The 72,089-nt window shown below is 37.5% G+C and overlaps 3 long non-coding RNA genes across 4 annotated transcripts in view; 2 read left to right on the top strand and 1 right to left on the bottom strand.

Moving 5' to 3' along the window:
• Nucleotides 1-4,766: 4,766 nt before the first annotated feature.
• On the top strand, nt 4,767-48,499 carry LOC135290560 (uncharacterized). The gene is made up of 6 exons (XR_010353325.1): nt 4,767-4,992; nt 12,344-12,439; nt 25,011-25,113; nt 25,565-25,648; nt 35,898-36,089; nt 48,338-48,499. It is a non-coding gene; the product is annotated as an uncharacterized LOC135290560 (long non-coding RNA).
• A 9,033-nt stretch (nt 48,500-57,532) lies between these two features.
• LOC135290906 (uncharacterized) lies at nt 57,533-61,040 on the top strand. The gene is made up of 2 exons (XR_010353737.1): nt 57,533-59,637; nt 60,554-61,040. It is a non-coding gene; the product is annotated as an uncharacterized LOC135290906 (long non-coding RNA).
• The window catches only part of LOC135290908 (uncharacterized), a 28,104-nt gene continuing 16,945 nt past the window's right edge, over nt 60,931-72,089 (bottom strand). For both annotated transcript variants that reach the window (XR_010353738.1, XR_010353739.1), the window contains one exon: nt 60,931-61,538. This is a non-coding gene — a long non-coding RNA (uncharacterized LOC135290908). The remainder of the gene's footprint in view (nt 61,539-72,089) is intronic.

A 72,089-nucleotide genomic window follows, 5' to 3' on the forward strand; every position in this document is an offset into this window, starting at 1 on the left:
CATTTATTGTCTTAGAACACTTACTTGGACAGGCTGGAAGCTATATGAAGGCAATTAACATTTATCATAAATCAAACAAGGCTTTTATGGCAACCAAAAGAGCACTGCTGGAAATGCCATTTATCAGACCACCAGAAGGAGATTAAGAAATCAAGAAGTCTTTTAATTTTCTTTTTTATTTTTCTTTTTTTTTTTTTGTTTTGTTTTTTGCTTAGTAAGTCTTTCAACCACATAACTGAAAATCAATCAATTAGTTCCAAAAACTTTGACAATTCAATGCGACATGACATCACACACATGTAGAATAATAACCACCATAAAAGTACTACCAATGTCAGAATTGTTGTGCTCCATTCAGAATACTGCAGGGAAGGTGCTGCCTATGTGCTTATTATTAACAGTCCTTTAAGGGACATGCTGCACAGAAACAGTAGCTTATACAACCTCTAGCAGACAGAGAAACCTGCTGAAATCACAGATTTGAAGTGCATGACGTGTATTTCTATTTTGGGCAGTAAACCCCTTGAGAAAATGGACGATAAATGTGTCAAACACACCAGCATACTTAGAGAACTGGAAGAAAAGTCTGGGTTCACAGGAATGTGGAAAATCCGCTGAGTGTCAAAATTTCAAAGGCGGGAACTTAAAAATTTTACTCCAGTGTTTGTCACAGCACTGACAATTCAATTTCTTCTCTATTTCTTGACCCTTTGTCATGCCAAGATCTGCTGTCTTTACTAAAATTTCAGAAGAGTGTTTTTTTTTCTCCTGTGTAAAATTTTCTCCTTAATAGTTCCCTTCTGAGATAGCATTGTCAGCCTATTGACTTACACACAGCGTATGTTATTTCCTCTCAGAATATTTCTTTCAGGTGTCTCTTGTATACCTGTCGCTGTAGTGATCAGAGCAACCTTATCTCAATCTCAGCGTACTTAGGAATGGAAAATATGCTTGCTTCAAAAGAAGCTACATGATATGTCTATATTAAAATTATGCTGACCAGAAAAAAAGTTACAAACTGTTTCAAAAAACTCATCAAAACTACTGAACAGATTTCTGTTAACCTCATCAACAGTCTGATTCTGAAATTGGAAAGAGAAAGTGAAGGAAAGTGAAGAAAAGAATGAAGACAGTTAATAAAAAGTTAATTAATATGCTATAGATACCTAAAAACACTTTAAATAAATTTAAATACAAATACTATCTACTTGTATTACAATACAGACCTGTAAAAGCCTGCTGACAAGATATAACATGAAAATGAATAGGCGGCTATTCATTTTCATGTTATATGTTATTCTCCACAGAGCCTCCTAACAGGAGGCTCTGTGGAGAATCAGTCATATCGTAACATCTACCCCAGGTTTTGTTGACTGCAGTGGGACTTTGCCATTGGGAAGGAAAGGTGATTTGGTGAAATAAAAGAAACAAGAACTCTCCAGAGGTGTTCATAGGGTATCTGGTATTTTCTTTAATACTTGAATGTTTTATTTAAACTGACATTTGAAGATGACTTTGTAGAATGTGACACTAGCTTTATTTGCACTTTTCCTACAAGACTATGCCTTTTTAGACTAAGACTTTACAGTTATTTACTCATGCAAAATTAAGCACATCCAGTGCATTCTGTGTGGATCTGCACTGATTCCAAAGCATTTACATTTCTACATTAACTCCATATAGCACCTTTCTGTATATAAATCAAATCCAGAAAGCTACCAAAGAAATGGTGAAAGCTGGGAAAGTTAAAAGTGGCTGAAATCAATTTTATTCAGAGAATTTACTTAAAATCCCATCTTAAAAATGCCATATTGAGTATTGTCTAGAAAAAGGGATTCATTCGCAAAAAAAGTAGAAAAAACCCCCCAAAACCAACCAACCAACCAAAAAATCAAAAAGAAACACCATACCAGAAAACACAAAAAACAACCAACTAAAAAACCCAACCAACAACCCAAATATTGATTATTTGTAAATAAAAAACAACACCAGAAGCTTGATGTTAATTTTCAGACAGACTTATTAGATTTGAGCCTCAGAAGTACTTTTCTACCAAGAATATGCTAGAAAATACTAAGTCCACAGTGACAGATAGGAAATATTTCCTTAATGTCATAAGAAAAACATTTCTATATCTTCCATGCTGGCAATGAAATCCTAACCTCTGACACGCTACGTATCTGCTGTATGCAGATTAATACAGTCATTGCTTTTTCTAAGATAGAATTACAACATATTACTGGCACCTACAGGATTACAATAAATAGAAGCACATTTTATTGAACAGGTAGCGGTTACTCCCTTTCCCAGAAAAAAAAAGTCCTGCTATAAAAGGTCCTGCTGGTCCATGTGGTGTTCCCAGGAAACATGTAATATGGATCCCAAACATTGACCAATTTCAGTTGCACATCATCACCTCTTTATTGTTGGCACCAGCTGCCCTCTTGCAATACTTGTATCCCACTTGCACCAAAATTACAGATCTACCTTATTATTTGTGGATTTAATAGATTTTCACTCCTTCAGCATGCAAACCATTTTTTGATCGAGAACACAGTATTTGGAAAGTATATGGAAAGTTCATAAATACTGGCATCATCAGCTGAACTGTGGGAAAGGCGTTATTGTGTGTCAGACTTTTTTTTTTCCTTAATTGTAACCAAAATATTCTGTTTATTCCATTTATACTCATCACTAGAGTGTCTGGGTATCTCACTATCCTTAACATTACTCTCAGGGTGTGTAAAGAAGCCATTTGACATATGTTTAACATATCTATTGCATGTTGCTGGCCTTATACAAGACTTTTTATTCTTATGCATATTTCCACTGTATTTCCGTTGTCTTGGGGTTTATTTCACCCCAGTGATTAGCATAAAAAATAACCATCACATCTAACCTCTCCATTACTTTAAGCAATGAGCCATTCTAAGTAATAGCACTATTTGGTTTGTACGTTTTAGACATTTAAGCAAGCAATTAGTGTGGTCCTATGTTTTACCTATCCTTGTTTTGCAAACTTTATCCAGGGCAAGTTTTGAGGATCAACAGACTATACAGGACACTTTGATCTTGACTAAAACAAAAAAGCAGGATCATTGCCTTTACACACCTTCAGGTATGGCACATATATTTAACACCAACAATTAGAGAAAACAAAGCCCTAATATATATCAACAGACTTAATCTTTTAAGAAACTGTAGCATTTCAAACTTTGAAATCATAAAACTATTACTCAGAGAAAATCTAATATGTTCTAGTATGTGGCAAGAAAAGAGCAGCACCTTGAGGAACATAAGAGGATTTGAGGTCAGTTTCCTATGGTGAAAGGTTTCATCACTCCAAACTCACAGCACTGCCACATAATAACACTAATTATTGCTCTCAGGACATTTCTGAAGTTGTCTTCTCCAGTCATGAAGAAAATGCTTCAGAAGTGATGAGTAAAGGCATAAGGGGAACTTTTACTTTGGAAGACCAGTGCAGATTTCAGGACCTAAGCACAGGTGATACGGGTTTGTGGATCCACCTGGCACACTCTTTCACTGTGCAAATGGAGACGACTTTGCAGTGTTCACTACAGAGTGGTATTGTGCAAATTGCTGCTTGCTTCCTCTCCCATGGGTGCCACCAGGAAATGTGCAATAGGGAGGCAGGGATCTGACCTGAGTCCCATTCCACTGAATGTAACAGTGGAATCTTTACATTTGAATTTTATGTGCCCACTTCATTGACCATCTTGGTTTGATTTGATGTTAATTGATGTAGGTGAGTGAATATAGCCAAAAGGCCATTAAGGGAAGTAATTACTTCACATTACTTCTTTGACATTGAATAATCTTTCATTTTCGTTTTCACAGAATCACAGAATCACTAGGTTGGAAAAGGCCTTCAAGATCATCAAGTCCAACCCATGCCCTAACACCTCAATGAAGCCATGGCACCGAGTGCCACATACAATCTTCTTTTAAACACATCCAGAGATGGTGACTCCATCTCCTCTCCAGGCACACCATTCCAGTACTTTATCACTCTTTCCTTTAAAAACATGTTGCTAATATGCAACATGTGTTTCCCTTGGTGCAGCTTAAAATGTATCCATTCTGTCAGTTGCTGCCTGGAAAAAGAGACCAACCCCCACCTGACACAAGCACCTTTCAGGAAGTTGTATAGAGTGATAAGGTCACCCCTGAGCCTCCTTTTTTCCAGGCTAAACAAGCCCAGGTCCCTCAGTCATTCCTCACAGGGCTTGTATCCCTCAGCATCTCAACGTCCTTCCCAACTGAGGGGTCCAGAACTGGACACAGCACTCTAGGTGTGGCCTCAACAGTGCCAAGGACAGGGGAAGAATGACCACCCTGCTCCTGCTGGCCACACTATTCCTGATCCAGGCCAGGAGCCATTGCCCCCTGGGCACACTGCTGGCTCATGTTCAGCCGGATGTCATCAGCACCCCCAGGACCTTTTCCACCTGGGCACTGTCCACACACACCGTCCCCAGCCTGTGGTGGTGCAGGGTGTTATTGTAGCCAAAATGCATGACTCTGCACTTGGACTTACTAAACTTCATCCCACTGGATTCTGCCCCTCCATCCAACCATTCCAGGTCCCTTTTCAGAGCCCTCCTACCTTCCAGCAGATCAACACACACTTCCAGCTTAGTGTCATCTGCAAATGTACTAATGAAAGACTCAATACCCTCATCCATGTCGCCAATAAAAGTATTGAACAGAACTGGCCCCAGCACAGACCCCTGAGGGACACCTCTGGTGCCTGGCCCCAGCTGGATGCAGCACCGTTCACCACCACTCTGGGCCTGGCCATCCAGCCAGTTCCTAACCCAGAAAAGACTGCTCCTGTCCAAGCTGAGGGCTGACAGTTTTCCAGGAGTGTGCTGTGGGAGACATGAACAGGCAAAATGAAGCCAAGATCCTTTAAAAGGCTTGGGCCTGTTTATTGAAAGTCAAGACAACCGAAGATGAGACCCCAGGGTAAGTCTGGGGCCTACTCTGAAAGTCAGAGTTACAAACTGACAACACTGTGTGCTACACAGGATATTTCTTTGGACCAGTTCTGCAGAAAGACCCAGGTGCTCAGCACCCAGGGATTTTAAAGTCTCTTAAAGCAACAGTATTGGTGCACTCCCAATCCACCTGTTGATTGCTCCTTTTCTTGGTTGTTGGTTGCTCCATAAGATGGTGCGTCTCTGGCCAACCACTCTAAAGTTCTGAGGCTTCATTAGCTGGTTAGTCTTCCAATTGCATTTCATATTAATGTCATGATCTCATGAGGTAGTTTTCTAGAAAATTCCCTCACCCAGATCTCACCACCCCCCTGCAGTGGGCACACATTCCTATTACAGCACATTTAACTTCATAGCTTATTACTCCATAACTTATTACATTAATTAAGTATAACACCTTATTACATTAATTAACAATTTATAACCCCACCTACAAAAGCTGACTTTATTTATTACAGGAGACCATGTCAAAGGCCTTGATAGTCCAGTAAAGTCCAAATAGACAACATTTACAGCCTTTCCCATATCCACTCAGCCTGTCACCTGGTTGTAAATGGAGATCAGGTTGGCCAAACATGACCTACCCCTCCTAAACCCATGCTAGCTGGGTCTGATACCCTGGCCATCCTGTAGGTGCTGTGTGATGACACTCAATATAAACTGTTCCATTACCTTACCAGGTACTGAGGTCAGTCTAACTGACCTATAATTACCAGGATCCTCCTTCCTCACCCTTTTTGTGGATGGATGTCACAATGGTTCCAGTCATCTGGAACCTCACCAGTGAGCCAGGACTACTGGTAAATGATGGGGAGTGGCTTTGCAAGTTCATCTGCCAGCTCCTTCATCACCCTGGGATGGATCCCATCTGGGCCCATGGATTTTTGAACATCCAGTGGCTCAGCAGTTCTCTGAAAGTCTCCTCCTGGATAACAGGGGGACCATTCTGCTCCCTGACACCATCTACCAGCCCAGGAGGACAGTTGTCCTGAGGACAAGCCATCTTCCCACTAAAGACTGAGGCAAAGAAGGCATTTCCACCCTCTCCTCATCTGCAGTTACTAAGTTCGCTCTTGCAACCAGTAGAGAAAAAACATTGGTCTTACCCTTCCTTTCGCCATTAAAATATATGTAAAAACATTTTTCATTATCCTTTACAAAAGTTGCCAAATTAAGTTTGAAGTAAGCTTTGGCCTCCCTAATTTTTTTCCTACATACCCCAGCAACCCCCATAAATACTTCCTGAGAGACCTAACCCTTCTTCCCAAGATGATACCTCCTCTTTTTATTCCTAAGTTCCTTCAAAACCTCCTTGCCCATCCAGGCTGGGCCTTTGCCTCACTGACTCATCTTTTGGCAGTCCATTTGGCAGACTGTCAGGGACAGTCTTTTCCTGTGCCCTCAAGATCTCTGTTTTGAAGCACACCCACCTTTCCTGGACTCCTTTGTTTTTAAGGGCTGTTTCCCAAGGAACTCTCTGAACAAGTCTTCTAAATGGGCTGAAGTCTGTCCTCCAGAAGTCCAGTATAAGAGTCTTATTGATGTTCCTCCTTATTTCATAAAATATTGTGAACGCTATAATTTCATGGTCACTGTGTCCCAAGTGCCCTCCAATCACCACATTTCCCACCAGTCCCACCAGTCCATCCATTTGCAAACAAATCTAACATAGTCCCTCCCCTGGTGGGCTCACTCACCAGCTGCAACAGAAAGATGTCCTCCATACACTCTAAGAACCTACTGAACTACCTCTTTTCTGCTGTATTAAGCTCCCAGTAGATGTCTGGGAACTTCTACAAGAGCAAGGGCTACTCATCCTGAAACATTTTTTTACGCTACCTGCCTAACAGAAATAAAGCTCCATCTTTGATATCAAAAATTCATATTTTTGGAGTTGAGCCTCTCTCGACAGCATTTCCCCTTTAGAGAATCAACAAAAGGGCTATTGATAATGAACATTTTTTTCCCAGCTTTTAGAGGTGCTGCAGGAGTAAACTTTGCTATGCTTCATCTTGCTCCTGCAAATATGACTGTTTGTGACAGCATCCTCCCTGTTTCAGGATATCGACTTATCCTAACACTGAGAGCAGCTGTTATATGATAGGATAATGAGTTGGTCAGAGATTTATGGAGTCACTGGTTACATGTCCTCTGTATAGCATGATCCCCAAAGAATAATGATACTCCCTGACACACTTAAAATAAATTTTATTTAATTTAAAATTAAACTAATGAACTCTTGAATTATAGCAAACAGAAATCTTCATACTTAGTTTTCCCCTTCACCTATGACATCCCTACTTTAAGATGTAGGTTTAGTCATGTAAGTTGTTTTCTCTGTGGAATCAAGTAGATAAAGCACATGCTTCCCTAGTCCATCTTTCTACTATCACTTTAAACACACATATTGCAATGAAATTGTATTTCAGGCTGCCAGGATTGGGAGATACATAAGAACAGTGAAAGAAGAACTGCTACAAGGATGGTACATTCTAAACTTGTAGCATACTGACACCAGAATCTTCTAGGCTTTCTTGATTTTCCACTTACTCACATTTTCCTAAGGAACATTGATGTTTCTGAGATGAATTGGCACAGTATCAGAAGGATATGGAGAAAAACATGCTTTAAAGTATGTGCCTACAGTGTGCAAAGAGTGAAAATGACAGAATAAATATGTGAAAACAAATCCTTACACCTGTATAAAATGTTCACATAGCATATGAGTTTAGAAGAAATTACAAAGGGACTTTCTGAAGAAAAATAATTCTTTTTATGATAGATGCTGTCTTCCATAGGGAACTGATTTAAGAGAGACATTTGTAGAAAGACAGCTTTCATAGCAGTCACAGTTTTAGGTTTTTACTTTTAATATGTTTAATAGCTAGATTATTCATCCTAATCACACAGACTCAGTGCAAATCTATAGTGTACTAATGAACATTTCCTTCCAAATAAGCTTTCAGGATATTTGAAGTGCTATGGCAAAACAACATAACTAGAGCCTGTGTCATCATCTTTTATGTTTCAACTGGAAAAGAGATAATTAAATTTCACAATACTGTTAATCTATCTGCACTTTTATGAAAGAGAGAATTGTGATTTTAATTTTGAAATTTAAATACACCTTTTTATTTTTGTGTGTTTGTATACATGTTTGTGTGTAGGTTCATATATTGCTCATATATTGTCTTGAGCCAGGTGGGCAGATGATAGTGAACTTCTACCTGAAACTTGAAATCTTGAAACTGCATAGTCACTACAGGCCTTAGATCTGGTTGATATATTATTGTTTAAATAGGAGCTTTTTCTTACCTCCAAGTTAGTTAGGACAGCCTATACTGATTTACAGACTTTTAAACCTTAGCAAGTGAATATTTTACAGACTAGCAAGAGGTACACATACTCACTTATTCTGATAGACATTTGCCAGGAGGCAGGACACAGGAAATAGTGTAAATCTTGTCATTTTCTGGTGTGTCATATCCTTTCTTTCATGGTCCATTACACCCCTTAGTTCCACAGAGCCAGAGGCAAAGAAAGGCTAAAACTGATCAAGTGTGGTGTTGCCTGATCTTTTTTGATGTAGGTGGAAACTACATGTATTCTTGGTGTCATTCACTAATTGCACTGAAAATGAAACTGACTCCCTGTCTACGAGATAATCACTGATCCAATAGACCTAGGTTCAGGCTCACAAAGCGATTACAAGACATCTTCTAGAAAACAAGGGTAAGAAAACCAGTAAATGGAAGAACTGCCACTTAAGAGCATTCATTTGTGGGACGAGACACTGTCTTTGGAAAGATAAAATACTCATTTTAGCAAATCGCTTCAAAAGTAAAGTCCGTAGTTACTGAGCTGCTCTTTGCATTAGCTCCTTAAAGCCTGAAATTACTACTTCATTAAAAAAAAATTGATTTTTTTAGCATCTAAAACAAGGCCCCAGTCTACAGTAGATTCACAGTCACCCTGTGTAGTTCTGTGGTCAGTTTGGTGCTCCAGGTTCCCAGTTAAAGAATACTGAAGATAATATCATTGCTGTATTAACTTTGGTAGAATTTGGAGCAAGTATTAAATGAGCATTGATTTATTTCTGCAACAAAATATGCAGCAGATATATACATTCCAGAATAGAACGACCTGTATACTTGCTGCATTTCAAACGAGTGCTCAATCCAATATCCATGGTAGTGGACACTTTTCCAGCTATTTCCTGAAGTTCTAGGCTACATCCTTAAAAATACTATGGGTCAACACTAAATATACTGTGAAGCAAAAATATATACATTTTAATATACTATAGCAAATTACTTCTCATCACTATACCATACAACTTCAAGGTTATCAATGCCAGAAAAAATTTGGCATTTCCAGTATATGCAACAAAACAAAAAAACTAAACTTTTGCCATACAATTTTGAATATGACCAAGAAAACTGACAAATCAAACTTGTAAGATAAAATCATTTAGACCTCGTTTTATGGACACAAATTTATGAAATTTGTGAAAATTGCAGGCAACACAGATGGGCAAAAGTGTGCAATAGGTCAAAAGCTATTTTTTACACTTCTTCAGCAGAGAACATTTTAAATAGATGCTAACATCTAGTTTTTACATTAAGGAAATCCAGGAAAACTGTCCCTTTCTACATACACAATGCTATTCCAAACATTTGCACCAGACCTCAGGACAGAGTTATATAAGCTGCCCATCCTCTCTTTTCTTAACCTGAGCAAACCTGCATTTTCTGCAGTGAAAGAATTGTACAACAGAAGTGGAGTGTTTAAAAGATTTTTTAAAAAAATAATCTCAATTGTCAGTTTCAAGCACATAATAATTTCAATCAAATGACCCTGTATGACATATCTGTTTTAAAATTTATCAGTATATTGAAGATCCATATTGCTTTTCTGACTTTCAAATTTACCTTCCCACTGGAACATCTCAGTTAAGCTTCCCAGTATATTCTTTCTATATTAACAACCTATAAGGGAAGATTTTTTTTGTGTGTTTTGTTGGTTTTGTTTTGTTTAATATGTAATCCTAAATTATTTCCTCCCATAACTTTAGATCTATCTTTATTAGAAAAAATGGGAAATAAGACCTGAAGTAAAGCTCCACGTGGAAGCATTACTGATCACCATAACGACAGACATATATTGGCAAATTCAGAGTTTAAATAAAAAGCATCTCTGTTGTTCTCAATTTTTCTTCTGTAATGTATGTGAGAACACTCTCATGTACAATATATAATTCAATTTCAGAGCCAATAAGCTCTAAAAGATTCTAAACTGAACACTGTTCTTCTGAACTGACAAGGTCATATTGCTCTGCTCAGAAATAAGTGTTTGAGCAGGAGAAAATTAGTATGAGCAAATCAGTCTCAATACAGTAAATACTTGAGAGAAAAATAATTGTACATCTAAATTTTAGAACACAAAAGCTTGCCTACACTTAGTACAATAGACTAAATAATACCACAGAAAAATTATCACATTATTCTTTCAAGAAAAAAATAGTAATAGTCCCATAAAATGCATGGTAATGAGGAGAATTTTCATTTCCCTCCAAATAGATTAACAATGCATTCTCCAAAATATACAAAGGACTTAAGTACATTAGACAATGTTAAATTATATACAGATCTCCCATAACATGCCTATAAATATAAGACTCATATTTCAAGCTCCATTGTAAGAACTATTAATGCTTTATCATATAAGTTATGTAATACAACTGGGTTAGGAAACGGCAGTGATTGCTGGAAAACACTTTATTCAGTGTCTGTTGGTTGCACTGGAAGTATATAATACATTCTGCCAAAGAGACAAATGTCAAGACTCAGATACAGGGCTTGAAAAATTGTTCATTACATAGAAGAGCCCTAGTAAAGAAACACAAACCCTCAGAATGCCTGGAGAAAGGGCTTCTAAAGTCTCATTTATGTATTTTTTAATATATTAATATTTTAATAGAAATTCTGGTTTCTAAACTCTTGATAAAAATAGGTTTTAGTTGGAAAGAGTCTTAAAGTTGATCCACAGTTGAAAAAAAAAATTACTCCTACAATTCCTCTTTATTTTAGCTCTCTTAAAAGTCTAGGATATATGGGATAGATTAGTGGACAGGGAGGTGCCTTCTAAACTAGATGCAGCTGTTGGGCTCCAAGGGTAATGATCAAAGCCATGAAGTCCTGCTGGTAGTTAGTCACTAGTGTATCCCAGAGGAGGATACTGAGGCCAGTACTGTCGAATCTCTGCATGCATCTTTGTGAGGTGAGTCAAAGCCCACCCTCAGCAAGTTGACTCATACAAAGTGAGAGGAGTTGCTGATAGAGTTGAGGAGAGTATTGATAGAATATTGTCATTCAAAGGGACTGCAACAGGCTGGAGAAATAGGCTGACAGTAACCTTTTGACTTTCAACAAAGGGAAATGAGAAATCCTGCCCTTGGCAAGAAACAATTCCAGGCACCAGATCAGACTGAGCCAGACCAGCTGACTGAGTCAGCTTTTAAATGACCCAGAAAACCAGGGAAAAGGTCTGGAGAAAGGAAGACTTTCCCTTGATGAGGCAGATTGAGCTAGAGACTGTTTAGTTAAACTTCATATCAACAAGACCATGGGCCCTGATGGGAGTGCTAAGTGAACTGACAAATATAGAGTCATAGAGTATCCTAACATGGAAAAGACCAAAAGGATCATAGAATTCCAGCTTGTGGCCCTGCACAGGACCACTACAAACATCACACCATATCCCTGAGAGCATTGTCTAAGTGCTTCATTAAATTTGCCATGCTTGGTACTGCAACCACTTCCCTGAGAAGACTGTTCCAGCACTATGACACCATTTCTAGGCTATTAATCATCTCTGGAAGGTCATGACCATCAGGAGAGATGCCTGAGGATTGGAAAAAAATGTAAATGTCATCCCAGTCTTTAAAAAGAGACAGAAGTATGGCACAGGGAGTTAGAGACTATCAGTTCACATTTGTTCTTGGAAAGGTGATGCAATGGCATATCCTGGAAGTCATCTCTAAGCATGTAGACAAGATTATCAGGAATATTCAGCATGGATTCACCAAAAAAATCACAGAATCACTAAGGCTGGAAAAGATCTCCAAGGTCATCAAGCCCAAACTTTGACTGATTACCACCTTATTGCATAGACCATAGCACTGAGTGCCACACCTAGTTGCTTCTTGAACACCTCCAGGGACGTTGACTCCACCATCTACCTAAGCAGCTTGTTGCAAGTGTTAACAACCTTTAAAAAAATGACGGAAATCATGTTTGAACAATCTGCTTGTGTTCTAGGAAGGGACAGCTGACTACATTTACAAGAGGAGATCAGTCGATGTTGTCTTCCTGGATTTCACCAAGGCTTTCAACCATGATATCCTTATATGCCAGGTCAGGAAATGCAGGCTGGATGAATGGAGAGTGAGGTGGATTGAGAAATTACTGAATTGTGGGTCATTAGAGGGTGGTGATCAGTGGCACAAGTCAGAAGTGGTGCAAGAATCTAGATGGAGACCTGTCACTGGTGATGCCTCCTTAGTTTAAATACTGGGCCCAGCATTGTTTAATTTATCCATCAATGACTTGGGTGGAGAGCAGATGCCTCCTTAGCAAGTTCACTTGATGACACAAAGCTGGGAGGAGTAACAAAAGGTGTCTGAGGACAATCCTGGACAGCATGATAACAGTGACCCTGCTTGGACAGTGCAATGACCAATACTGCCTACAATCTCAGCCATTCTGTGAACAGTTGTGTTCTAATTCTCTGAACATTCACAGACAGAATTTGTATTTCAGGTCCTTACAAGGTATTTGACGAAGGTCAAGCACAAAATACCATTAGCTAGATATGCTTCTATTAACCTCAATGTACAATCATGTAAAATCTATGAAGAAGTCTATGAAAAATTCTGGGGTTTAGTGTTCCTCTACTAATTCTAATTTGTAAAGATACATCTCAAATTTAGACTTTATAAAGATTTACATGTATAGGCATCCTTTTTGATAGAAACAGATTTATAGGTGGAATAAACTCATATAGGGGCTTCTGAATATGGCTCTGAGAGGCCAACCCTAACTTAGCAATCATTTTGAAACAGCAGAGCTTTTCTGAAGAAAGCATAATTCTGGGCCTCATTCCTACTTTTCCTATTTTTATGTGTGATGTCATCTGTGTGAATGGTGGCAACCCTGGATATTTTTATCCCTCTGCAAGTCAGACAGCTAAATTTAGTGGAAAGATAAGTGGGACAAATGCATACAGAAATCTTGCATGGAGACTACTGAGAATGTCCATTTAAGAAATCATTATCATCATAAATGGGAATGGCAAAGTATTTACATATCCTTATAAAAAAGTTTAGTGCCAATATTATATATTAAGCATATTAAGCACCAAGGTCCTTTGGTGTTCAGCATGTTTATGTTTAGCTAGGGCTTGACTTTGCCTGTGTTCTACATTACCTGCAGGTGTTTTAATTTCACTTCACTGTCAGCAGCAGCTCTTTTTAGAAAAATACATCCAAAAATCTTTAAAAACTCAGTAATAATTATACACGTTTTTGCTCTTGGGACTTATGAAAAGACTGCCAGCCTTCATTAGCAAAATCAGTTCTCCAAGGCAGATCTTAAAAAAAAATAAACCTGTTTCTGCAATTTCTGTCAGTAAGTTAAACACACAATATTTTATGCTGAGAGTGATTCTTACCTCAGTTCATGAATTTAGCAGTTTTGCTAATATTTCTGCTTTGACATCTGACATTTTTACACATTCTTTTGGACTCTAATTAATACTGCTTTAGTAAAAGACTTTACAAGTTTCCATTCAGTGGTGAATGGCAAAAAGAACAACCTTTGCAGAGTGAAAGTATTGTTCATATTTCAGAGATACATTTGGTTCTTGCAGTTTAAGAACATTCCTTCTGTTTTCTGAAGTACCCACAAAATTTTTCAGCAGAGTAAACAATCTCTTCTTTTTACTGAGCCAGATTGATGAGTATTTCAGTATCTCTGGGGTTTTTTTTGGTGGTTTTTTTTTTCAGTATCTCTGGGGGGAGGGTGGTTCTTATTTTTAACTGGGCTTTAGAGCCTTTCAAGATCACAGAATCACATAATCACAGAATCATACAGGTTGGAAGAGGCCTCTGAGATCATCAGGTTCAATCTCTGACCTTGTCCATTAGACCATGGCATTAAGTGCCACATCCAGTCATTTCTTGAACACCTCCAGGGATAGTTCTCCACCACCATCCTGAGCATTCAAATGTTTAACAACCCTCTCTGTAAAGAAGTTCCTTGAGATGACCAAACTGAAATTCACCCCAGCATAGCTTGAAGCTATGTCCTCTCATCCTTCCTACAACTTTCTTTCAGGTAATTGTAGAGAACAAATTTTACATGGGCCTGTAGCAAAACAGCAGTGTAAGTAAACATGCTACATACATTGTACTATACTAATTCATTTGCAGGATGTAAGTTCAGCAAGCAGGGAAAGAAAGAAAAGAAAGCAAGCAGGAGAAAAGAATTATAGAATGGAATCTATAGATCCATAGAACCGTTACAATTTAGAAGACTTCTGGGAGGAAGAAACTCCATAAATTGTTTTAAGCAACCAAACAAAAACACCAGACAAACCAAATTAAAAAAAAAAATTAAAAAAAAAGCACCCCAAGACCAAAACAAAACAACAATTCCCCCCACACCCTACTCAGCTTTTAAAATTAGGAATTTTTTACAGAAATAAATATGTATATGTGTCCAGATAGCATTCCCTGTGTGAGGGGAACTTATCTTCAACAAGTGCTATTTGTTTTATAGTTCATAACTGAACATGGCAGTTAAATATAGCAAAAGTAATGGATCTGAAAGATACAGATAGGAGCTGAAAAGTACAGAAGAAAGACAAGCAACAAGGTTTTGCATATGGGCACAATTTTCCATAATGAGAGAATTTCTCTATTAAGTAAAATGTTTTTGTCTGCTGGAAGATGTTTATAATGTACTCCCTGACATTTGAAGATTGACAACTTGGCACTGTGCTTCCAGACCAAAACCACATGTTCTCCAAAGACAGAAAATCAGGTACTATTCAGTTTGAACAAAATAAAGTCAATGTTTTCTTTTTCTCTTCATCTTTTTATGTCTGTTTGAATCCTTGCTCCTTGGGATGTTAGTGTTCAAAAAATAAGGTACTGATTCAGTGCTATAACACAGGAAGACAGAGAGGGTAATGAAGTCCAGTGCCTCCATTAGTGGAAGCAAATGGAACTGAGATGACCTGACTCTGTACAGTTACTAAAATTTTGTAGCTAAGCAATAAATATCTGGAAAGACAACAAGGGACCCCAAGATATCTTTCTGATGGTCTGCTTTACAAGTTGTCTTGTAAGCTGTAATGATTTTCTGTTAGTAAAAATGACTTTACAAACTTTAAGTCATGTTTAAGTTATAGTTCTATCTTTATGGTCATAACTTTAGGTTATGGTCCGAACTCCAGGCTAAGAGCAAAGCAAGGAATTCATTGCAACCAATATCTATAAGAATGGAATATTTAAATAGATTGAAGATCTTTTTCAGATGAAAAGCATAAGGAGATATAAAGACCTGATACAACAGGAGAGAAACAGGCACTCAAAAAAGGAAGGAACACTTAGTTTGAGCCCAGAGCTTGTTGTCCCAAATAAAGCAGTAAGTTCTTAGAAATAATCCCAGAAACACTCTCTATTACAGTCTATATACCAAGGCCTTTGGAAAGAGAAAAGCCAAGCTGTTTTGTTTGCAGGCTGCAAACAAAAATATTTAGTGACTATTGGTGTTCTTGTCAGGAATAAAGAGATGGACAGGAACAAAAACTGTTGTGGTAACATTCCAACTTCCATGAAGAAGTCATTAAAACAACAGCATAAATACATGTTTCTGAGCAGTACTAAGAGACAAAATTGGACATTAAACACAAAAGCCAAAAGTTTCCAGTGGCTTGGCATTCTCAAGCTGGGTGGCAAGTATGTATCCTAAAGGCACTCGGTGATTGCTGCATTTCCATGGTTTCTTATGCCCTGTACCAGAGAAGCCAAACATCATAATCCTGATACATACTGCAAATCAAATGCTAAAAAGGACTGAGATGTTAAATATTGGTCTACACGTGGTTATCAATTTTGTGCAAGTGGTGAAAAGTTCTATAGCCAACACCTGTGTGATCTCTGTGACCTGTGTGTCCTGTATAACTTTCTTGAGTACATTCTGATTAATAGACAAGGTGAATGATGGTTAACAATCTTCCCTCTGTTCCTCTGCATATATGGAATAGGAGGTATTAAGAATAGATACTGATAAAATATACTCAGACACTGATAAAAGGTACTCAGAGGAACACAGACTATTAGTGCCAGAACCTTATTAAAGAAAGTATATGTGAAAGAAACTGTGTAAAAGACAGTACTTCCAAGAGGTAAAATCTATAGAGACAAAGGAGTAGAGAGAAAAATAACTGTCTCTGGATGCCAAAAAAGTAATAGTAGGATAAAGAGATTATCAAAACCATGTAGGCAAAAATGAACTGGTCTATTTTTTCTTTGTTCATGAAGTTTTCAGAGTCCCATATGAATGTTCAAAACCAAACTCATGTCTAATGCCTATTATGGTGCTGTGTTTTGTATTTTTGCTGAGAACAATAATTTTTTGCACCCAGTGTGAGGCTTACAGCTTCAAGATAATGATAGGTTAGGTTGAGGTGTGCTAGGTTGACTTTGTTATTTCTGTTTAGCAGTAAATCAGAAAGCTCCTGTGCTTTCCATGGAGGTCACTTGCCTGACTGTACACGGCACTCTCGAGCTTGTTAGCAGCTGCTTTTTACCTTTTCCACTCACTGCAGTGCTGTGCTGCTGATCACCTTCCTCTCCTGTGCCTGGGAACGTTCTGAAAACAGCCACAGCAATGTGCCTGGGCTGGCAGGTGGCCAGGGCATCGCTGCTGTGCCTGAGCTGCTGTACTGAACAGGCTGCAATTCCAGTGTCAGTTTCAGCTGAAGGGACTGTGACCAGTGAGTGAGCCCACAGCAGAGCAGGATGCCCTGAAACATCTGTGGCTGTGGAAAAGTCCATACTAGAGCAGCTACACCTCAAAGTATTTGTGGCCATGATTGTGTCTGTGTGGCAGCAGATATAGCTTTGAAATGGTCTGGGTCTCTGGTAAGTCCATGCTGAAGAAGGCACACCTCAAAATATCTGTGGCTCTGGATGTGCATGCTGCATCAGATACAAGTAAGTGGTATAGAATCAGGGTGGAGAATGTATTGGTTTTGACTGAGATAAAACTAATTTTCTTCACAGTAGCTAGCATGGATCTAGGGGTTTGATTTGTGCTGGAAACACTGTTGATAACACAGGATGGTTTCATTATTGCTGAGCCAGGATTACACAGGGCCAAGGCCTTTTCTTCTCACTCACCCCACCAGTGAGGAGACTGAGGGTGCACAAGCTGTTGGGAGGGGACACACCAGGGAGGGCTGACCTCAAAGGGTTATCACAGAATCATAGAACCATTAAGTTGGAAAGCCTCTAAGATTGAATCCAAATATTAACCTAGTATGTCCATATTTACCACTGAAGCACATCGCAGATCCCACATCCGTGCATTTCTTTTTAACACTTGTAGGGATGGTGACTCCACCACTTCCTTGGGCAGTCTGTTCCAATGCCTGGTCAACATTTCAATGAAGAATAAGTACTACTAGAATAAGTAGTACTCACATTTGTAGTCATCTTTAGTATCACTCTAGAACTTAAATTTCCCAGTAATGTACTAGTATGACCATGAATACTGTGGGATTTAAAAGTGTGCAAATAATCTATGTTCTTTAATATTCTTTCATATTTCACTTCTTTGCTATATCACTTATCCACCTACTTTTTGTCACTAATATAAGACTTCTGAAGACAATTTCTTCCCTCTTACAGAATATGACTTTTTATTTTATAGAGGAGCTAAAATTTCTGATATTTGCATGTTTATCTTATTTTCTCTCAGCAACATACATTTATTTAATACCATCTTTAACCATGCATGCTCCAGTTCCTCAACTTGGTTCTCACAAATACTCAATATTAATAGCTTTGTAGTTTCAAAATAAGACATGTATGACTAAGTATGTTATAGAAAACCACTGCAATGCAATTAGAAGGACAGCAACTACAACTCTGGTTGAACACAAAGAGTAAGGAAAATTGAAAATATAAATAGATGTTCCAAAGACCAAGTAGTCATTTGTTAAAAAAAGATAATTGCATGTGCTGCCTGACTCTTGAATGCACTCAAAGATTAAGGCGAGGTAAATGTTTTAAGTACTGGTTTTTGGTGAATAATAAGGAATCACTTCTAAAGTCATTGTGACTGTGTCCTAGGGAGTAAGCAATGTTTTATCAAATCCAGTCTGATATCTTGCAGCAATTTTCAACTTTTGTGCTTTTGTTTGCTTACCTACATGAATCTTTTTTCTCACAACAATTGAAACAACCTTACTTTTGTTTTCTCCACTGGTAGCAGTTATTCATGAGTAAGATTATCTGGGACACAGTTCTGAAGATATATAACACATATCCTTATTTCAAAGCAAAATGCTCTTTGAGGTTTTAGCAGCATAAATGAATCAGGAAAAAAACTTCTGCTGTTTACTCCAAGCTTTAGTACAGCAATGCTGTGTTTCTGCATGTAAAAGGTATATATCTCTGAGTATTTTAATTGTTATCTTGTCACAAATGGAAGATCAAAAGGAAAAATCTCAGAAAAAGCTTAAGATAATCTACAAAATTTGGAGCAAAAAAATTCATTCACTTTGCCCTTTTCTTCACAAATAAGGATGGACAATACCTTTCATAATTAAACCTAAAGATAGACAAAATTCAATTTAATGCAAATTATTAATTTCACAGCAATAAAGGAAGAAGGTGAGTGCATAGGAATTGGTTTTGTTGTAGATTTTGGATAGTGTTCAAAAATGTATTTTTCTTTCATCATTCTGGTTTTGAAAGGAAATATTTCAGAATTTTGTTGAATTACGTACTTTATTTCTCTTAAATGGACTTGGGGAAAAAAAGTGCTTTGAGAGGCAAAGAGTAGAAAATATTCCTTTAAATCAGAAAATCTGAGCATATCACAGAGGGAAAAAGGGAAATAATTAGAGAAAATCTAACTCCCCCGTGCAACTAATATGCCTGAACACATAAGGAGTATTCTCTGAAATTAGAATTGCATTCCACAGAGCAAGAAGAAACAAAACTGACCAAAGAATTAGTAAGGTGTTTTTGTATCTATGGGGCCAAACAGCTGTGTATGTAAGCAAGATCTAAGCCTTGAAACCAAAGTTAGCCCACGGCATCAAGAAGAAGAAGAAAATATAACAAAACTTAATGAAAGGAAAAGGTAATCATTTTGCAGAAAAGTATTGTCAAAATCATTTGTGAAATGGGCTTTCCATAAGGGAAGAGTATTGTAAATGCAGATGACCCCTGTGGCAGGGAGGAATGATGAGGAAGACTCCATCTTATCAGAAGGCTAATTTATTACTTTATTATACTGTATTATATTAAAGAATACTATACTATACTACACTAGAGAATACAGAAAGGATACTTACTGAATGCTAAAAAATAATAATGAAAACTGGTGACCCTTTCCAGAGTCCCGACACAGTTTGACACTGATTGGCCAATGAGTCAAAACAAGTCACAGGGGAGTCCAATCAGGCAATCACCTTTGGGTAAACAATCTCCAAACACATTCTACACCAGCACAACACTGGAGAAGCAAATGAGACAAAAATAGTTTTTTTCTTTTTTCTGAGGCCTCTCACTGCCTTTCAGCTTCCCAGGGGAAAATCCTGGGCGAAGGAATCATTTTCAAAGAATGCCACAGAAGATTCTAGCTTTTCAATGGTCTCAGAACATTTCCCATCTTCAGTGAGTTTCTGAGGCTTACAATTTGCTTCTTCTCCAGGAAGAAACTCCTTCTTCTAGGTGACAAAATGATAGGAAAATACTGAAGAAGCAATATGGGAGCCACTGAAAAAATATACCAATATTCCTAGTCATTTCTGTGTTTCCACAGATCCTTGAGGGAATTTGAGCCAGACCCTTCCATTCATACAGCTCAATTCACTTTTTCAGTCAACATGTTGTCTTAGATAAGAAGGATTTGAAACAGCTGTTCTTTAAAAATCTTGATTCTGTAGCCCAAGTGTTTGTCTCCCAAACTGAGAAAACTGTCTGACCTGAATAGGTCTGTATATATTGGATTATAAAATCTGTCTGGCATTTGAGAAGTCTGTCTATAAATGTTTACTCAAGTTACTTTGCCTACTGTGAGCCTGAACATCAGCTTTATCAGCCTGTGCTGGCATGCTTGTAATGTCCAACTGAACATCACACTCATAAGGTTTTTATATCATCCACATTGTCAGAAATGATAATTTAACAGTATTAAAGATCAAGACAATGAGTTTTCCTAAAAACATTAATATAAATGGCAGTTCCTAGAAAAAAATTAACCTAACCCAACAGTTTTCCTAAAAAACATTACCTATCATCCTGCCACCTAGTAGCATGCTTCCTGGTGGCAAGTAGTTATTTTAAATCTGGATGGATTTCTAATACGTACAGCAACAATGAAGATGCCAGAGAAAAAAAAATCTGGATTTCATAGATGAGTAATGCAGAACAGTATAATATCAAGCATGCAGATTTATCAACGAACAGATGCATTTCTGAAATATTTCAAGACTCTTAAGGATCTGCAATTCTCAAATTAAAAGATTAAAAAGTTATGTAAACATTGTACACCTATAGCTTAATAGCCAGTTTTCAGAAGTTGAAAAGAACACTTACTAACAACCCTTTCTACAGTGGGAAATAGACAAAGTATTTAATTTGGACAGTCTGTTTCTTTTTCTATTTTAAATTGATTTTTAACTTCTGTAAAAATATTTTTCTACAAAGCTATTAAAATGGGTCCATTACTTCTGTTAGCCTGACTCAAATAATATGTAGAATATAAGAAATTATTTACTTTTCCATACTTCTGTTTGATTGTTTTTTGTGAAAAGTTTTGTTTGAACAACCAGTCACTCATTTTCATAAATGTCAGTTTTGTGTTTAAGTTAAAGCTGTCCCATATTATTTCTCCTATATAGTATTTCAGTTATTGTGGATAAATCCCAGTGGGCATCTGAGCACCCCAAAACCACTCAGTCATGTTTCCCTCCATACTCAGTAAATTAAGGAAAAGGAAAGTTAGTCATTCAATATAAAATAAATAAAATAGCAGGTTATGAAAAAATAAATCCTATGTTATAAACAAAATTCTGTTATGAAGAAAAATAATTCTTTGCTAGTCAGGTCCAAAACAGTATTATAATCAGGTATTAAGTTATTAATCTCTCTATCTGACCTTTTATGATGGAGAAAAAAATTTTCTGGTGCAGAGCAAAAGTTAAATTTTACAGGTTTAAAGAAAATAAAACAGTCTCAATAAAAAAATGTATAAAAAAGCTATTGAAAAAAATATATACTCTCCTTCTTACTTTTAACATATATCTTATGACACCATATGACAGGGAGTATTCCTGTCATGAGCTGGGGTCAGCTGCCTCAGTTGCATTCCCCACCAACCTCCAGTATCTTTCCAGCCTATTTGTTGTGGATGGAGATTTGTTTGTGGGTGGAGAGCGTGGAAAAACAATGTCTCAAAGCTGTGCGTGCACAATTCACCAATAACAAATACATCATTTTGTTACGAACAGTGTTTCAGTCACAAACCCAAACCACAGCACCATACAGGTTGCTATGAAGAAAATTATCTCTGACTCAGCCAGATATGATAGAGATTTGAAGGAAAAATAAAGAAAGAAAAGTCCACACGATTTTATTATATTCTTATGTACTTAAGACTATACATCCATATCAAAGTGCCCTTGACATTTAAAGACATTACTCTGAAATAGGGATTAATTTTGCAAGGTCTGCTATAAACATTGCAGCAATGAGTTGCCCCTAGCAACTGTGTGTCTTCTAGGTCTTCATCTTAATACTGCAGTACAAAGAAAGAAAAAAAAATCAGTGCTAGAAAGCCACATCTTCATGAAGAGGGAAGACCGTCCCTGAACTGAAGTTTTAGGCTTGCAGCACCTTTCTTTTTACTATGCTGTTTGTGTGCTGCCATGCCTTTCAGCTTTAAGGAATACAAAAACTGGCGCCACTTTGTCCTTTTCTTCCCAAGTAAGGCTTCAATCCCAACTAATTTTATTATTAAAAATGGGGGGGGGGGGGGGGGGGGGGAACATATTAATTGAAAATTGATAATCAATTACTATAACTTAAACTCCTTCATCACCAGATACTCTACATGTCTTGTATTGTGAAGATTTTTTTGTAGTAAGAAACAACATCATTAGTACCTTCAGGAGATATTATTCAAAGTCCATTCAGAACAGGACATCTCCAAATAAAGGTCTACTTCTTACTATTCATTTTTAAGTTATTTGTATAATTGTTTTCAAAAGAGAAATTTTAGAATATTATGTAGGGTTTTTTTAATAGAAATTGGCATGAGGGGGTCACAGTCTTGATCCAAATAAATCCAACAGTGCTTTCATAGGTAAAAAGTTATAATTTCCATAATTTTTTTAACCAGCAGTAAAATCCTGAACAGAACTTTGTCAAGGAGCTGACATAAGAAAAGCTTGTTTTGAACAGTGCAATGCCTTTGCAAGCCTGCATAATATTAAAATCAAAAGTATTTTTAGTAGTTCAAATTCACAGTATGATTAAATAATATCCAGACCTGAGTATTAATAATACATGAGAAATCATAGAGCTATATGGGATTCTCTCCTTTGAAGTATATTTATATGCACTGCCTCCACAGTAGCTATGAAATTCTTTAGTTTCTCTGGGGGTAGCATATCCTTTTAACATCTGAAAAAGAGACATTTCAGGTGTTGGAATTTTGGTGTCATTTTCCCTCTTTATATTGGCGTTTGTGCTCATGAAAAGTATCTCTTTCTTTCCAAATACAGGGGAAGTCTAATGGCTATTCTCCAGAACAGCTGTTTCATGATATATTCTTGTCAGTAAAGCTCACAACATGGGGCACCCGAAAGAACTTCTCAAACACTCTGATTTGCAAACCTGACTCAACAAAGCAAAGCAAAATCAACCTGCATACAACAGGTTGCACTAATGCAACAAACCTCAGCACACATACAGATAAACTCTCAGTATGATGCCATCACACACATTGGGGCAATATATTAATCCAAATACAGAATACTGTTCGTTGTTGTATGACTGATGTGAACAAAATAGAGATACCTTGGACAACTTTAACATGATGGATTTTTTTTTCTCTTTTAATCACTGTAGAGGTGAAAAAGTTAGCTCTCTTACAACTGACAAGATCTTGGAGTGAGGCACCCATACTGAAATAACACTATTATGTCACTATTCATTATAATAGCACAGTATCTTTGATCACTTTTAACTCTGTCTTTGAGTGCATTCTCTTTTTATGAAATGTGATTTGCTCACGTAGAAAGAAAATAGTTTAAAAGTACATCCTGAATACAAAGAAAAAAACAGAAATACCATAATTTTGCAAAACTGTCATGCAGCTCCTGTGTTTATTCCCATTACAATCCCATTATTTCTGTAGACTTTTCCTAAACATTTTGAGCTGTTTCCTTCCAATGGAAGACCAATGTTTTCAAAGTATACCATGTGTGTTCAGGAAACGAATCTAAAAGAAAGGTCAATACAAATTATAAAAATAACAAAGCAACTTCTGGCTGTCAGCATAGGACAGCTTGTATCAAACATTTCTCTGCTAAGGGAGGATCTATTTATTAACTATCAATGATATTTTCACCCCTGATGAGGGGGAAAGAATGATGAGGAGGCATCCAACTCCATAAATATCAGAAGGCTAATTAATTTATTATACTATATTACCTTACATCTAAACTGAATCTTCCAAGCACTCACTCTGCTCACAACTGCACTCATCTGCACTCATCTTGTGACTGTCAGCCAAAAGTACCAACATACACACACTCTTAGCCCTGATAGGCCAAGGAAACAAAACATCACTGTGGATAAACAATCTCCACATTGCATTCTACTTTTGCACAAACACAGGGACAGCAAATGAGATAAGCATTGTTTTTGCTTTCTCTGAGGTTCAGAGAATGTGAATCTCAGAACTCCTTGGGAAGACTCGTGCCTTGTTTTTCTCTGTGAAGAGAAATGTGGCAACAATTAGCTACCTCTCAAGCAAACTGTACTTTCTCTGTGAGCATTTTATCAGCTTCTGCCTCCAAACAGAGATCAAATTAGACAAATAAATTATTCCAAACCATATTTTTAAGATACATTATGCTTTTTCACTACAGCTAAATTGTCAGCAGTATAAGATAGGCTCCCAATGTATGAGATATGTATGGGAGCTGTGGTGACCAGTTACAGAAGAAATGATCACACTGCAGGAAAATGATAAAGCAAAAAGAAGACCAAGCAAAGTAAACAAAATCCAAAAAAATCCATGTGTCCTGCTGATTCTGAACATGCATTTGACAGTGACCATATCAACAAATAGAATTCACAAGCACCTCAATAAGACCAAATACACAGTCAAACAAGTTCAATTCCAAATAATATTTTTGTCTTCCATTTAATACAGTAGCTATGATTTCAATTTTATGTTTTGGCAGTAGATTTGTACACTCATAAGCCTACATGTTTAGTATCCTTTACATATGTATACAAATATATTTATTTTATTGTCTCCAATGACATTTGTTGCAGTCACAATAAATGAATTTCTAGAAGACCTATAGCCTAAGGAGCCACCTTTTTCCAAAGGGAAAAAAAAAGTAAAATCTCAGCTGATTGCTGACAGATTTCCCATTGTTTTTCAGATATCAATTTGAGTAGTAATTTATGAAATAATATTTTCAAGAAAAAAACCTGATTCACATTACTATAGAAAGGAAATCCATTTGGAAATTTGGAGGCAAGCCAGTGAGTAATTTAAAACAAACATTGTACTTTTTTTTTTTTTTTCAGAAAAGGGGATTTTAGGACTATGAATTTATTTTCATTATCTTTCTTTACTTTCTTTCCCTTTCTTTTCTCACCTTTTGCCATTATTTGTCCTAAATCAGAGTAAATCAGACTCCAGAGCAGAATCTCATTGAGGATTTATCCTGTATTACTCATCTGCCAGAGTATCCTTTATGTTTTCTATTTGCATTTCTAATTATTCTCTGGCTGATGTCTTTTTGTATCAAAAGTGTAGGGAACTGCAGATATTGATGATAATACTTAACTTTTGTGTAATTCATGTTTTACTACTCTGTAGAGTTTAGGGAACAGATGTTGAGAGTTGTTATATTAACCTAGGTACTTTATTAATTATTGTGCTCAATAAGAAATGAACTGTACTAACTAAAATAATCTCCTGTTACTTTAGGGAGTAGACAGTGCACTGGTATATCTTCTGCTAGTGAGACATACACAGATGCTCACTGAAGTCATGCACCTCTATTTTCTTTCAGTAAGTAGCATGATGTGTTTTACAGCACAAAAATCCACCAGAAAATTGATGAATTCTAGCACTTCTGTTATTGCACAATTTATTGGGATTTGATTAATTTCCTGCTGGACAGACCTGTTAAACTACTTCTACCCCTAGTTTGCTTTTTAAACAAATAATCCTGTTGCTGTAACAATGTGGACATGCACTGAATACTCAGCAATTATAAAAGATATCTCTTCTGAAATCATAATGCTTCAGAAACTAATTCAAGAATATCAGCTAGTTTGTCTTCCCTCTGCCTGAATCCAGCAAGGGTTTTTATGCCATTGGAGAGATGGAAGTGGACACATTTTGAGAGAAATGTGCAAGAAGGCCTGGTATCTGAGTCAGGATCAAAGCTTAGGAGTATCTGAAATTTATAATTATTATGAAAGGTAACTCATATTAAGTTATTTCTCTTCTCTGGAGCAGCTTCACAAGTCACAGAGGTTTCTCCTCTCCACATGGCACTGACTGCACCGTACAGAAATCTTGCAAACTACCGCACATGATAACCTGTGTATACCCAAGCAGTTCATCTGCCTGTGGGCTTTGCATCCTGGAGTACTCCAAAAATCTCCAGTAACAGATGCTAAGGAAACCTAATAGCTCTAAAACTAGAGCTATGTACAAAAATATTGCCATGTTATTCACACAAGACAGCTAAATATTTTAGTTATTTTGTTTTGCTGCTGCTCAAAATCTCAGGATCCATCAGTTTAATTTCTGCATGTAATTTTTCCTGTCTTTCGCATCCCAGAGACTGGGAGAAGGATTATGTGGTGGACAGGAGGGTTTAAATGCAGAAGATAGTCCTGTGCTGCCAGTATCTGGTGGTTTCAACCAGCATAGTCTGATGCAGTCCCTTGGAAGTTGTGCACAGCAGTACTACATGACCATAAGTGGCCTTTCCACAAGTATAAAAAAACTTCACAAAGCATACAACAATAAAAACTTCAAACCTCATTGAACAGAAATCTCATGCTGTATAAAATACTACTCTTCAAAAGACCATGGTTCTGTCCTCAGGGCATAACACAAAAGAGAGATACACTGACATGTTTGTGGGTCTTAAACACTTCTTTTGTCTATTTATTACAGAGTTTATCAAATAGGAAACTTTGTTGTACATAAAACACTTCTTAGCTTAAAGTCTCAGACGCCCACTGAAATGCATCCTAAAAGCACTGGAAGAACTTGAATCTCTTTTTAGGACTAATTTAGAGAATAAATTTCTCTCTAGTTCCCATAACCATGAGAATTTTTTTCTTCAATCAATAAAAAACATTAATTAATATTTTATAGAGACTATATCTCTGGAAAATAAATTGTTTTTAATGGGTTTTCAGCCAAACCCCAAGCCATTTCCATTTGTGGGGACTGTTGACCTATATGTTCTTCATATCCAACTCCATCCCCTTGTCCCCACTCCCTTGTAAATACCTGTGAAAAGGAACAAATGCAAGGATTTCTTTTTCCCAGGACTGAAGTACACTATCATTCATCCCATAACTGATACACCAATTACATTGCTTTGCATTGCAAGTGCTACTTAAAAAGTAAAATCCTTCCATCTACCATGGCTAAAATATGTCTTCTCCTTTTGTATTATGTATTTTGCAAGTACCTCCTTCATGTTGTATTGCTTTTAACACTGAATTCTCTTCCTATATACACACACCCGCACACAAACACACACACCTGTGTGTACAAACACACATACACACAATATTGCGCCACACCACACGTCCCTCAACTTCTGATGTACAATCAGAATATAAATATTAGCATCATTTTTTTCCTGAATGCAACAATCAAACAAAAGATGTTTAGTCTTAGGTTTGTTTACAAACCATTATAAAATTCTGTGTCTGAGCAGATGACCTTTTTCTGTTGGTGTTGCACATAATACAAATTCCTCAATCAGGGACAGAAGAGAAATGAGGCACTTGAATATTTTAAATTGGTACCAGATGAGACACAAATAACTAGGAAACCTGACAACATGAAGAATCTTTTCATCACCACCCTCTAAAGGTCAAGATGAGTAGAAGCCATTACTGACTAGTCTTGCCTACATAGTCCTTCTGGAGGGACCAGACTGAAAACAGATGCAAATGTGACTAACAGCAGTGTTTGTGCCTCCAAAGATGAGGAGGGATGTCTGTGTGAACTACAGCCTGCCCCTCTATAAAGACAAGCAGAAAGACTGAGACGGTTGGTGGATACCGTATTAATGGCCACTCACAAACATCTTTGAAAGGTCATTTTTGACCAGGAGAGATGCCTGAGGACTGGAAGAAAACAAATGTCACCCCAACCTTCAAAAACAGGACCTAAGGCACTACTGGTCTGACATCCTCACCTCAATCCCTGTAAAGGTGATGGAGTGCCTCATTCTGGAGGCCATTTTTATCCACACAGATGGCAAGAAGGTGGTCAGTAGTCAACATGGATTCGATAAAGATAAATCATACTTAACTGACCTGATTGCCTCCTATGTTGAAAAAAACAGCCAGGATAGATGCAGGGAAAGCTGTGGATATTGTCTACCTTGACTTCAGCTGGGCTTTTGAAACTGTGTCTTCCAGCATCCTCATAGGCAAACTCAGGAGGTGGGGACTGGATGAGTAGACAATGAGAACTGGCTGAGTGAGGGTCACAAGTTGGAAGTCTGTCACTGGTATTGCTTACCAAGATTCCATACTGGGGCCAGTGTTGTTTGCCCTATCCATCAATGATTTGGGTGGAGGGCAGACTGCTCAGCAAGCTCACTGATGACCCAAAGCTGGGAGGAGTGGCTGATAACCCAAAGGGCACTGCAGCCCTTCAGAAGGACCTCAACAGGTTGCGGAGATGGGCAGAGAAAAGCTGTCTGAAATTCAACAAAGGCTCATACAAGGTCCTCTACCTGGGGAGGAACACCAGGCACAAGCACAGGCTGGGGGTGACCTGCTGGAAAGCAGCTTTTCAGAGAGGGACCTGGGGGTCCTGGTGGACTACAAGCTGAATATAAGACACCAGTGTGTCCTTGGAGCCAGGAATGCCAGTGGCATCCTGGGTACACTAGAAAAAACATTACCAGCAGGTGGAGGGAAGTGATCCTGCTGCTTTTCTCAGCCCTGGTGGGGCTGCATTTGGAGTTTTGTGTTCTGGTCTCATCAATACAAGATATGAAACTCTTGGAATGAGGCCTCTGGAGGGCCATAAAGATGCTTAGGGGACTGGTGTGTCTCTTATGAGAAGAGGCTGAGGGAGCTGGAGCTTTTCAGTCTTGAGAAAAGACGACCAAGAAGGGACCTGATCAATTATGCCTGTAAGTATTTGAAAGGAGGACATCAAGAGGATAGAGCCAAGCTCTTCTTGATGATGCCAAGCAATAGAAAAAGACTAATGGGCGGAAATAATGCACAGGAATTTCCACCTGAACACACTGGAGAGTTTGTGGACTGTCCCTCACTGGGGGTATTTAGAAACCATCTGGACACAATCCTTATGTCATGTGCTCTTGGATGACCCTGCTTGAGCAGAGCAGGAAGGCTAGACCAGATGACTCACTGTGGCCTACCTAGTTCATCACTCCCAATTGCATTCTGTGATTTTGTGAAAGGCACAATTAGCAGCTGGTGTTAGCTAAGCAAGGTTCAATTTGCCATGCATAATCCTGGGCTGATTTGTCCCTAACTAGCCATAATCTGGCGGAACATGTATCTGGAAGAACATGAGCCAGACAAACACAGATTTAGTAATAACTATTATCCTTCAAAATTAAATATTGCTTACCAGTTCTTTAGAAAAAAAATAATAAACTGGAGCATCTCTGTTGTTTTATTCATGCTTTTTTTTTTTTTAATAATCCAGTATTTCTGTGCCAACTTTTCTTCTTTTTGCCATATATTTCTGACTAAAAACAGTATTAGGAAAAATTCTAAAAGCTAAAACAAGTCCAGAATTTCAAATCAAAACCCCACAGAAACACAGTATTCTTCTCATGAGTGGAAAAAACACATTGTTTCCATATAAAAAAAAAATTGAGTTATGCTTTGTCCTCTAGCTTCACAAAGTCAGACTTACCTTTACACTTATTTGCTCAAAGCTTAGACAAAATTTCAGGTTCCCTTCTGCTCTTAAGATACCCTTGTATAGAGTAAGTTTTGGGAGCTAAACTGTTGCGTGATAGAAGATAAAATTGTTTTTGACTCAAATCTGTCAACTTACTAAGAAGCTGAAAAGAATTCATTTTTCAAGTTTTCTATTTTTATTTTTGAAATAAACTGGATGGTCCTGAGTCACTGCAGTACTGTTGCAAAACCTTGAATTTACCCTTCCCTAGAGGGGAGCCATCATCCAGCCTTTGTCCTTCTTACTTTCTATAACTAATAGAAAAGAAGATTGGTTATTGCCACATAGACAATAGATTGTTTTAAAGTGAGAAAAAGGTTGTTTAAAAGTAAATATGTCATTTTCCTGGAAGAATTATTAAACTGGTAGCCAGTAGTTGAGCAGGATGGAAGCATCCCAGTCAGAGATTTGCTAGGGAAAGGAAAAGGCATATTGCTTTTTTCTGAGATTTGTTAAATTTGTTGAGAGATTCTCTGTTTTATTGATCTTCTTTGTCCATCTTCCAGGGTCTTTGCTTTACTGGCAGATAATATACTCTCTCTTCATCCCTGAAAAGAAATTATTTACTGCACTGCTTGGTTACAAAAAAAAAAAAAAAAAAAAAACCAACAACAAAAAAAAAAAAAAAGCAAACAAACAAACAAAAATAAATCCCTCCTATTGAAGCAGTGAGTGTCACTGGCGCAGCAAAGAATATTAGTTTTAATAGAGAAAAAGACCAAAATGAGTATGACTCTGATACCTTGGGTTTTAGCTTTCTATTTTTTTCTTTTTTTGATTTTGTGCTGCTTTGGTTTGTGGGTCTGGGTTTCATATAAGGGGATAGTAAGGTGTGGTTTCCATATACGGGGATAGTAAGCGCTCATCACAGATTAGGAAGACACAACAATTCCTTCTCTAGCTGGGGATCCAAGGACAGCCAATACAGTTGTCAGGCCCAGGAGTATAAACAATGTGGACTGAACAGAGAAAAAACAAGAAGGACAGGACTTCGTGGGCGGGGGCTGTAATTGGACAATTAGCTCCAATATGCCAATGGACCAAACTTATAAAAATGTGAGATCTTGGAGCCAATCCCTCTTTTTGCTTCCATCTTGGAGCCATCCGGACAGAGCCAAAGCTGTGGCTCTGTTACTGCCAGGGTGTGGCATTTGAAGGCCCTTCAATAAATATCCTTTTATTCCCCTTAACTCTCTCCAGCCTCTGTTCCAGCTGTTTAAGGCATCAACTCAGTGATTTGGAAAGAAAGAGATCTGTGTTTTGGTCCTCACTGACCCAGTTGTTCATATTTCTTTTCTTAAACAATTATCACATGAAAGAAAATTATTGGCAAAAGAGTTTTGCTGCCTGAATCTAGCAGTTTAACTAAAGAGTATTTTTAGTACAGCCTCTAAAAATTAAATTAACAAGAAGTATTGTATTTCCTGTTATTAATGAGTCCCTAGTAATATCTAAAATATGGACCAATAATTTTTGGAAAAAGAATGCTGCAACCATCTTCTTATAACAATCATCCTAATAATTGGCATGTATCTCAAAAAAAAAGAATGCCAGATGATTCTTAAAAGATTTCTTCTGTCATCTTATGAAGTGAAAACAGTCAAACTACCAATCTGAAACTGAAGGAAGAGATAGAAAAAATGTAGGATAGGACCAACCTACTCCTTTTCCTCTTTAACCAGGTAACAGCTAACTGGTCTCAGAACGAATTACTTTTAAATAGTTTTGATAATTGGGCTAGCAATGTTCAGCTATCAACACCAACAATAGGTTGTTAGAGGCTGAAGTTAAATTTAAATTTCTTTAATACAATACTAAAACAGATCTTCAGAAAAGACTCAATAAAAGATAGTAAGTGGGTGCTTTCTACTGTAGTAAACAGTCATATATATTTCATAGTTCTCTGCCATACAAGAAATTAAATTTGATATTTAATTAACTAAGGGCATTAATGTGTCATTTATTAAAATGATATAATATGACTACAGAAAAATCTCAGTAGCTTGCTTCAACATTGTCTCTTAGTCTCAAAGTGACCCATGGTAATTTGCTATCTTCCAAAAGGCAGGATGAGGAAACAGATTTGGCAGCAAAATTGCTTACCATAATCTAATTAGTTTAGACATATTTGTACACCCTTTCTTTGGCATTTCTTATGTTTTATTGGAAATCTGGGCTGCACCAAAAAGAGTACAAATACTTAGAAAAGGCAACTTTAGAATACCAGTCTGTTGGTTACTGGGGAGCTGAAGAATGAGAACTTTATTACAAAATGAGACTCTTGTTACAAATACTGCAATTGCCTTAAGAGCTTTTGTAATGTAGTTAGCCTGGCTTTAGAAGGTGTTAGGACAACATGCAATCATAGAGGAAGTCAAATATTATTCATCCACCTTCATGAAATTGATTCAAAATTCCTCACTACAGAGGCTAAATTTAAATGCATAGCTTTTCTAAAGGGTACTGTCAAAACACAGGAAGGTAAAGGGAAGAAAAATTGTGATGCGTTTGTAAAGAATGATATGTGGGATTTCTTTTATCTTAAAATATGCTTTAAAAAAAATCATAATCTACTTTTTAAACAAGAATAATAAATATGTATGAAAAATAACTTTGACCTCCAAATAAAACTCAAGAAAAATGTGATATTTGAGATGTCATCCATAAGTTCATATTGTGTATATATATAATATGTAAACACAGACACACAAACACATGTATACACATGTATATACATGTTATATGAAATCACAGTAAAACAATTGTTTCTGGTACAGTCAGAGACTTTTTAAAAAATATTTTCCTGAATATTATTCATTCATGCAACACATTCTGGGTTCTCTGACTTAATTCTAATTGTACAGGGAGAAAAAACCTAGATCCATTAGATTCGGTGCAAATATTAAACGTGAGCAGAATGCTCTTGATTCCCTTTCCCAACTCTGATCCCTGTAGCTGAGGTCACACTGTGCGCTTTCATCTTGCAGAGCTCTGCCTGCTGGCTTCCCTGCAACAAGAAGTTCTGTTCTGCTATGTCACACCACTGCCAGGTCCTTTTGTCTACTGGGCCTCAAACCACAGACACTTCCACAGCATAGTAATATCAGCCATGACATAGTGAGGCTATCTAAGAGAATGATTTCTGATTCTTCAAAGCACTCCTTAACTCTGTGATTGCTCTGCTCAGCTTACCATGGAAACTGGAAGATTATTTTATTAAAGTACAGAAGTGAGTTTTGGTATTTTCCACTTCACTGTCAGGCATGAGATAACCAGGAGAAGTACAAGCCATATGCACCATTTTGTTCTCTCTCTCTGTGAGGATCACCTGATGAGACGCACATTCACTTTTCAGGACTGGAATATGGTCCCCAGTTTGTGACTCCCTGAAATATGCTGTGGGTTAAATAATTCAAACCATAAAAGTCAGAGATAGCATGTTAAAAATCATTAGCTTAGTGGTGAAGGCTTCCACTGGTGCAGATTTTTTGTGTCTTAGAGTCCTATTTCCAGTATAGATACCATGGCCACCCTTTGGGTGCACAGCTGGATGAGATCATTGTGTATATACCCTGCTCTCCATGCAAGGAAACATGAACACAGTCAGTCAAAATGCACACTCTTCTGGATAGTGCAAAGATCAGGATTGAAAGATGCAAAACAAAGCACACATAGATTAAGCAGATTTGCCAGATTTCTACAGATGATATTATCTGATTGACCACATCTGCTTCACAAACACCATTAAAACAATGGGATTTAGTCGCTCACTGAAGACACAAATATCTAGGCTGGTTTGAATGAAGGATTAATAAACTTTAGCACATATTCTTTCCAGTAGTCTACTGCATCAACAATCCATGCAAATTCAATATTTAAATTCATACCCAAATACTAATTTCATGACTGGAGAAGAACTCTCTAAAACAGTACTGCTCACTCTTTTGGCAGTCATAAATAGGGTCTCATGAATCAACATTTCTCCTTCCCAAAAGCTCATGTATGAACTGGAAATAAATGCAAAAAAGAAGAATAATACATGCATATGGAAAGTTGAAAACATATAACAGATTCTGAAGGTGGATATACAGTTACTTTGTTTGCTCTTTTTTTTTTAAACCATCCAGAAGTTTAACTGTGTCATTCTTAATCATAACACACTACATTTTTCTACAAACCAGACTTTTCTAATACCTAAATAATAAATAAGCATTTAATTACATTCCCTTCCAGCTGACAAAAATGTTTGGAGAGATCTATGGATTGTTTTTAAAAGTGAAGTGGTCCTTCTGGAATAGAAGGTTAAGAAAAACAACTCTACAAAAGGACTTATTAACCGTGAAAGATTCTGAGAGGACAAAAATGCTGAGTTATATTATTTCCCATTCTCCTCTATTCTGACATATCATTTGGTAAAAGACTTAACACTTTTCTTGAAACTGAACGGCATAGTGAATTATCATATTAATTTCCATTGAATCAACATAATTAATGTATTTATTAAATTAGTTTGAATTTAAATACTGTAGTGCAAAAATACATTAATTAAATTTCATTTGAATAATCTTATCTGGTACAATAGTTCTTACTCCTTTTCCCTTTATGCTTGCTTATTGAAAACCTCTATTGTAGGATAAAAAGGAGTTTATAATTGCTCGACTACATAGCCCCACCCCCATTGACACACTTTCCTGGATGCAGCCCTGTTGATTCAAATGTGAAAAAGGTGTCTGTCTGTGTCTGGGAGGAGAATGTAATCCAAGAACTGTGGGAGCTGTCAATCAAAAGTTAAAGACCACTTCAGGAATTTCCACCTGACCCTGAGCACAGAGCCTGGCTGAAGTAGGGAGCAGTGCTAGTTTGGTCACATTGCCTGCATCAGATTTCCTGGTGGCAGTACATTTATTTCTGGATGCCCACATGAGTGATCAACACCACGTCCTTAGAAAAACCATCCCGTATGATTTTTCCAAAAAAATACAGTGCAGCTCTTTCTCAAAATAAGAAAGGTAGACAAAATCAAACCCAGGGTGTGGCTAAGGTTTGGGGTTTTTTTTGTCTGATACCCATTTTATATGCTTCCTGTAACAAAGCTGTCAGTGGTACCCACAGCACACATTTTTTTTCTCTTGTATAAAATATTAATCTCTCCTCTGGATACAGTTAAGCCTTTTTTTTTGGGAAAAAAATAAAAGAAACAAAAATATTGTTAGATGAGAAAAAGTGCAATTCTCTCATCTGGAAGTCCTGAAATGGCTGTGATACCATCTTTCTTCTCTAGAAGACAAAACAGTAAAGAGTTAATGCATTGCTCTTCCTCAAACACAAATTACAAAGTCATGGAATCTTTTAGGTTAGAAGAAACCTCTGAGATCACTGAGTCCAACCTTAGACTCATCTCTGACTTTTCAACTTGACCATGGCACTAGTGCCACATCCAGTAATTTCTTAAATGGCTCCAGGGGTCGTTACTCCATCATCCCCCCAGGCAGTCAATTCCAAAGTTTAACAGATCTTTCCATGAGAAAATTTCTTCTGATGATCACTCAAGCAGGCTGATTAGAACTGATTGTGCCTGTAGAGGGGGCTGTACAAAGGTATGGCAGCACCTTTCTGGAGCCAGTTTTCCTTTTCAGGACCACAGTGACTGTGCAATGTATGGTGCAAGCACCAAAAATGTGATCAAGGAGCAGACAAGGGGGATCAAGACCACCAAAATGCCCTCAAAGCTGAAGTATTTCCAGAAGGATACAGAAGACTGGGCTGTGCCTGCTAACTCATTTATATGAAGAGCAAGAAACCAAAGCCCGGGAGGGGAAAACTGATCTATGGGAAGATACTCCACAAAACCCATGTGGCACACCTCAGGATTCTGGACACATTGTTAGCTGAATCAGTGCTAGACCCAGAACTGCTGATCCCCTTTCCTCTCCTGTCTCATTCCCCCTTTTTTTTCCCTCTTTTTTCCTTCTTTCTTCCTTTCCTGTTTCTTTTTATCCTATTGGGTTTTTTTAATTATTATTATTATGTGTAAAATACATTTCCATGTTTGCTAATGAAACTTTGCAAATGTTTTGACTCTTCTCCCATTCTTTTTCAACCACAGGCATCTATGAATCCTGAACGCTCCTTTCCACATAGGAGTGGGACGCAATAAGTTCTCTTCCAAGGGAACTGTGATTATAAATAGATATGCATCACTGAGGCAGTCAGGTTTGAAGAGGAGAGGAACAAATTTGTTGTCAGAGATTCATCTGAACAATGTGTAGAAAACAAGACTTGGACCACACACTGGCTGGTAAGGCAAAGAACAAAATGCAGCACAACAATCCAGGGCTTTTTACTATGGTTTGTTCTGAAGCAGTGAACATATGGCTGTGGACAGGACAATGCACTGGTTTGCATTGCGTGCACATGTGAAGAAAGCCACAATAAAGTTCTTCAGGCAGACTTAACTTAGAATTTCTATAGCTTTTGGAGGGTTTATTTGGTTCCAGGTTTTAATTTTAGTGCATGTGTATGCTGAGGTTATAATTTCTTTCTTAAGTGTACTGATATAAAAGGTTACTTCCTCTCAATTTTCAAATTCTGAAACACAGTTTACTTCCATAAAAGTGAAGATTGTTTCAGATTCTAAGACAATACACAATAAGCATATTCCTGTCAGGACTATGGCATCTGCACCAATCTGTATCTGTGAAGGATACCCTAAAAATTGAGATTTGATTGAACGTCAATTATAATATATCAGTTTACAGGTGGAAAAAAAAAAATCTGTCGAAAATGTTGTAGAACATTCTGACTTGAAAGCCAACTCCTGGGTCTGCAGAGGACATCCCCAAGAATCACTCTATGTGCCTGAGAGCATTGTCCTAATGATTCTTGAGCTCTGTCAGGCTTGGTTTTGTGACCACTTCCCTGGGTCAGATTCTCCTACAGACTGCAAGACACTGAAAAAATGTCAGTTTCATATCAAAGATGCATTGACAAACTGCACAAATTGAATACTGACTAAACTAAAGGACTGATTCTACTTTTGTTTTTCTTTCTTCTGAAAATTTCACCAGTTAAGGTTTCAGACAAATAACAGACCAATAATGTCATTGTGGGCATGTTCACATGGACACACACACACACACACACACACAGATATTTGAGAGAAAAAGAGCAAATAGGCACTTCAGAGAAGGCTGGCTATGAATTCAAAATTAAGCTTGCATAGCATTAACTCAGTCCCCTTTTACTTCTCATTTCATCAAGAGGTAAATTTGACCTGCCTTTGTGAATTGTTATAGGGATTTCTCTGCTTCATGGTCTGAGAAAATATGCACACCTAACTGCCAACTTCCAGCCCAGGAGACCATGTCTAACATGTCATCTTCAGAAACAGGATAGAAGCCACAGCACCCCAATGAGAAATTGTGTCTCATTCATACCACAACTGAGAGACAGAATAACAACTAGCTGGCAGCTAGGCAAGAATTTGGAGAGAACTAGAGTCCATGAAAGCCCATGTTTCACCAAATGATCTATCAAAACCCTTGAATTTGAGGGTTTCCAGAATTCTAGTTGTTATTTCACTAACACCTATGACTGCTAATTACAATGTAAACTGTCCTGTTTTCTGCACACAGGTACTAACATTGTTTTCTTCTTTGTTTCAATTGTCTTGTGTGTTAGTTCATCACTTCTTCCATGTCAAAAGAAGTACCAGTTGAAACTTGTCTAGTTGTTAAAGTTTAGAAGCAGTTAATTCTGCATAGAATTCTACTGGTAAAAACAAATTACTTTATTCATTCCACTAAAAACTTATTGGACTCAAATCTTCAACAGTGTTTGGAACTTCAGTTCCACTGCAATCTTCAAACAAATTGATCTGAGTCCTTGAAAACTCCATATAGAAGTTTAGCAAATGTAGGGAGAGTACAGCACCATGGCCCAGTTATGTGACTCAGTTACTTGATACTTTTCTGCGCAAATTGGAACCAGTTTTCTCTCTTCAGGCTGTGGTCAGGAATTTTCAAAGTCTTTTACCTGGCACAACAGATTGACGCCTAAATTGTAGGTGTTGTTATCTCACACCATATTCTGTATCTTTCTCTCACAGAAGGGCCTCTTGAGATTTCTCCTGCAGGACTGGAGAGCATATATTCAGCTTTGTACAATAATGCACAAGCTTCTGCTATGTAAGGATGCAAATGGAAATAATTTCTTTTCTGGATACGCCTTGTCTGAGAATAAGTTAAATAGACAGATCCTGCTGACTGGCAAGATTTCTTCCAAAAGGATTGCATCATTCATTGTTGAGAAACAATCCATAAGTGGAAAATCAGGCTGCAAATCTGATAATTAACAGTCATCTGCTATGAGATAGAACCCTAACAATAACTGAAAATTCTACAATTACTCTCCCTTTCTTTACCTATACTACTTATTTTAAAGAGCATCTTGTTAAGTGCTTGGTTCAATAACTCCACACCCTTGATTGCAGCTGATAACTGTGAGGCTTGTGTAATATTCAGAGCAGACTTGTGTATAATTCAGAGCAAACCAGGAAATCATAACTTCTCAGTTGCATCATTCCATGGTGGATGACAGAGGTGTAGTTTTTGGGCAGCCAGATTTTTTACTCATATCAGGGTGTATAGTCATTAAGGTCCAATGACCTTTTCTCACACAAGATGCAGTATGATCCTGTGTCATCATATTCTATGAACAAACATAACATCCAGGGAATGGGATTAATTAAATTGAAGTGATTCCAATTTCAGTAATTTTTTGTGTTATTCTGGTGTGTGTCTTTTCAAGAGTTCTGCACTGTAACTAAGTAGACATACTTTCAAATGCTCCAAACATCAGTGTGGTGGCACCACTAGTCTGTAAAACTGACTCTTTGGCAAGTCTGCTGTTTCTGTTTTGTGCCACACGGGAACTCAAGCTTTGAAAGTCTTTAGCTACTGACAGAGGACTTTATTCCCCACTCCTCCCATCTATCAGAACAGGAAAATATTGAGGTGCTGACACCCCACTATTAAAAAAGCAGAATGATGGTGTCAGAATGATTTATTTCTAATGGGTTTCTGACAGCTTTTTCTATGTTAAGGCAGCTCTCACGCAAGAGACATTATAATGTCTGTTATTAATAGACCTTCATTTTATTGATCTCTGACATAGATAATAATTTTTGAGTAGCTCTAGAATGCTGTTTGAGTTGAATGGTAGATGGCACACTGGGCAAGATATAGCAAGACAAAGGATATGGCATAAGGAGGTTCTGGCTGATGATATAAATGTATTTAAGAGACCAAAACTGTCAAAAGCAAAATATCATATGATTACATATGTATGGAGAGAGAAAATATGAAAGAAAGCTTGGGAGGTGAGAAAAAAAACAGTGTTAAATCATTTACATATGTTAACTTCTATTTTTTGCATTACTCATGGCTTAAACTAATTAAAACTAATTATTTTATATTAATTCTGAATATAGGGTTAAAATACCTAAATTCTTAAATAATCTTGTGGATTTCTAAAGAAGCAAACTGGCATTCCAGAAAAACTGTTCAAATTAACACTGGAGAATGACATCCAAACCGCATACTTTGGACATGAAGGCATTTTCTGGACTCCATAATTATTTTTGTAGTGCTGACACAGAAAGGAAGCCTGCAAGTGACTTTAGAGGCTAGATAGATTGTAAGCCCAGCTTTTTCCCTCAGGTGGACAACAAGATGGGAGTTTTTTTGTTTGTTTGGTTTTTTTTTTTGTTGTTTTTTGGGTTTTTTTGGGTAACTAAAACTGAAAATCATTTTAACTTATTGAAAAATATTTTTGACCAAGAAAAAGCATATTGAAACTAAGGAAACATGGTGGGAAAACCTGTTTTACGATTTTTTTTTTTAACCTCTGAACTTCAGTTGAAGATTAAGGCAGTATCATTAAAAGTTTATATACCTTATCATAAAAACTGAATTTCTGGTGCTAAGCCAGCTCCTATAAAATAATAATAACAGTAGATGTGTAACATTAACTGCATAACTAAACTTTATTTTTAAGTCATTGCAGGTATGTTGATTAATGCCGGCTGTAGATCTGTGAAGCCACTTCCAGGATGATTGAGACGTTAACATGGAAAGCTCTTGCAGTGCTGAAGTTTTTGTATTGCTATGTGGCCTTTTGACAAAATCAGCAGAGCTTTGTCTCAGTTTGACTGGGGCTGTGGGACATGGAAGACAGCAGTGTGCAAGCTGCTTGTCATATGTTAACCCAACCTGCTGTACTACCTCTGACAGCACTGCTCTTACCTGTGCGAGTGAAGGTGGCAGCCCACATTTATTAAAAGTATTAAAAGCTAGTTAAAAAAAATGTTGCCACATCGGGTAGAAATTAAATTTTATTGAATAAAACAATTGTCTGTAAGAAGGCCGACATGTAAGATTTAGGTGTTCAGTACATATGAAAACTAATGATTAGAAAGAGCTGGCTTGTTCCCAGCTTTCCCAGAAGACTCAAGATTTTTTGGGATGGGAGCTTTTTATTTGTTTTGCATTGCACTTAGATAGATCTGTGTGGGTACATGCTTTCCATGTGGGTTCATTTATGCTATAGTACATCATCAAAGGACTCTAACATTGTTTAGGTAACTCAGAAAATAAGCAGTCTTGCACTCAAAATTCAAAGTCACTGTTCCTGTTTTCCCTTTGGAGTCTTTAGGATGCAACCATCGCACTGCACTGCAAGTGTAAAGGTCAAAACTTATTTCAAGAAATTTGCAGAGTCTTGTGTCAATCTCATGTAGCCCCTGTGGAGAATGACTCAAAGACAGAGGTAACTTTAGTATACAACACCTTTTCACTGTCAGCTACAGATTCAGACTGACTGCAAAACTTGATGTGTTTCTATTTCTCCCAAGTCTTCATATATTTCACTCTACTGTATCTTAATAAATTTTTATCTCTACCTGTGAGACAAATGAGTCTACTATGCGTACTCTAAGGGCCACTGAGATACATTTCCATGCATAATCAGAAAGAATATGATAGAAAATATAATAGAATATTTCCCTAAAAGAAATACACTCGAATTAATCATGCCCTGAAATATCCCATGACCCTAATCAATCTGTGTGTATGCAAGTATTTTTTGAAACTGAATCTGCTGGCTGTGCTAATCTTTTTAGCTTCAGTGAATTTCCCTGATAGTTAAGCTACCTGATTTACCCCCAGCTGGATGTGCAAGGAGCACAGTACTGATCCTTCACAAAAATATGATTTTCTAGTTCCCCGCTTTAGATTATTTTATATTCACATTGAAAAGAGGTAATGACTTCACAGCCAAATAATAACCTGTGATTTACACACTGCACACATTAGCAGCTATTCACTGTGTGTATCTAGTATCACTCTCCTAACACTTAAAAACATGTTAAGCTTAGCACTGTAATCACAGTAATTTAAACTTGAGTATATATTCTAGTGAAATAAACTAAATGTAAATCAAAATTGTTTCCTACATTTTCATCATAAAAATCTGAAAGTCCTCAAGCTAAACTGAAAGAATACAAAAAAATGGGGGTGAGGAGGGGGCTGGCTATGTAAAATACTGTTGCTTCTACATTTTCTCAAATAACTTCTACATTCCTGGAGAGTGCTGGGGTATGGTGGTGTAGTTATGTGCTTGTAAAGATGCAAATCTCAGCAGTTTTGAGGGAACAATAGCCAAATCAAATTAAATGCGTGACATTTTCATTCTTTTCATTAGCCCTTCCAACTCTGAAGATGCTAACATTAACTACCTCTTCAAACAACTCTTGTTAACACATGCTTATGAGTGCACTGTTGGCATGTGGAGATACGTCACAAGACTTCAGCTGCCTGCAGTATCTTCTCATTGTTGCTGAAAAATAGCTGGATTATTCTGATTATTCATACCCGTGGGATCAGACAACTCTGTCTCTTTAAAAAGCCAGGATTATTTTCCCTCATTCTTCCTACCCTGCTGTAGCATCAGTACTTTGTTTCTTGCATCTATAGTTAAAGAACCAACAAATCACATGTGGTTTTGATGTCTGCCTCTAGAGCAGGCCTGAAACTCAGCTCAGAAGGATCACCACAAGCTTTATCTAAAGGGTGTGAAACAGAACAAAATAAATGCAAGCTGATATATTTAGCCTGTTGATATTTGACATTTACAACAAAGTGTTGGAACAGATTTAGCACTTGACCACAACCTTGGGGCAGAGTGGTACTTATCTCTGACACAACAATTTTCTCCTTTATAGAGATTTCAAAAGCTCAAGTTTCTCAGACTGATACTCTTTCATGGGTATTTGGGATCATAATAATTTATACCTGTACAAATTACTTCCTACCACTCATTGTCCTTGGTGAAAATAGGGTATGAGCAGCAGTCCAGACTTAAAACTAGTTCTTACTAAAAAATGGGGGAGATAATAATTTAGGCATCTATAAACACCTTCAGAAAAGCTAGTCCTTATTTTTAATTTCCTAAATACCTAATTTTTTCAACTAAAGTATCATATGATATTGGCCTTTTGGTCTGACTTTCTCACTGTGCCGCTCTAAGAACAGAAAGAAGGTATGTGAATCAAATGCAAACACTATATAGTAGGCACACTGTACACCACTTTGTAGTAGGCATCAGAGACATTTTTTGTGGACAACTGTCCCAAACCTCATGAAGAAGCAGCCTTGTGAATTAGGATGTGTAACTTAAAAATGCCATTGATGTGTTGAGAAAAGTGGGAAACATTTTTGCTTTACTCATGGGAAAGCTGAGCACAGACTGAATACAAATTTTAGCCTAGGTTTGCCATCTCTCTCGCCCTGCTGACTTGACTGGTGCATGGCTTCAATACTGGCAGTAGTATTGAATATGTTCAAGGAAAGAATTAGATCTAAGAGAGGAAAGCAAGAGAATAAGTGGTTTTTTTAGACAATTAGCGCATTGTCCATAGGCAGAGAAGGTAAAACAAACCTAGGAGGTTTTCTAACTGACTGAGAAAACCCTTATTGTTACTCAGTCTAAATGGGAAAGCAGTGTGAAAAGGTCAGGTTTTCAAGGTTAAAAAATTAATGTCATAATTACTTAAATGTGTAATATTTCTTTAGCTCAAAACTCATAAAAAATCCCTAAGATCATGGATCTTGCTTTTGCCAAACCTCCCCCCACCCAAAAAAAAACAAAAAACAAACAAACCCAAAAATCAAGAATGTAGTGTGATTTATAAAGATATAATATCCTTGTGTTGTATTTTTCAGGAGCATCTCAATTCCAATCATTTAGTAACTTACACAGACATTCTCAGAATTATATGGCACATTATAAATCTTGTTACTTTTACAGGAACTGTCTATTTCATGTGACTCTCATTGACTTTTTAATGAAAATACCAAAACTAAAAAAGTATCCATTATCTCCTGTGGTATTCATTATGTATTATTTGAGTTCTTCACTGTCAAAGATCATACATAAGAAAAAAAATTCATAATGACTATTCTTCCTGGTTTCTTTATGGTTTGTTTTGTTTTCTCTTCTAGATGTTCCTCATCCTATTATCGTAATTAAATCTTGTAAATAAGTAAAAGAAAACTAAATAAAGCCTGGAGATGAAGAGCCACTGTAGTGCAAATATTTTATCAGTGAATATTCTTCCCTAGGAAACTCTCTGAGTTTTAGTTCTTCTTTACATGTTTTTTTTTTTTTCTTTTTTTAAAATTCTTCTCCCTATCCAGTAAACATCAGCATATCTGTGGCACTTTCTGTAGCAGAAAGCAGTCTGACTGCACACCACACTCAGATAATCATTCCTCACATTTATATGAGCACTGCCACCTGACCTTCATATTCATGGGATCACAGAATGGCTCTTTTGAATGTTATCTAGTTCAATCCCTTACTCAACCAAAAGCAGATTGCCCAAGTCCGTTGTCAGTTGGGCCTTTGATTTCTCCAAGCATGAAGATTCCAAAATCTCTACCTAGGCAAACTTTTCCACTCTGATCACTTTCTGTAAAAATGTTTTATTTTTTTTATTCAGATGGACTTTAGAGCCTTTTATTTTGTGACCACTGTCACAACACCACTGGAAGGAGCCTAGTTTTAACTTTTGCACTCTCCCTTTAGGTATTTACTCAAATTTATAATATCCCATCTAAGCCTTCTCTTCTCCAGGCTGAACCAGTCCCAAGTCACTCAATTTCTCTTCAAGTATGGAAATGTGCAAATTCCTTCATCATGTTTGTGTTCTTGGCATGGACTCCTCTCCAGTAAGTCGCTGGGTTTGTACTGAGCAGCACAGATTTGGACACAGTTTCCCAGATGTGTCTTTATCAGTACTGAATAGAAGGAAAGATCACCTCCCTTGACCTTTTGACAATTTTCTTACTAATGCAAACTGGGAAGCTGCATTACCTGGCTTGTACTGTCCACTGCACTTTACAGGAGTCTCCAGAGAGTATATGTTCTTTCCTGTTGCACAAATAATTGCACAAAAGGACTCTTGATTTGGCCATCATGAAATTTAAAAATATACCTGGGACTGAAAAAAGTTATCAACAAAAATAATCTATAAAGTCCTGTTATGTGATGATTATTTATCCCACTTGGATCTTAGCTTGCTCATATTTGTATACCTAGCCAAATATAATGGGCAGGAAATAAGATATGTAGAACTTCTTATTCTTTGGACATTTATTCTCCTCTGTTACACACAAAAACGTACCTCAAAAAAGCAACTTGATTCTTCCTTCTGTGTTATATGTGGTTGAAAAAGGTAACATCTATCATTTCATACAGCCAAAAATAAAATGAAAATCAGGTTCCAGGTGAATACTTGAGTAAGGTGTACAGGAAAATCAACAGCCTAATGATGATGATATTTGCTGTAGTTTCCTTCTGGGAACAACTGAGTTTGTTTAAACATGTACTACTCGTTTATGCAGCAATGCCTATTCTTTTTGTCCCTTCAGCTTATTGAAAATCAAATTGAAATGTGTCTAATTTTATTGTGCAAATTCTTGTCTCTCCCTGCAAGGATAAATGATACTGGGTTATCCAAAAGGATACTGTAAAATTAAATTAGAGCTACAGAAATATTTGAAAAAAAATTGCTGTACTGAAAGGCTACAGAATTAAATCTTAAAAGGAATGTTAAATTCGTATTTTGGAAATAACTTTGCTTTAAATATGGAGATGTTATTTGGAACAAGCACATGGAGCTGCATTTTATTTTGGGAGTATTTGGAAGTATGTAATCAAATAAACTTCTTTAACCCCAGCTCCCTAAACTAGCATTCTATCATGCATCAGCTTCAGATGTAGCACAAAACCAATGCATCTCCCCTTCCAATTCATCTTTTACCCTCCAGTGTGAGGAATGAGGCAGGACTACAATGAGGAATCAGGATAATTCAAGACCAATGGACCAATTTTCCCATGCTTAGATATTTTAGCTCCTAGCTCTTATACAAAAACATAAGACCTCTAGCAGTACTGCTGTTGCTATATGTCCAAAAGAAAAAATAAATTCAGATGTTTGTGTTCCTAAAATCTCACATGAAGAGCAGCCATCAGTTGTTTGAATAACAATGTTGCAGTCAGCTCAAGATGAATGGCTTGTATTACATTTAGTAGCTCTACAGCCTAATGGGACAAGTCTAAATGTTTTCTAAATAACCATATTTAGTTACTTTATTATAACATATTGAAGCATTTCATGAAATTAACCAGTATACAGTATTCAAGAGAATGACTATAGATCAGATAAAAGGAAAAATAAAAAGCAGATAATGCTTTTATTTCTGAGTAAATAAAATGCCAAATTTTACAGAGATTAATTAATTAATTTTAATTTAGAAGAAACCATTACGTCAGAGATATTGAAAATTTGCTGGATAGGTTTAAAAAATTCAGACACCTCTAGCAAGAGGTTGGGTTACATTCCTTGTAAACATTTTCCTTAGAGGTTTTAAAGGTTTCTAATCTGAATTTTGGAAAGAAAAATTAAGGTATGTACTACCTGAGACATGGTTTATTTTAATACTGTTGATTTTTCTCACAGAATAAAGTGGTCTGTGTTGTTTTGCCACCCATTTCCCAGTCCTACTCTGAGCTGTCAATGAATGATTACCAGTAAGCCCTCTCTTCCCACCTCAAGCATCATTGTAGAAAGAGACTCTTCCTCTGAACACATGATAGAAATGGGGGCCAAATAATTTTTAAAACTGTATATAATTCCTTTCAGATTTATTCTGAACATGGGGTTAAGCATAACATCTTCATAACCTTTAAAGGCCACTTGTAGCAACGATTTTGCATGCTACTCAATCAGTCTTTGTATTAGCCTGGCACAGGTATGAAATTCACAGAGAATGAAGCATTTAATTAAAAGCCACTGGACTCATCAACCTGTATATTAAGACATTAGAAATATGTTGTCTCTTCTTAGGTAATATAAGTAAGAGTAAGTAGACAATGTCACCTTTACCATATTTCTGGTCTTGTGAGGAATTGCTTATGAATTGAATTTAACAATTTATTATGTTTTATTATGTCTATTTCTCTAAATATCATATCCATGAGAGGTGCAATACCATATATCATTATACCTTGCCATATTTCTGGACATACTGCTGTCCAAGAGAAAATTCCTGAAGTATTCACATGAAAAATAAACCAGATACATACAGCAAATTATAATCCTTTTAAAAAATTAAATAGCTCTAGGTAATAACATATATGATTAAATAAGGAATTACTTTAATTTGAAAGAGAAATATTGTCTGCAAAGAATTTCTACTACATGCCCAGTGAGAAAAAATCATCAGGACTTCTTAAACATGCTTTATTCATCTTCTATATTCAATTAATATTTATAGAATAAAAGCTGAAATAAATCTGATCTTCTGCTTGCCAAATATCCTTTCCCAAACAAATGAAAAACTAAGGTCTATTAAAGCTTGATACAGACCACAGGAAAGCACCCAGTAAGAAGAGTTTATTTAGATGCCACCAGAAAGGCTACAGCCAAAAGTCCAGGTTGTGTGGGTGCAGTGACCGATCCTACCAGAGACTGTGAAGATCTTGTTATGATATACCACACTGATGCTTCTACAATATATACGTGTTGCAAACGGCTGTTTCTCTTGGGACTTATTTTAGGTTTGGTTGTTTTGTTTTGGTTTTTTGATATTTTGTTTGATTTTGTGGGGGATTTTGTTTGGTTTTGTTTTGTTGTTGTTGTTGTTGGTTATTGTTGATTACTTTCTTTGCCCAGCAATTAATTTCCTTCCCAAATAATTTAAACTCTTTTGGGGTCAGAAAGGAGTTCAGCTTTTTCAAATTACTCTAAGTTCCAGTTTGGTTTCATTTGATTCCTTAGCTTACACTGAGCACTTCAGGTGTACAGAGTTTACAAAATTTAGTAGAGCTATCTAAAGAATTTACTAGGATCTGCAATTTATTTATAATGTAAGGTGCAACAAATACAGAAATCTTAATTAAAATTTTCAGACTTTTTTAAAAAATAATATATTTAAAGCAAGAATTTTGTCTAAAAAGAGATAGCAGGGAGAAGACATAACTTCAAAATCTTATACCCATTGTTTACTGGCTTGAAACAGCACAGTGTAATATACTTAGGTAATTGTCACATTTGTTCCTACAATTTTTGGAATTTTTACAATGCAGAGCTACAAAAAAGAATGCAAAAGGTTTGATGTCTAATCCAGTCAAGCACAAGGTACAGAATCTGTAGTTACCCACAAATGTCTTCACTCATTCTTATATCTCCTCCCAGCACTGGCAGATGTAACCTTTTTGGTTTAACATGGGATGTGTAATCTCTTTGCTTGTCTTGTAGATGTAAAATAAACAAAGCCTATGACATACGAATGATATATCTCCATAATAAGCTGTTTTGTTTGGAGTCTGGATGCACAATGATATTTCAGTGAGAAGTTAGTTTTAAAATTTTGTTTATGGACAGCTAATTGCTATTAGTCATTTTATCTCTTAACTTTGATGGAGGGTGGTAAAACATACATAAATAATATTCTTCTGATTGTATTTAATTATATTAATTTCCAAGACCAATATCCATGGCTTTTGGTCAACAAGCTAAAAAAATTGTAATGATTTAAATCAAAACAAATTTGTAGATGAGAAATTTCAAATAAGTTTTTTATCCAGGATTAATTTAATCCCACTACTTCTGTTGCATCACCCCTCACCATGACTGGAGAATAAATTCTCAGTAAAATCACATATCTAAGGTTTACCCATGCTGTTACCTATGCTGACTATTATAAAGTACATGCTATTTTGCTCAATGAATAATGAAACTAGTTTTAGAACCATGATAGTAAAGGTAGTTTCAGGAATACTAGTCTGTGCTGCATCCATTTTCCTTTGGAAAATTCCTGGCATGCAGAAATGCAAAACAACCTCTGTGGTGTAGGGTAAACCTATGAAAATGCTCATTTTACTTCCCATAGTTACTTGTCTTTTCCTCTGTTTTTTTTGTAGTTCTTCTCTTACCTACTAGGAAGAAGCAGAAAGAACAAAACAGGAACATCTGGAAAACAAATACCGCAGGATCCTTCCCTGAAAAGTATGTCATATGCTGTTAATAAGCTTAATATGCAATGTCAACCCTATTTGACAAACAGTTAACATCAGCTGCAAACATTGACCTTTTTTTTTTGTGTATGCAAATCTAAAAATAATAAAAAGCAAACTTAAAAATAATAAAAACGCCTTTGTCTTGTCAGAGAATTGAATTCTACATATCACAGATTTGTCAAAGCAAATTACTTTATCTACGCAAATAAGTGCTTTGGAGTAGAGCATAGCATCAAGAGTCTTGATGTTGCTGAGCATAAATAGTAGTTTAGTAGAGGCACTTAAAAGCTCTATGATAATAGCTAAAAACTAAAAGACCTCCATGTGTTGATGTGAATTTAAAGGTTATATGACAATTATTTGTGAAAGTGTACTACTAGTGAGGAAAATTCCATCTGGAAAGCAATCCAATGGATGTCTTTGTATCCTGTAAAGAAAATGAAATGCTTGGTCTGGTACAGCACTTTGTTTTGTGCCTTAGGGGACTGCATTATGTGGGAGACAGTAGTGCTGTAGAAAGAGAAACATGTTAGAGATGATGAACAGTTTAGCTATTAGGGAGAACAGCGTTACTGTCATATTGTGAGAGACTGAAAAGTTGTTGGCTCAAACATTGTTAAAATCACCAAAGGACTTTGCTCACTGTAGCAAACTGCAAAGAAGCAACTGCTCACCTTTGACCATTGAAGCCATCTTTCTCCCACTCCTGAAGATGTCTGTGGATGGAAGTTTGGACTGTGAGTTAAGCTGCTATTGTCCAATTATCTCAGGTCTAAGGAGCAGTAAATTCTGGTGGAGAAGAATGTATCCACAAAGAAAGCAAAACACAGCAGCTGTGTGAAAAATCAGCTCTGTCTAGGTTTGGCAGGGGGAGGCCATAGCCCAGAGTCTCATCTACTGAGGCCAAGTTTGTTCACATTGCCCCCAGCAGAAATTTTGGTGTGTGATAGCAAAACTTATCCGCTTAAGACAAAGGCAGTGAACACTACCCCCAGAGGCTACAAGCAGATGCTGTGGAGGCTGGATAGTGTTTTTCATTACGCCAATTGTCCTCCCTTATACAATCTGGCTCAGCTGTAAAACTCCCCACCATGAGAAGGTCACAGTCACACAGGACATTCATGTGCAACATAGTAGAAGAGGTCACAAACCACCAAAGACCAATGAAGCACCCCCAAAATGCATTTCTAAGTTCTTCCACCAGAGGACTGATGCAATCCGAAGAGTTGCAGAGCCTGTAGCCAAAAAGATAACTACCCTCAGTACCTACAGGGAGGTGCTGGATGTTCCCATAAACACCTGAATATATATAAATCCACTGAACTTAATGTTTTATGGGACTTCCAGCCCTGAGACGCTCAGAGTGAAGAGAAATAAAGGGACATTCACAGATTCACAGAGAGGGTAGCTAAATTTTTATCTAATCTGTCTCTCTCACTTTCTTTCTCCCTGTTTTTCTTTTTTTTCTGTTTTTTACTATCTCTCTCACACACACATTTGCAGTTAAATAAAATCCATACTATTAACTTTGGCACATGGTTTTGCTTGCACCATAGGCATCTCTCGAATAATCATAACACATATTGATAATGCAATTTTCTGTTTTGGAAACCCCAAAAACAGCATGAGATGACAGCTACTTAATTAGACTAAGTTAAAAAAAATGGATACAAGAGTGACAGGAATGCATGTCTTATGAGCAAACCCATGACAAAACCAGTCAGACAATACAGATACTAGCAATGAATAATACAGATGCAAAAATATTCAGGAAGACCTGGCTAACTCTGTTATGGAGTTCATTACTTGCTGCAGCGAGCAATGTCACTGTACCACTCTTCTTCCCACCATTTCACTCTTGCAAAGAAGATGATGTTTTCCCCTCTTTTGAAAGGGTTTCCGGATTGCAGTCAGGCATAAACAGCCCGCCATGAGACAAGACCCCTCTCTGAGGGTGGAAAGTTCCTGCTTTCATGGATAGAAAATGTTTCAAGGACTATCACTTCACCATGGGAGCAATAGCAATGGGAACAGGCCTGATGGAAAATGTGTTTGAAATCCCTCATGTCAGTCAGACAGGCGCATCTGTGGAGACTGCATGAGTTTATATCAGCTGTCTGGCCTCTCCAAAGCCTGTTGTGACCTGATCCCTGAGGCACGAAATAAATTCTGCTGTGCCAGTCTCATTACAGCATGGGTGAAAACATTTCTTTTTCTATAAATTCAGCTTTGAGTCAAATTGGAAATCTTTATCTTCAAATGTTACTGCTGACCAAACTCTTCTCCTGTCTTCCTTACAGCCAGCCATGTGACAAGCTCTAACCTGTCATGCTCTCAGATCCTGCCTGCTTCAGTCCAGCCTAATGATTTCCCAAGAAACACTTCACAAAAACATTTGACTAGCTCCTTTCTTAGCACTTGAGTTAAATTACAATAGATAACATTGTCTTACCTTACAGCAGAAGGTATATAACATCTGAATCAAGGTATTTGTACCTTTCTAGCTTTCTACTTCTCAAGCTTACTGTTGGAATACTGTTGTTTTAGAGAAATTTCACTATATTCCTCTGAAGTGTGCTTCCTTGCACTTGATAGTTCTCATGAACCCATTCACAATTTTCTTCTAATAGTTGTCTTTCTAATTCATCTTTTTTTCCCACCAAACAGCACAAAGTGCAAAGATGATCTGCTTTAGGAATTTTATATTACTAATACTAAGAAATTAATTTCAAACAATTTAGTTAAAAGAATTCTTGTTTCAATCTTATGCATTAAAATACAAATATAAACAATAAATTAAGAAATTAAGCACAGGAAAAAAATCTTGTTACCCTGTACAAGAAAAGCAAATACAAGGTTACCCACAGCACATAGGCAATAACAACATATATGTCTTTTATCATTTCATAATGAAAATGAAAATTCTGAGCACAAATTAACTACAAATCTAAGCCTGCCTTAGAAAATAGGCATTTATATATATTGCTGGTAATATATTGTATTTGTATATTTGTAACTTGTCACATATTTTATATCCTATACCATTCAAGAGGAGATTAAAATAATTAAGCCAATTATTTAATAAAAAAGGAAGCAGAAAGAGCAGCAGTATCCACAGAAGTTGATTTATATCATGGTAGCACAAAATTTTGCACTAGGTTGCTTTATTGTCTTTATTGTCTTTTGTATAAAAAATACTCAGAGAAATTACTGATACAGCAGATAAGGCATACAGCCTCAAGAGAATATGTTTTTCTGCAGTCCCTCAATAATGTGATTAAGGAGTTACCATAAACTATCTTGCATCTAGATAGTGTATGTTAGAATTACCAGTATTTTTGGGCTAGATTTACATTTTTTGTTTGTTAGAACACAGTAGCCTTTTCCGAGTTATCTATGTGGAAGGTTTTAAGCTTAAATTTGCAGGTCAAGTAGCGTCTTTGTGAATTTTTTAAACCATGTTTCTTGATTTGTGTTTAGCCAGAAAAGGAAGTGCAGTCATTTAAGAGTTCTAAGCACAATTGCATTAACAAGCTTAGTCAAATTTATTTTCTGAGACAGAGGGAGATATGCACAGGCTAAATACTATCAAGTTTCCCTGCCTTATTTCTCCTGTGATCTTCAAAAACTCTTTTAATCCAGTGTTATATATGTGTGTTTTCATGTATTATTAATTTTAGTGACATGCATTCTGCTACCACTGCAACCTTCTGCAACCAGCCAAGAATTTTTAGAAAATTAGAAGTTTAGAATTCCAATATCATAGAATTCCAGAATGGGTTAGACTGAAAGGAACCTTTAGATTACCTTGTCCAGACTCCCCAGCCACAATGGGGGCAACTTTCACTGGACCGGGTTGTGCAAATGCCTATTCAACCCCTCCATTCTTTATTCAATGCAGCTCTGAACACTTCTAGGTACTGGATATCTACAGCTTCTCTGGACCACTTCTTCTGGTGCCCCACTGCTGCCCTCTTTTTTAATTGGAAACCATTCCCCCTTGTCTTTGTCACAAGGTGCCCTTGTGACAAAGACAAGTCTCTCTCCATTTTTCATGCAAGCTCCCTGCAGGTATTAGGAGATCACAGTCAGATGACCCACAAGCCTTCTCTTTTCCAGGTTGAACAAACCCAGTTTCCTCAGCCTTTCCTCATAGAAGATGTGCTCTCTGATCATCTTGGTGTGCCTTCTCTCCAGGTGTTCACGTCCTTCCTGTGCTGGGGATCCCAGAGCTGCTTGCAGCACTCCAGATGGGGCCTCACAGGAGTAGAGGGGCAGAAACACCTCCCTCAACCTTGACCATGTAGAAATAAAATTAGGAAGGTAAAAGCTCATTTAGAACTTAATGTGGCCACTTCTGTAAAGGATAATAAATAGTGGTTTTATAAATACATTAACATCAAAAGAAGAGCTAAGTAAAACCTCCATTCTTTATTCAAAGCATGAGGGAATATAGTCACCAACAGGCAGCACAGGTTTAGGAAAGGCTGGTCATGCCTGAGCAACCTGATCTCCTTTTATGAACAAAGGACCTGACTGCTGGATGAGCAAAGGACTTCAGCAGAGCCTTTGACGCTGGCATGCTCCTGGAAAGCTGGCAGCCCACGGCTTGGCACTATTTACTGGGTTAAAATCTGGCCCCATGCAATGCTACAGGCCAGGGCAGAGTGCTTGGAAAGTTGCACAGCAGAAAAGAATGTGAGGGTGCTGGACAACAAGAGCTGAACATGAGCCAGTAGTGTTCCCAGGTAGCCAGGAAGGCCAGTGGTATCTTGGCCTGCCTCAGCAATAGTGTGGCCAGGGCAGTGATTGTCCCTCTATCTTCAGCACTGGTAAGCCCACACCTCAAGTCCTGTGCCCTGTTGTGAGCCCCTCACTGCAAGAAGGGCATTGAGGGGCTGGAGCATGTCCAGAGAAGGGCAATGGAGCACAGGTCCTATGAAAGGCAGCTGAGCTGGGGTTGTTTAGCCTGGAGAAAAGGAGGCTTGGGGACAACCTTCTCACTCTCCACAGCTACCTGAAAACAGTTTATAGCCATGTGGGGGTACATTGCCAAATCACGTCAGCCTCTGATCCACCAGAATCCCCAAGTCCTTCTCACAGGGCTGCTCTCAGTCTGTTTATACCCAGCCTGCATCAATACCAGGGGTGCCCCAACCACGGTGCAGCATCTTGCCCTTGATCTTGTTAAACCTCATATATTCCCATGGACCCATTTCTTGTACTTTTCCAGTCCTCTGGATGTCATTTAATCCTTCAAGTGTGTCAATTACACCCTCAGCTTGGTGTCAGGTAACTTATGTGAGACTGTGCAGCCCACTTTCCTAGTATGCTTTTCCCAAAATATTTGCAGTTAAAATAAACGTGTATTTTAAATTCAAAACATTCAAGACATACAAATTTAATATAGATACAAAAAGGTTTTTTTTCATTGTTTTTGAAGTTTATTAACTGATATAAGATTGGCCAGCCTGCAAAAACTGCTTCTACATTAAATCTAAGTAGTTTCATTTTCTTTCTAGTCAGTATAAGGAACTTTCAAATAGTGAACATTCAATTTCAGAGTATTTTGCTGTTAAAATAATCAGATGCAATTTTTTACTTATAGCACTTAGTATGGAATTGTCACACCTTCTGTCAGAGTCAGCTTCCATGATAGCCAGTGTCCCATTTTGCTTGAAAAAAAAGTCATGCAGTTTGTCTCTTCCAAGACATTCCTTCATAGTCAATAAATGTACCTTTTGCCCCCTTTCAAGTGTTGAAGCTTCTAAACGAATAACTACATGATTGCAGCAGTTGTGTTATATTCTCTTTAATAAAGAACACTACTAGAAAACCTAATTATTTTACACTACAAATGTTAATAACTTGAAGAGTATCATAGAACAATATCAGAAAAAATTCATTTAGAGAAGAATAAAAAGATAATGAAGGCAGGTGACAATTTTTAAGTGTAGGAATAGGTTGCCTATTCCTCCAGGTTTGTTTGTTATAGCAAAAGATAAATACTAACTACACATAGGGAATGATTAAATTTTTAGTTATACAAGGGAGGTATACAAGCAAACTCTTGAAAGAAAATAAAATGGGTTGTGACACAGAGAGAACAACAAGTCTGCTGTTTGCAGGCCATAGAACACTGATCTACAAAATATCTGATTTCATTGCACAAATTACAGGCCAAAAATGCTCACCCAAGGTGCTACTTGGGTTTCATGAAATAGTAATGTGAAGAGAATGCTGCTCAGCTGCTGAGTTCGATGATAGTAATTTGGAAGAGGGAAGGGGAAAGGGAAAAAAATGGGAGGCAGAAAAATTTCTGTCAAATCAACAATGTCACGTCATTTTTCATTTTTAAAATTGCAGCAAAACTTTACTTTTGAAGACAAGTTCTCTAAAGTGTGATTGCAATAGGTATTTGCATGACAAGTTGTTCTTTAAAGAGGTCACATACTCCCACAAAATATTATGTATTAAAATTTAGAAAGTTTTCTTGTTAATAAGATATGGACTTAAAATGATATGCTTCTAGTTGGTTAAGAGAGGAACTTTGAAGGCTGACAGAAATACATTCTTACGAATAATAAGCCTATATTAAACTCTTTGGAAAGAGCTACAGGACATGAGCTTAAAAAAGATTTTTTCATCTCTGCTTGCAAAAGTTACAGTGGTTGGCAAGATCAATGCAACTATCTACGTAAGGCATACATAATTCCTTGCATTTGAATTTTAGTCCTCAGCAATTACACTGAGATCAAGGGCATTTGATTGAACATAACAGGCTTGTTTTGTTCTGGTACTTTTTTGCTATGTGACCTTTCCTCCTAGTTTCACATTTTCATTTCAGGTCAGTGACATTATTGCAGACATCATTCTCAGTGTCCATGTCAGAGATAAAGTACCAATAGTACAAAGAATATCTGCTCAATGTCATGAGGGAAATCAATGAAAAGGAAAACCATTAAAGTTCTATCGACATAGACCTGCCATCCACCAAGGAGATTTATGAATATCTGGTATAGTATTTTGAAAAAAGCACAACCTTTAGTTACTAATCCATGATAAAGCTTGAGTGGTTTCATTATTGTTTTTTATCCCAAAGAAACTTTGCACTATGAAAAAAGGGAGAAAAAACAACTATTTTACTCTTATATAGAGTTATTATCTCATTTTGCCTACTCTTATAGTAGGCAAAATGAGATAATGAGATAATAAGTACAATATATTATTTTTTTAAAAATCATTTTAAGCTTAGAAATGGACATATTTTTCAATTTCTTGACAAATTCAGGCACACAGGGCAAAAAAAATTATTGCAGTTGAAAATGAGATTTTAACTTTGAGTGAGCTATTTCATATCACTCAAAAACACTTTTAGAAAAATTATGGGTTACCAAGATATTGAGCTTTAAATTTCTTTAGTACAATAAGGTGACATCTTGAAAGGGACATAACTTTTTATAGGAAAAAAAACCACTTTCTTGTTTAGTATTCTATGTTTTACTCTGTTTTTCAAAACCGGCTAGAAAAAGTTCATCTATTAGCCTTTTTATAACATAGATTTTTCTGCCTTTCTGTGTTTTCTTCTGAAAAAAAGATTTCATAGGAAGAAAAGAAATTACCACTTCGTTTAACTATTGTAGCATTGGCACATCAATGTAATAGTATGCCTTTTTCAGCTAGGATCACTAAAAAGGCTAAGTGCATGTAGTGGTAAGTTACAGTCCTTATAATGATTGATAAAATCCAGTTGCAAAGCCCCCAGAGTGCCTGAAGCAGATGCCCTAATGTGTAACAGCTCAGCACGAGGGGTTACCTGGCTTTTTCTGGCTCCACTTTTGCTCTCATTTTACCAAGACTTAAAACTACTCCTGAAGCTCTAAACTCTTAGAGCTTACAGTTCTTACTGTGTGCTGCATAGCAGAAAAGTTCTGTAACAGTTGAAGGGCTTATCTCTTCTTTTTATCCCAGCAACAGGCAACGTGGAGCGAGCAGCAGTGTAAAAGTGCAATTTCTTCCCTTTTCTATTATCTACAAGGCAGCTGACACTGCAAACTTATACCAGCAGTAATCCTGAAAAAGGAAGGAATCATCCAGGCATGCTATTGCAAGACTGAAATCTGTACAACTCTGTCTTTTCCTATACTTTTGTGTAATGATCTTGCATTCTTTCAGAAGAGCAGGCAAATTACAGTTTTCTACTGCTATAGCCATTGCTTAAGAGAAACACTTAGTTTCTAAGATATTCCTCCATATGCTGGCATTTCTGAGAGAGCAATAAATGGCTACATTAGGAGTTAAATCTTAAAAATATTCCTTTTTGCCGCACAGGTATTAGAAGCAACCAAAAGTCATACTTGACAATGGGATATGATACACATGTATCCTAAGATAGAAATAATTGCAAACATTGCTTTTTGATAAAGGTTTGCTCTTAATAGAGTCTCTGGTTTTGTCCTTCCTTTTTCTGAAGTAGAGTTTCATTATCAGATTTCACTGATGTATAACAGTGATTTCAGCTGAGCGCTCTGGGAAATTCTGCCACCATCTGAGCAAGGAGAGTGAATTTTCAATATAGACAATGCTATCAGGGGTCAACTATCTTCCTACAAATTCCACTTGCAATTTTTCATCTTGCTCTGCTCTCATTTTGTGTTCCAGATATGAAGAATGTATCAAATAAGTAGATCATAATCAACAGCTTCCACTTTTCTAAGTTGGCCATTTTATTAACTCAAATGTCCTGTTCTCTTTTCTTTTCATGTCCTGGTTTCTTGCTCTGTCCCTCAATCTTCCTTGAAGTACTCCTAGCTGAAACCTGAAGCCTAAGTTTGATACAGCCCAGAGACCAACACAGGTCAGATTTCTGAGGAAATTTCTGCAGTGTTAGAAGGAATGATGAGAACATGCACAGAATGGACCCGCACAAGATAGAGAATGGAAAAACACAGAGGCAAGAGAGCAGTAAGAAGACTTAACAACAAGAACAGCAACTGAAATCTGAGTGTAAAAAACAAGGACATTGATTACATCAATCACCAGATCACAATTTCCATATAACTTTTTGCACTGCTGCTCCAGCTTACATGTGGCTTGGCCACATATGCCAACAGTGCTGAACACAGTTGTTCAGCATAATTGTTCTGATATGAAAGCAGTGCACATATATATCAGATATCCTTGATCATGTCCACCACAGAAGTCAGGAGCTCAGTTCAGAATCACTTCAGTGCTTTATGTCAGCAAGGAATTAAGATCAGTTTTTCATGGTGCCTTACTCAGATGAACACATGCTGAGCATACTCATAAGTAGCTGTCCCTATCTGCCTGCATGTCAAAACCCCTATGGAACAGTCTCTTAAAACCATGGAAGAAAAATAAAATACTAACCCAGAAATTTAGACTCCACTATTCTAATCAGTTTAATTTCAATAATGGTGTGGAAATTCAGAGGTTCAAATCATGAACATGGAAGAAGTCACAAAGCTTGTAATTAGAAATACAAAAAACCACTGGTTTGTGGCTTTTGCAATGTTTTGGGAAGCAAGAATTCTGGGTTTCATTTTTAGCTTTATGTCAGATCTTCTACTACTATTTGGGTAAAATTATTTATTCCTGCTATAACACTTGAATTTGCAAACCAACAGAATTAAGACTCTGTTGGGATTTTTAGGTAATATCAATCAGCCCAGGTCTTCAATACCATGTGTGTATTTTTGGGTGAGCTGAAGCATGCAGAATCTAAAGCAGCCAAATTTTGGTCTGAAAGCCATATAGCTGTAAAAGTTTAAAATTAGAATTACCTAGAGTAAAGTGCTGTGTCAGTTCAGATGTATGATTTTCTGACTAATGTGACCAATGCGAACAAGGGGAGTAACAGGCAAGACCATACTGTACCTGAGATTGTGGAAAATTTTGGTTTTGGGGGTGCAAGGGAGATTGAGAATTTTTCTGTTAATGGAAAAAGCTAGTCACACAGAAATACTCTTACTGAAATATTTCTACAGTTTTATAACTATGCATAATATCACATTATGCAAATTTACCACCTATTCAAATGTCAATAGTAAGATCTTCCAAATATGTTTCATCCTCCAAAATTTGAGTATAGATACAAAATCTTTTTACAAAGAGTGTAATTAGCTGTAGTGTAAATGTTGTTCAGGAAATGGGGGTTTATGAAGACATAAGTACTTTTCTGAATTAATGCAGGGAAAAAATGATTACCTCAGAGTCTCACAAGGTTTTTCCTATCTCATTATTCTTAAAACAATAGATTTCCTTATGCTGTTACTTGCCTTGTTCCTTTTTCTTCCTTCACAGTTCTGCAAAATACAGCCTAGGTAGACATCAGGCTTGTGGTATGACTATTTTATTTAATTAAAAAAAGTTACTCAAACAAAACAAAACAAAAAATGAAATCTAAAATAGAAAGTAATCAAAAACAAACAAAAGCCAAACCAAACAAACATAACTAAACCAAAACCCAAAGAAAATCCAAAACAGAAACAGAAAATAAAAAAAAGACCAACCAAACTGATGTTAGGTTCTGATCCAAACATCCTGATCAGAACAGGATCATTTCATACAGGTGTGTATGAAATGAGACAGATGTCCACTCTGATCAAATGGAGAAGAACAATTTTCCTGCTTCTTTATAAACACTCAAGCCTCAGTCCCCATTTCTCCTGTCTGTCTGCCTACTAACAGCCACCAGTGGAAGAACAGGGCTGTGAGACATCTTTTCTCCTGTCTCAGGCACTGACACCAGCTGCTGCCCAGGAGCTTCCAGGCCAGAATAAGTTCTGACAAGAAAAGCAGCTGGCCTCCACCCTCTCTCCAGAACACCCTTGCATTATTTTGGCAGTCACGGACTCTCACTACACATGCCCAGGAGTGGTCAGAGCTTGCCCCAGCTTTACTAAGGCCTGGACTCCTGCTAAGAGCGTCTACAATGCCTGGAGAGTCAAGCAGGGCTCTGGGTGGTGCTGAATGGTGCGTTGGTGGCTCTTGGCAGCAGTTATCCATGCCTGTCCCTGAAGCTGTTGACTGTGCTTCCCTGGTTGCTATGGGAAAGCAGCTGCTGCCCTCAGCTCTCTCCAGCCTTCTGCAATGCATTGAGAGCACGGCCACAGCACCAGGCTGGATGTATTCCATCTCCTGCAAAGCTCGGTCTGATCTTCATGATCCTGTGTCTACACCAGGTCTGCTTTGGCTGCATTATACAGGGGACAGTAGGAAAATGGACTGTCCCACTCTGTGTGGGACTATACAGTGCATCTAGTTCCTGGTGTGGGCGGAAGATGACTTTTTAGACTGAACCAACATGCCTACCAAGAGCCATTGGATGCCAGCAGCTATATAGAAGCAGCTCTGACAGCCCAGACACCCACCATCTTTTTCCCCAAAGGATACCATTCCACAATGCAGCAGAGACAGTACCCAGGGCTGTTGGGTGTGGCCTCCCACCAGACATCCGGGCAAGCATTTTCCAAGACTATCCAGAAACCCTTGAGGTCATGATGTCCCGGCTGCAATAATTGTTGAAGGAGATCTAAGGGATATGGTGGTGGCTAATGGTTACAGCAAATACCCTAATCATGACCAGTCTGTGCCTTCTCAATAAGGAAGACCTAGTCCAGGAGCTGCAGCCCAGCCTGCAAGACCACATAGCAATAGTCTTACACTGGCCCATAGATGTCATTGTGCACCAATGCAGTGAAGAGGACAAGAGGCATTTGGGCCAAAAGGACACCTCCAGTTCCAAAGGGGCAGGAGGACACCCCCATGGATATCCCCAGACCCTCTACCTCCCTAGAGGGACTCATGTCAACATGGACATCTCCAACAGAAAGTTAGGAAGTTTTCCTTCAGTCACTCCAGAAATTTCCCAGTTTACTTGTGTCTTGCTTTCTTGTCCCTCCAGCTGGTATTAGCATAGTTCATGTTCCCTGTAACTGTTAAGCTGATGTTTCTTCCATCTTGTCTGAAGATAGCATCATTTTCTTTTCTTTTGTGATGAGGCACTGCATTGTGGACTCCCATTACAACATCTTGTAGTTTTGTCTGCCTCCTCGTCCTACAACAACCAAAGTCAGTTGTCTCATTATCCATCCCCAGGCAGAGAGCTCCATACATACCAGCTGCTTTCACGTCAATTGGAATCCTTCTTGTGCCTCCTCGTATTCCTGTCCTGCCCACACTGGAGAGACTGTATCCACCCACAGCCTCACTCCAGCTGTATGAGCTGACCCACTGTACCTCCATGATCCCATTGGGATTGAGGCCTTGCAGACACATGTAGAACAGGAATTTGTCCTTTTTGCTCCCCATGGTGCATGTGTGAGAGATGTGAAGAATGAAGAAACTAGAAAGAGATCTCTAGCAGACACAAGTCAAATTAGCTCTGGAAATACAAGAAGAAATTGTTTATTGTCTACACTGTCTCAGAGGCTGCTGGAAATTGAGATGACATCTTCTGAGGTGTCATAAATTCTGAGATTCCCCTGGTATGCTGCAAACCTCATTCACAGAAAAGAGTCACTCTCACAAAAGATATATAATCTTTTCTTGAGGAATACCAATAAAGAAAATCTCACATACCCTAGTCCAAATATGTTTTGAATGAGAGTATTACTTCATAAGACAATATGCAGTTGTATGATACCTAGTGTTTAATGTAATTTCTTGGAACTATGTTGCCATGATAGGCACATGAAGAGCATGAGATAGCCTATAAAATTTTCAGAATTAAAATAATTGTAATTAAAGAAAAAGTACCAATAAAACCTTCTCCATCAAAACTTTTCTCCCCACACACTAAAAACCTGAAGTAGTTTAGATGGAAAATGACAGCTTTTTTCATTATGTAACACTCCTACAACAACTGCTTCTTCCAGTTCCAAAGGGACCAATTAAAGAGGCAATGGCAGTGCTTGAATTTGTACTTTTTCCCATTACCTGAACTATCATCTGGAAATACTGGCCCAGGATGACTACTTCCATATTACTTGTCCATGAGAGGGGTCCTTTCTGTTTCTAGTGGTTTGACACGCAGGATGTCAAGTGTATTTTTCTGAGAATGAGTAACTGCTTTGGTGATTCACTGTAAAAAAAAAAAAAAAAAAAAAAAAAGAAAAAAAAAGAGGGAGGGTGTTCAGAATAAATTAGATGCATAAGAGAGATGTATTTTACTAGAGGAGAAACACAAGCAAAAACGTACCTAAGGGGAGATTCTACATGACTTCAAGAGTGTCAGTAAAAAGCTCACTAGTGACTTTTGCATTAAACACAGACATTGAAACATCATGTTATATTTATTATGATTGCTGGTTTCACATGAAAACTCTCCACAGTTCTTTTGAAAGTGTGAAATTCAGGGACAGAGCACTTTTTAATTATATTTTCAGTATTCATCTACTTTTTCCACTTTTCAATTTTATTAAAATAGTAATTTAATTTAAAAGCAGGACTCTTTATACTGATAGAAAAAAATCAAGCTAACTCATTGTATAAAATTATCCAGATAGAAGTAGAAAATTGTTATCACAAAATCTTTTCATCTTGAAAATATGTCACTATATACTTAAGGGAGTCTAAGGTAGAATATCTTCTTTTTATTTTCTTTTTGTTTTCTTCTGATTTTCCAACCCATTCACTTAAAAAATTACCACTGGCTGTACTCCTGATTGAGATTACTATAATACTTCACTTCTCCTCAGTGTGAATCATCCTTTATTAGTAAAGGTACTCTTTGAAGATAGCAAATTCTCAAGCAGCTAAATCCACTTTTTGCTAGTATTCACTATAATGCTACCTTCCTAACTTAAAAATTCAGTGTTAGGTCTTGACTTCTAAAAGTTTTACTATGCTTGGCTCTGGATAAAACCTACTACTAAAACAGGCTGCCCAGAGAATCTGTGGATGTCCTGTGCTGGTATGAAGTTTCGGCCAGTTGGATGGAGATAGAAGCAACCTGGTATTGCGGAAGGTATCCCTGTACGTGGAAACATGGCAAAGTTAGTGTTGGGGTGCATTAGTTTAAGTTGGTTTATTCCTGTACCCCCCATTCCTGTTTATGGTTCTGCCCCGGGCTCTCTCTCTCTCTCCCTCTTCTTGATTGTCCCGTCAGTTACCCTTTTATCTCTCCTAATCCCTCCCTGGCTGCCTGTCTGTTATTCAGTGTCCATGCCCTTCCATCCAGAACCTTCTGTCTTGGACATTGAATGATTGGACCAGAGGTCAGGGTTCAACCCCCAATTTATTCACACTGGACATCCGAGTTGTTTGTTACGCGTTATTCCCTCCTCTCAAAAATTTAGATTGGTCGCTGTGTTCTAGTTATAAGACCTTGCCGGGCATGCATTTTTGTCCGCGCCCGACGCGCCTTCAATAAAACACCTCCCTTTTCCCTGTCAGCGCGGTCCTGTCTTTCTCCTGCGAGACGCAGCCCGACTCCTCTCCAAACAGCTCCGGGGATTCTCGCTCTCCTGAAGGCATCCCGCCTTAAGCACTCTCCCCAGGAAGTCTCTCCGCGGGAGAGTGCCCTTCCCCCTTCGGTACTGCCGGCGGCACTGGCCGCAGCAGCCGGGAACCCAGAGGCCAGTCGCAGCCGCTGCAGTTAGAACTAGAATTAAAGATTCTGGCTTTAATTTGAAAGTCACTAAATGTTTCCCCAAGTCAATCCTATTTTTCCCATGACGTAATTGCTGAGTGATCTTCTTGTTTTTACCTTGATCCAAAACCTTTTTGTCACATTTTCTCCTGCCTGTGCTTTTGGGCAGGAGGAGTGAGAAAATATCTTGGCAGGCACCTGGCATGTAGCTAGAGTTCACCAACTCAAATGCTCATTTCACAAAACCTTGAAAATTTCCAGAAATTCCTGACATTCTGGAGTATACACAGTCTACCATTATTATTTAAGAGCTCTTACCTCTTTAGATGCAGTATTTCTTAAATGACTGAGGGACCAATGCTGCAATACCAACAGCACACTGCCAATACAAACCTACACAAAACACACACAGCATGCTCATAGTCTCTCTGTTCTCTCTGTGATAGCTGCTTTTCTTCTGTAGAAACAGTAAGCACACAAAGGCAGTGCAAAGAAAAGCAGAACATATTTCCTTTGCTTTGTGCATTGAATTATTCATTTAGGGCTTTCTGAATTTGTTCCAAATAATTCCTCTGTGCTCCAGCACTTTAAAAGAGCTTTCCTGGCACCTTAATAAAACTGAACAAAACACTTAACCTGAAAAACTTTTATCATGTTTCTAAACATTATTATTTATTTTAGGACTACTTCTGTATATAAACACCTAAAATCCTTGTTTAAGGAATTGGAATTGTTGTGGAAGGAAAACAGTAAATTAAGTTTCCTAGACTTGATTAGAGAGATTAATATATTTGGTAGATTAGAATCTCTTTCTTTTTAAATTCTCTGTGGACAAAGGGATTTTATTTCATTCCTAATATGGCCACGGAATAGCAATGCAAAAGCATGCACTGCATGACAGTACGGTGTAGACATCTTAAGATCTGCTCAACATGAGATTGTTTAAATATAAGAGGTCCTTCAGCTCACTACCATCACATTCCTCCTTAGGTGAACTTGCTGAGAAATGAGCAAGTTGAGAAGCTCATCACCGAGGCAGAGCTGTCTCCTTGAACAGCTTCCTGTGTCTAGTACTTTTGATAAGCCATTGAGATCTGCCTCCAGTTTCTGCATTACTTGTATTTTCTAGTCCTACTTTGATAATTTTCAGGAGCTAATTAAACCAACGTTTAACACTACCCCTGTACTAAAAGGACTCTGCAAAATGGAGCTAAGAATTGCATACCCAGTAATAACACGGTCATTGAATGTGAACATAAAAACGCATAAAATCAGCACCATGTATTTTCACTGGAACTGTGTTCAGATAGCAGAGACAAACATGAAATTTTTTGGATGCAATGTCAGTTTTCTGTTCTATTATTGTTTCCCACTATCTGATCACCATGCAGCAACATAAAATACAAATCACAGGGTTTCACACCTAGTATGCCTGACAGATCGCATTCATTGGATGGATTTGCAACTTAGAATGATAGAATCATTGACATTAGAGAAGACCTCTAGGGTCATCAAATGCAAATGCTAGCCTAGCACCATGGTGTTCACCACTAAACCATGCTCTCAAGTGTGACATCCACATGTCTGTCGAACACTTTCAGCGGTGATGATTCCACCCTGGGTAGCATGTTCCAGTGCCAGGCCATCCTTTCAGTGAAAAAATTTTTCCTATCATCCTACATTAACGTCCACTGATGCCAGTTGAGGCCATTTCCTCTTATTCTGTCACTTCTGACAGAAGTGAGAGGATCTGGAACTGATCCCCAGCCTACCTTTCTGGTCGCTGTAGAGAGTGAGAAGGTCACCCCTGAGCCTTCTCCCACCTACACTTTTTTCTGCCATTTCCTTTGCACACATGGAGAGCTACTGACTGTGTTTGAGTGGTGAACTCATCTCAGGAGGCCCAAAACCAACTATTATGCAAAAACTGCTCTACATTTTAATAAAGAACCAATCTGTCTCATTTACCAGCCTGGACAGCCATTCATGAGCCAGATTGGAAAGTACTTCTAAACCTGTAACTTTCTGTGCCAAAGGAATTCTGTTTCTATTCTAGCAGCACAGGCACACATAAGGTTTAGTATCCCAGCAATGTAATTTCTAGAAGGCAAATAACTGTTTGAACCAATGAGAGACAGATATGAGATGACTGCTAGATTTTCTTCATTCCTTTATTACGCTTTCTTTTTCATGAATTTGTTGTCCAGCACTGGGCAAAATATGAGAAAGGCTTTTTAGCTGAGCCCTTTTTCTTTTACAGTCACATATGAGAAGTCTGCAAAGCCTGCCTGCACCTAGTGAAATTCTTATGCCACTTTTTCAGGTGCTAATGGATCTAGCATCTTACATCAGTTCTCATTTTTGATAGTCATTAACTCTGACATCTTAGTTCTCTACTGTGTGAGGTGTCTTTGCCATGTACAACTAGTTGCACTGATTTTATTTAAGATGGTTTTAGAAATTAACAATTGTTTGAATACTATTATTTTACAGTAGTATTTTTATGGTATCTGCTATAGGATATTTCATTTTCTCAACTCCCATTCTTTTTATTTTTCTTTTTGCTTCAAAAATTTGCATAAAAGGAGGAAGATGGAGGCTATTATCTATACACACATATTTACACAGATATAAACATGTATATGCATGCAAATTCTTCTAAACCACAAAGCTCACTTGCTTTCAAAATGCAGAACAAGCTTCTAAAATGAAAGCACTCCTTGTTCAGAAAAGTGTAGAACTCCAAATTTTCAAAATTGGGGGATTTTTCCCTGGAAAAGTCAGATTTTCTGCTGAAATAAAACCATTTGAGATGTGTGTCTAGAGAACTTGTGGGTATGCTACGATCTAGAACATAGGGAATTGAAACAAATAGTGAAAAAGTAGAGCTTCTACTTAATCCCTCAGCATTTTCCTTGAAGAGCCACATAAACTTTCTTTGTTCTACAAGATTAAGAAAGATATTGCAAGAGACTCCTATATATCCCACAATTGTGTATGGTTGGGTATGCAAATCATTCTTCAGAGGAAGCTGAATACAACATATTCAGGGGTAGAAATCAGACACCAAAAGAATGGTGCAGGATATTTAATGTCCCTGAATTCATGCTGATTGAAATTTAATATACAAATTATGCCTGGAAACAGAGGCATGTAAATACATGAAAAATGAAGCAAGATTATGATGACTTATGTTGGAAAGTAGAATCTGATCCCTATAGCTTCAAGCAGTTTACAGAGACAACTCTGAACTGACTCATCTAAAAAGCCATTAAGATATAATCAATTTAGTTTTGTAGCCTTTGTGTTGCTGAACTTAATTTCTTTGGTTTTCTTTTGCATATCCCTAATTTTAGTCTTCACCTACAAACACTCACCCCTTCTTTCTGGTGCTGCTGCTTAGTTCAGGCTCAGATGACACTTCTGCTAAGTTGGTCATGGCCTCTGTCCCCTTCACTGCTGTCAGAACTCTACTTCATCTGTTGATACAGACCTACAGGGAGAACAGGAGTGATCCTCCTGGTACCAGAAGTTGACATCCCTCAGCCTTCAGTATTGACTCTCTATTTTCCACTCATCTTCTTCTTCTTGCAGCAGTTTTATTTGACAACATGCATGGTCCACCCACACAGCCACCCTGAAAGCAACAGCACTGTCACCCTCAGCATGCTCAGTGAGGCCCCACGCTGCTTAAAGGTCTACAAGCTCATGCCTGGAGACTTGTATCCTCCCCTGAGAGCCCATTCCAGGCTGGTGCCTCTGATGTGCCATGGTAGTTTGTCCAGTGGATGCTGGGAGCAATGATTAGTAGAGCATCATTACAATTGGCTGGCATATACACACTGCTTTCTGCACATCTTCTGACTCCATTTTGTAGGAAGAAACTGCTGTGTCTGCTGTCACTTACAGTTAAAAGCTATTATTCTAGGAGCTTTTTATATCTTAACTACATCCTCTTCAACACAATTTCTGTGGATCTTTCCTCAACACTGTAGGTTTAATCTGTGCTTTCTGTCTCATCTCCTAGTACAACTCAGAGTTCTGCATATTAAATCCATCACAATGTGTTATTTGTCCACATTGCAGCATTCTTTGAATGTGACATTAGTTCCATAAAGCACAGTTTTTTCTTCCCTCTAAGAATTTTCTCTTTGTTTTCAGGACTAAGATCACATATACATAGTTGGTTCTACCACCTCTGTGACAAACTACATAAAATATGTCTCTTTTTGGATCAACTGCGATCCCATCCTAGAAAAATAATATTAAGGACAAAGACTGCAGAGAGTTTTCTTAGACTTTTTGTTATTTGCTTTCTCATTCGAATAGTCTTGTGCAGTGCTTCATTATTTGCATAACTGTAAGTGAACACACACTTTTCAGACACTTCTATGGATAAGGTCAAAGGTTGTGCAGAGACATCATTGTTTACAGAGCACTGGAGATAAAAATATTTATCAACAGGACTCAGCCCTTCATTCTAATAAATACCACATCTATTGCTGACAGTTTTTTAGTTTCCTTATTCCATTCTAGGTCCTGTCTAAAAGTGATAATGTTCAAATCACAGTCCCTGGAAACACCCTAAAAAGTTTTAGGACGCATGTGGTAGGAAACCATTTTTTTCAACTTTTTTTCTCTTCTCTCTACTTTGACAAGAAAAAAAGTTAATTTCTTTCCCTTACATATAATGCCTCTGTCTTTATGTGTTCTCCTGATGCTTTTAGAAATTCTGCAGTCAGAGAGACATGTACATGGATTAACACTTAAAACATTATGGGATTCTGCTTCATTGAAACATCAATGGGAGACTACAGGTCAGCAATGAAAAGTCCCTGGTAAAACCATCAAGGACTCAGTCAACCAGCCAGGTAGTAAATTCAGTCAACTATCACCAAACCAATCTCTTTCTATCTACTGAGTGCTGAATGACTGTAAGTAGAAGATAGGTCTAAGTATGTAGGCATCAGGCATTTCAAATATTTCTGTGTATACAGTGAGTTTCATATTAATTATTCCCATTTTAAGAATGAGACACAGAATCAGTCTCTTATAACAGTATTCCTATGAAATATCATTTGCAACTGAATTCCGAATTTATTAAATGGAATTTTTAAAAAAAGATATTTTGAGGATTATCCTTCACATCACACTGCCTTTCAAAGCACAAAGTATTAATTCTTCTAGTATTTCACTAAAATATTCCTTTAAAGAAAGAGTATTTTTATTTCCATGATTCAGTAAAGTCCAGGGTTTAGGGGAAAACCTGACCCATCAGAAAACTTGATGCACTTGATAAGAGACAGAAAAGCTATTAAAAATTAATTTCAGGGAATATGTGAGCATTTGTGTTACTAACTTATGGTATTTCTAATGTTAATCCTGACTACCTTCATATATGTATTTTTAGGAACCATACATGATTCTACCTGTTTTTTGATGCCACCATGTCCAGGTGTGGTCTCAGCACACAAAGAGTTCTGATTTTAGACAGAGAGGCTAAATCACACTGTACTCATAACACTGGGATTTATTGCATATTTATAGTGTTTTCTGGAACACGGAGAGTGAACAGAAGTCAACTCATGCTTATTCAACATAGGTATAGTAGAGAAACAGAGCTGCCTGTTGCTAAAGAATGGTACGTACCAAACACTTTGCCTTGTGTACTGAGAATCCTGAAAAGGGCTCAGAAAACATATAATACTGTCCATGCTTCATTATTCTGCTTGGACCTTTTCTAGGAGCAGTTTCAACTTTGGTAAAATTCTCATTCTGAGTCAAAGCAGGATGCAGCAGCTTCATGAAGCATTCAAAGATCATTCTACCAGCTTTGGTAAGCATTAGTGTTACTGCATTTACAAGGTGTTAAATTAATATCTGCAGGATAACAGAGATATTACAGAGTTTCTTTGCTGAAGCTGGAAGTCAGCCAAATACAAGTCCCTGAAGAGGTAATATAAAAAATTGTCATGCTTTGGGAAGAAACCGGGTGTCTGAGTTTGCAAACTGCCCAGCAGAAGACTGGGAAGTGTGTCATGTACCCAGACCCTGAGTCACAGAAATTGAAGGGATAGAAGCCTGCTGAGGCATGGAATGCCTCAACAGCTTTTGCATTTCATTTAAAAAGGAGAAAAGGTGAAGATGAGCCCTTGGCATGGGTGAGGGCAGGTCTGGGGAAGAGGGCTGTGACTGACACAGCCCCAAAGCACAGCCCCCATGTTCTGTGCAGGATCTCACTCTGATCCAAGGAAAGTGAACTGACTCAGGAGTCCCTTCTCCAAGCAGATGTAAGACTTGACTTATTATTGGAAGCTGAAACCTCTCTAGTCTAAGCAAGGCCTCTGACTAGGACTGCTGAGCCTTCAGAGACCTAGCTCCCTCTGAGATATCCTTCCTGCTGAATATGAGGGGAAGATATCATTTTGTACTGCATGACACTTATACCACTGAGCATGTACATTACAGTAAAAACTGTTGCCATGATGAATGAGGCTCATGACCTCTATCTCTCCATGCTATCGTGAAAATTTTGTTATAACATCTTAAAACTCAGGAACTACATTTACACATCTCGTCCTATACAATAAGGCATTCCTGCCAATAAGACCTTAGTAAAAAGGTCGTTTGCTAAGGGCTCTCAGCAGCAATAATATTTGATTATTAATACACAGCTGATGCTTTTTATATTTTTATCTGTAAGCAAAAATAATTTACTTTTAGCCGAGGTTAGAATAATTTTGAACAAATCTTGGATTCTCTTGTTGCTCTGTAGCAGCAGATTCTCAGCTGTCAGAAAAGACCACATCTCCTTCAGATGAGCTGCAATGATTTAAACTGCCTGGGAGTTTGGCTGATAATTTAAGCAGTCCCTGTCTGTAGGAAAGAGCTAATAATTAAACAGAGAGTCAGAAAAATTAAGGTTCTTTTCCTTTTTTTTGTGTACTATTTTTGTAGCAAAATCAAGAAAAGAGCTCACCTCAGCACTAATATGTCAAACTGCAATTCTTCTCTAGGTAATTCACCTAATGTACACTAACTTCCAAACAACATGGATGAAGACCTAAAATCTCTTACCTGTTGTTGTAGCTTTACTTCCACAAATGCTAGCAGCTACAAATCCAATCAATACCTTAAACTTAAATGAACTCACTATGGTGAAATTCTGAGCTTTGTCACTTGATAAATTCTTTAAACCTTTCCAGCAACAAGAAAGAAAATAAAAAGTTGTGATCCATGGCTTTTTTTAGCAGATTTATTTCACTGGATTTAATTTTGTTCAGACTCAAATAATCAGTATTCACTGAAGTAATTTTTCAATTCCCAGGCAAAAAATGTCCAGTTTATCTCTCCTTCACTGTTGCCCATTTGGGTCATGACCACTTTTTTCCTTAATTTTCGTTACATCCGAGTGTTTCTTGGAAATAAAATAAAACAAAACTTAAATTTTAATTCCATTTCTGCATTGAATATAATGCAGATATTCTGGGAACACATCGGTTCAAAAATGGAAGCCAGATTCCAAAGTATAATGGAAGTATCCCAAGAATAATCAATCCAAAACAAAAGGCAATGCTTATCTGTGAACATTGCGGTTTACAAGCAAATTAAATGGTTGTGTCAGTTGTGTCTAGGTGGCATAGATTAATTTCAGTCATCAATAATTTAGCTTATTCTGTATGAATTTTTACTTTTATTACTTTTTCATATTGCTCCCTATGAACTTACTAAAAAATTTTGTTCTTTACAAAAGAAGAGAAGGACCTTGTGGAGACCACAGACATTTCTCTTGCAGATTTCAGAACTTTTCTAAGAGAAAATGGGAGCTAAATGAGGCAGGTATCCCTTTTTTACCTTAAGAAGGTAAAGACACTTTACCTTAAGAAGGTGACAACTTTAGATATCACTGAAAACATAGAAAAGCATTTTATAAAGTGTTAGCCACCATCTTCCTACCAAAGCCTGGACTGACTTTCAGGTAATATCAACATTAAAAAAAAAAAAAAAAGCCAAACTTAAAAATTTTATAATAAAAGAAGTTTTGGTATTTGATGTTTCTTGGGAAGAGTAATCAGGAACAAAGAAGCCCAAAGTCTAATTGTTTTTAATATCTGGTCCATACTCTCAAGCATACAAGCCTTTATTATGTTACCTAGAGTATCAGAGTAAGAGTACTCTGTAGAGTTTCTTCTATAGTGAGAGGACAGAGGAAATGGCCCTAAGGTGACAGAGAGGATATTCAGATTAGATAGAAAAAAGTATTCCCTGTCAGGATGGTCAGGCATTGGAATAGGTTGCTGAGGAAGGTGAAGGAGTCACTGGAGGTGTTAAAGGTGCACCTGGATCTGCTGCTGGGTGATGTGGTTCAGTGGTTTGGGTGCTACAGTGGCAGTGCTGAGTGGATGGCTGGACTGGGTGACTTTAAAGGTCTCTTCCAGTCTTGGTGATTCAGTGTACATTTGCACAGAAATTGAAACACTTTTCTGCTGTAATGTAATTAGTATTTGGCTCATAGACTTTCTCCCCCCACTGCCATAATCAGATGGTTGTATGTACTTTAAATTAAATTCAACATCTGTTCTAGAAGCTCCTACCACATTTTCTGCTTGAAACAACTAGCACAGTTTTTTCAGTCTTCTTAATGCAGTAAAGCTCCACAGGTCTAACTGTAATTGTATTATTTGCTATGCAGTTTTCAAATGTTAAGTGAGATGTGCCAATTGTCCCCTGATGCAGGCTGTGTCCATGTATTGAAATAAATAATTAGTTGTCACTTAATGCAAAAGTGTTTTGTCTGTCACTGAATGCCTCACAAGTTATTCAGAGTTCACAGTGAACCATGATTTAAAATGCTACAGTATATCAAACATCAATCCTCCAGTCTTACTGCTACTAAACAGAGAGCAGTGAAAAGACCCCAGCATCAACTGATGAATGCCTTGCAATGTGAGTTGCAGATGTGCTTATTTTAGGCATATTTACTTGGGGACAGTATGCACAACAGATCTATGATCCATATCCATGTACCTGCAGCAAGCTGGT

The sequence above is a fragment of the Passer domesticus genome, chromosome Z, assembly GCF_036417665.1.
Source record: "Passer domesticus isolate bPasDom1 chromosome Z, bPasDom1.hap1, whole genome shotgun sequence".
Lineage (NCBI taxonomy): Eukaryota > Metazoa > Chordata > Aves > Passeriformes > Passeridae > Passer > Passer domesticus.